The sequence below is a fragment of the Enoplosus armatus genome, chromosome 9 (genome assembly GCF_043641665.1).
Source record: "Enoplosus armatus isolate fEnoArm2 chromosome 9, fEnoArm2.hap1, whole genome shotgun sequence".
Taxonomy (NCBI): Eukaryota; Metazoa; Chordata; class Actinopteri; order Centrarchiformes; family Enoplosidae; genus Enoplosus; species Enoplosus armatus.
This window is the reverse complement of record NC_092188.1, coordinates 2,731,383-2,802,454: the sequence shown is the minus strand read 5'-3', so window position 1 is coordinate 2,802,454 and position 71,072 is coordinate 2,731,383. Positions and strand designations below refer to the sequence as shown.

The window sequence follows — 71,072 nt, the reverse complement described above, 5'->3', positions numbered from 1 at the left end:
GTAGTAAACATATGAAACAGGATGACCTGTTAACTCGAAAAGCCTGTAAACCGCTGTGGGGCTAAATAATTCTCTCTATTAAATCTGCTTCCAGTATGAAGCTGCAGTCCGATGGAAACCTTGTAGCCTCTAACAAATCAAATTTTCTGGATTGAAACAGTCCCATTCCTTTTCTTTGACTGATAACTATGCATGTCTGAAAGTTCGTCAGGAGTTTTGATTGTGTTTCTTCAGACCACTAACGCGTTGCATGAGAGTAAAAACTAAAAGGACTTACAAGGCGGACATGAGTAGTTTAATACTGTTCTTCCTCCGTGTGCTCGCCCAGAAGAAATCGAGCAGAGCAAAGCGAAAAGCAGCGGGATGTTTTGAAATGGATTAATGCTCCCTCCGTTTGAGGTTAACAGCCTGTCGCTGAGCTTCCTTATCAGATGGCCAAGATCAATGGCACAAACACATCCACTCCTCGCACAATCTGCAGTGTTGCTGGACACCGAGAATGAAATAAAATCACTATCCAGCTGCTCTCGAAGCTATTTTATACCCATTTGTCTTCTGAATCTCACACACCGTAAAGAGCAACATCCATTGACCTGTTTAGGAAGACTGATATTCTTGTTGGAAGACAGTTTAAAAACTTGAACACAAGGTGACACCTGATATGATAGATATTCAATCTGAAATGTGCTTAAAATGGGCAGATTACATTTCCTAGCAACAGGCACCGTGGTCCAGTCTGTAGCACAGGGGTGTGCTGGGAAAGAAATTAAGCCCTGGACTTCACTGAAACCAAGTCCTCACTGCGGACTATCAGCATGTTAGAATTCTGTTCGACTCTGCATTTTTACTTATAAATCAGCACTTTCTAAGAAATGTAGGTGCTCATGTTGTCATGGTTACAATATGTGTTGTACTTCAGTCGCTAAGCTGGTGGATAAGAGAGCAAAGTTATCTGTACAGAGCCCAGCAGGTATTTTTTTGATGGATTATTATTAGTATTTTATATTATGAATTACCTAAATGTTACACGTGCATGCTATGGAGACTCTTGGTCAAAGTACTGGCACCCTTTTCATTGGGATTCAATTGCTTTTTAGCTAAATATGAGTAAATTTCAGTGCCGGGAAGTTCGAGTGTAACGTGGCCTCACCTTTTTCAGCGCAGGTTTTGTTTTCAATGCCAAATTCTATTTGCGATGCCAAAATTTAAAGTCACAGTCCTGGCTCCATTAAAATCGACCATTATGCATATATTATGAAATGCATTTCGAATCAATACAGAAAACTATTATCAACACTAACTAAAGTCTAGCCACCAGTGTGTGAGACGTGCAGAGGGCAGGCAGCACGAACAGCAGCAGCCCAGATGAGTCGAGCTTACGGGTTTGTAGAACTGAGCGATCGCAGCAGCGAGCGTATACAGTCGTTGTAATGCTTCCATTTTCAGTGCCAGAGTGCAAGGCTATTTCTTGGAAGCAGTATGTAACAGAGCAGACCTTGTACATTGTGAAAAACACTGAAGAGAACAAACTGTATGAGAACGTACAACTCGTACATGCTGCGTCATGTGATTACTCTGATCATCCAGCCAGAGGAACACAGGCGAGCTACCCGACTTATCCTACACACTGAAGGTAAGAATGAGGCAATTATCCCTTCAGGCTGTGTAATCGAAAGTAATAGAACAAGGAGCACCTCTTGGGGTGCAAGCATATAAATTAATATTATTACTTTTGAAGAAATATTTTACATGCAAATATATTCAACCCCTGTGTTTTTTGTCATTATGATAAGTTTTAGCAGTTCTCTTTGGACACTTTTTGATAAGAGAGTAATAAAGATTTCAGTTTAGGTTTGCGTGATTCTTTTGTGTGACGTCCAAGCTCAGCTGTGAACAGCCTGAGCACCCTCGTTTCTCTCCTTTTACATAGAAACACATAATCAATGCCTTCGAGACGCCTCTGTGCTACAGGAATCAACAGGTGGTAAAAAGTTTGTCTGGAGTGTTTCATTGCTGAAGTATTGAAGCATCTGACTGCCGCACGGATCAGTATGGTGCTTCTCACTCACTGGACTCATTGTTGATATAAAAATGTTGATTAATGCATGTTTAAATCTATGATGTCTCGATGACATTTCGCTGCATTGTGTTAACTTTTGTTACTGCACACACATAAAACTACAACATATTAATACGACGTGTCTCTTCAGTGTTGCAGGCAGAAGTCTGGTAACATCTGAGTCGAGCGCTGTGATCACGTCTTTGTTTTCTTGACATTAATCTTGAAGTAATTGTGTTCACATCAGTCGGTGAGGCGCTGAGCGTCTCTCGGGAAATCAAACAGGGACTCTGCTGAAGCAGAGAGTGCTATGTTGTTGAAGTGGGACTTGTAGATGAAAAAAGAAAACTTTGGGGAACCTTGGCGGCACAGCACTACTTAAAAAACATCTCAAATGTTTGGATGAATATTTCAAAACAAACCTTTCACAGAATCAAAATATATGTACAGTGAAACACATTCTCCAGTCACAGTCAACAAATAGAGTTACAAAAGCCATCAATCCAATGAATATCAATGCAAATGAGTCACTACTCGCTGTGCCAAGACAAGGAGCCCATACTGGTTTTTATGTATAGCTATCATCGAGACCGTCCCAGGGAAGAACGACAGCATCAGTCGCTGCAGCAAGTGCCCCAAAACAGTGACAAAGCCCCCCTTCAGCCTTAGTATATATGAAGGGAGCAAACAAGGAAGTCAGGTGACCTCATCATAGAGCGACAAAGTCCGCATTAGGAGGAGGTCGGGGAGGATGGATGGGTGTTGTTGGCTAACCTTAAACAAAGTATTTACTATAGCAACCAGGTGACGAGGCCCCCCTTACCTTCAATTTAACCCAAACCTATCCAAACTAAAATGCTGGCATCATAAAACGAGTTATTTTCAACAGAGATTTGTAGTTTTGGAATTCACATACAACATACATCATTTTGTGGTAACATTTGGAGGACTTGTTGCTATCATCATCTCACCCATTCAGGGCAGAAACAATGTCGTGGCAGTGTGCTACTGATGCTGTGTTCATGTCATAAAAGGGCCGCTGTAATATAAGGAGAATATATTATCCTATATAATCCTATATTGCCAGAAAGGTCAGTCAAAGTCCAGTCAAAATCATTTTGCTGGTGAGTTTTCGACAGTGTTGCCAACAATTCTCCACAATATCATATCGTATACGAGTATCTAAAAGGTATGGAAAGGTTATACAGGGTTTTAGATTTTAGATTTAGATTTATGTCATTGCTGTAGAAACATTTACTTGCAGACATTTGACTTGAGATAAGTGAACCACGTCTCACCTTTTTAGTTATTGTCACCATCATGTGGCACTGCTGCTGCCGGCAGAGATCGCTTTCATGACTCTCTTTGGTGATGCATTCAAGAACACTCCTGCATGTGAGAATCGAGTGAGTGAGCTCTTTCTGTAGCTTAATTATGTGACTGTGATTATAACTGATGGCTTTGATTTTTTTTATACATAAAATGTATTTGCCAGCTCCGTTATAGATAAAGGAGCAAACAAGTAAAAGTACGACATCCATACTTTTCTCTTATTAGCAGCTCATTCTAGATTCGACAATCTCTGCTAATATGTTGATAAAAACGAGTCTGTGTCTGACTCTGATTCTTGTGGTGCACACCTTGTCCAGCCTGCATCAGGACAAGTTAGTTACTGAAGGAGGGAGTCCAGCTAAAAAGAAAAGGTCATCTGGGAGCGTACAGCAGTGGGATGCCTTAAAGGTTACCTCCATCAAGCTCCATCAAATATTAATGACATCAGAGCCCCTGACAGGACCCCCCAGCAGACAAACAAGTCCATTTAGCAAAGGGGGTGCTTTAAGAAGCCACAAGCACAGTGATGCAACACTTTGTTGTTGTGCTTCAACCTGATCCCTTCTGTTAGACTGTCACCGTGCAGCTCTGTCTGTAGTACCTCAGCAAAGCCTCGGCTACCCTGGACTGCAGCACCGTGAGGCAGCACGAGGTGTTTTCAGATGTTTTCAATCCAGCGTTGCTGGATTTCTTTTAAAAGGTCACAGGCAGGTGGACTGTGACTTCTTGCCCTTATATTTCCAGTATTTTGTGTTAACTTATTGATCCAGTTATGTCAACGAGGGAAGCATAAAGGTTACAGCTGCGTGTGCTATCTCTGCACCTCTACCTTATTAACTATGCAGCTGCTCTGGAGATATTATGCCTGGCAATACAAGGAGCCAAAACTAATATTTAACTGGGAAAATATGCCCATAAATAAACCCTGCGCTGTCCTTTCTATAATGGAATATTGGCAGCACTCCGAACAGAAATCATCTGAAACGGTGCAACTATTTCTTTGCATTCCAAAAATGGATATTTTACCTCGGAGAGGGGAAGAATGGTAAACACTGCAATAAAAGACGAAACTGTGGATCCATCTTTTTCCTGGCAAGTCACTAAACAGCACACTGTTGTTTACATCTTTCCAAAGTTGCTTTTGACTTATTGTAACCTGAGATGAAGACTTTTCCCTGCGGAGTATTACGATAAAGAGATGCAGCGAGGCAGTTACAGGTGCTGGCCAGATGTTCAGATGTTTTGGCTGTATATTTGTCATTAATGTTATTGTTTTTAGCACTGGAAATCTGTTCAGGCACATGAAGGACATGTCACTCAAGGCATAAACTGAATTTGTACCAATAATTTCTGCAGATATTACAGTTTACGTGTATTATTCTTAATATTTTAGCACTGTTTCGATCTCTCTGTCATTTCTCATAGGATCTCATATTGGAATAATAATAATTTCCTTGCTTTAAGTGTGGAGAGCACTTGAGAATCTACCATTCAGACTAAATGCAAATCAGAGGAAGCTCAATTTGTTGCTGGAGGCTCTGTGATCTTTTTTTTTACTGCACTCTCAACTAGTATTCACCTTGGAGCTGAGCGGTTGTGCCTCCTGTTTGGTTGTTGAATTTATAAAAACATCTTAATATCGTACAAGTTGCCGAACTATTGCACTGGTACATAGTTTTCTTTCTGCAGTAGTGCAACTGGGCCTCTTGTCAGAAAACATGCACATACATAAAGAGGGAGAATTTCAGCTGTACTCTGGTTTAAGTCTGAAGAAAAAACATGACGACTTCTTCCAAGTCAGTGGAATCACCGCAGCTTTTCTGCCTCATGCTCTATCGAGTCGAAAGGTCAGAAAAGTTGCTGTTAACAAGCTACTAACCCCCCCAAACAACTTAAACTCGACATCACACATGTTGTATGAGATGAAATGAATGAATTGCCTGCTTGCTGCTTTTATATCCTCAATACCTTCAACCTGTGGAGATGAACCCTGTCGACCCCAACAGCCCTGCAGATGCCCTCATCTTCCCTCGGCTTTGATCCGGTGCTTAATAAAAGATTGTGGTCAGCTTGTCAAGTCTTCCTCTTGCTCAGGGGGGCCTCCAAGGCCTGCAGTTGCAAGGTTTCTGTACAGCACTTCTCTTTACACAGCGCACAGACAGGGAAAACCAGCTTCCCTGCCCACGGCGACTCGCTCTGCCTTCCTGTTTGTAATAGTTTCTGCTGCGGCTCGGCAGGCGAGTCGGAGGTTCGTGCAGTCACACTGGGGGAGTCAGAGAGACTCCAAGAGGAGAGATTCTGCAGTTCGTTTCCATGTGAAGAAAATGAGCGGAGAAAAATAACCACAAGGAATTGCTTTATGTAATCTTTTATGTCTGAGTCTGCATCCTCAATTTATGAGGCTGTAAACAGTATGCGCATATTTCATCACTGTGAGGCGAGAGAGTGCGTATGTCTGTGGATGCGTATGCATGTGGGGGGGGGTAACAGCGCCACAATATTAGAATGTGAATAAAACATATAATCCACCTTTTCAGCGTGAAATAAGACTGGGCCATTAAAAAGCTCCAGACTGAAATTGATGATAAGCATCAGAACTGATGGGAAACCCACCACAGCAGAGCAGCAGCAGTGTGAGGGGTCTCTGAGTAGTTAGATGAAGCTGTACTGCTGTCGTCAAACATGCAGTGATTGACAATTGATCTGAAGTGATTTACAATTTAGCAGGGAACGCTATCTGGGACAGCTACGGCCTGAGTGCAGTATGGAAAGACATCCCAGTAAAAAGATACAACAAGAAAAAGTTAGTTTTTATATATACCTATGATACATATACATATATATCTGTATATATATAAAATGAATAGGATTAGAGGATAACACACATCTGCAGAATTGTATGTGACTATAGCATCTGTCAAACTATTCTGATGCAATACATTTTGTAGAAAAATGAGAGGATCCAGGTGAAAATCTGGGAAAATCGCTTTCAGGTAGCAGCATGCATTCTAAAGGGTCTGAAGTTTATCTGAAGCTGATACCAGGCTTCCAAACTTACAGTCTTTTTAGTATACAATTCCCTCTTTGTGTTTCCCTCCGAGTTGCAGTGGAAGGACAGCGACAAAAAAGCACATTTTGTTCTTAAAAGACTTTAACTTTGGAAGACTCAGACTGCTGAAGGCTCATATTACCTTCAGATACAACTTTTGGAACACATTTTTGCACAGAGCGAGGACTGTGGATCAAATACATTGGAAGCACATCATGAAGGGATCTCTTATTGGCCAGAACAAGAGGAATGATTACGACGAGGAAGAAACTGTGAACCTATCCTTAAAGGGACACATGCACTACTTTGCATTCGACATAACCAGCTGTCCAGTGAATTTAACTTCAAAACTCCTTTTATCTAACTCTGCACACTTATCAGTGGTTAATTCGTTGATTTTTACATAGCGGTTTGGCTACAGCATGTGGTTGTTTCTGAACTGGAAGTGAAACTCAGATTTACGGACCAGTTATGCAAATGTTCATGTCGTGTGTGTGCATTTATTTTGATAAATGTTCATTCAGCCCGTGCTGGATATCAATTTGTGAGTGTGTCCTGGGGAAGTCTGGGAAGGGAGCATTGACGTATTGACGTTCAAGTTAAGGTGACACTGCACCATGGGAAAATGTGAGCCACATCCCGTTCACGTGTGAATCAATGCTGTTCTACAGCCCATATGGTGTGAAACGTTCAGGTCACACAGGGGAGGAGGGATCCTGGATGAGGATGGATCACATAGGACAGAGGAGGCGAGAATGTGTGTGAGTACATGGTGTTATATATTCATAAGTAGATATGGATACAGAGAGAGAGAGAGAGAGAGAACATTGCGCTCTGCCATCCTGAACACTCAGTGATATAAGATAACTTTAAAGACATAAAACAACGCAGTGCCTGGTGAGCTGGATGACAGACCAGAGAGTGGGGAGAGGTAAATTATTGGAGAGTACGGGCTTGTGAGAAAGCTTTATGCGAATAAAACCCATCAACTTTTTATCACCAAATTTCAGAGGCGACATCAACTTCTCTAATTAAGTGCCATAAACATCAACAACAACCTCTGCGGGTCTCAGAAAATGGTTCAATAACTGTACGTAACAGTGGCTTTTCAGTGTGCAGCCATCCAGGTAGAAAACCAACAAGTTCTCACTTATATTCTGTCAAAGAATGCTTTGCTGAGCACGTGTGATTTGTTCATCCCTGTTTCACATTATGCACAACTGGAGCCCCGAACATCTTCAGATTTCTGCTGTTGGCCAATGAGCATCTGAGTCAGAGGAGCTGGGACTGAAGCGCCTTGCTGAGAGGATACCCTGTGGAGTTTTCATTAACGGGTTTTGTTTGCATTCAACCTTTCTCATCAAAATTCCCTTTATGTACCATTAAGACCTAACAAACATCATGAATCCTCCATCCCCTAACTGGCCTTCATTTGCACTGTAAACAGCCACTGCAGCTCTTTCAAAAGCTGCAAATTGAACCAATCACATACATTCAACCTCAAAACACACTCAACTCCCGTTTCTGATTTCCGTCCATGAGAGCAAGTGTAAAACCTTGATACAGCTCACTCTAGGGCTTCACACAGCAGCTTTTCTGTTTAATTGGTTGTTGGAGATGAAAGTCTATCAAATGTACAACAAATCTTCATAAATAATCAATGAAATAGGTTGTTTTAAAAAAACGATTAAACATTCACTTACTAGCTTTTTCCAGAGCTTTTAAAGCAAAAACTACTTCAATAGTTTTATATTCATTTAACATTGGGTTAAATTGAACCCAGAGATTTATCACTCAACTCTGCGGTTAGTGTTGCAAACTATTTTCAATGGAAAGTAGCTAAAGCCTGCTCGTAAAGTCACTGGATGTTGCTGGATGACGTCACGCACTAATTTACAGATCCGCAACATCATTACATAACTATCTACATATATTTAAGATTCACAAAAATGAAAGTTAAGAAAATGGACCTTTATTAGTAGCCGTTATCATCTTTATGCCGCCATCATCACATCAATATGCATGCGTAGGTGCACATTCACGTCTCACTCATGTCTGTCAAGTCAGGTCAATTTTATTAATATATCCCCATATCACAAACCACAGATTTGCCTCGGGGGGGCTTTACAATCTGCGCAGCATACGACACCCTCTGTCCTTAGACCCTCAGACAGTCAGGCCAGATAACACACTGACAACCTACTTTAGATCAAATTCAGTGTCCTGTAGGGAGTGATTATTCAGCTTTTTTTGCTGAACCATATAGTTTCCTTGTTTGGGAGTGGATGAGCAGAAGATCACAAACTTTATTGCTACAGTTATCGTGACCTCTTTAACTGATGTGTTCCCTGTGGAACACAAATAAAATCTATACAAATTAAACAAGTTTGGGTTTGTTAGATGAATTATCTAACACAAAAACAGCTGCTAATGTTGGAAAACAAGACCCACTGAACCGGGAGGGATGCACACAACACAGCGAGCCTTCCTTTGACTGGCTGCACAGAATAAGTACATAACTATATATTGTAAAATATAAAATAAAATCCTGGTTTTCACTATGCAGGAAGCATGCACACCCTCACTCACTGAAATATCTGCCTGAAACAACTGACAACAACAATCCCCTTAGAATATTTAGTTATTGTATATCCCCTGGCTAATACCACTGTTCTAAATTTGTATGGTTCTGATCCCTACATCAGCACGGATTAGCGCTTTCCATCACTTGTGTGTTTTCGAAAGAACAAGCCGGGATGGTACCATGGCATCAATTAGTCATGTAAATGTCATCATCGTTATTTAGACTGGGTTTTGATACCTCTATTCTGAGCAGCGGGGTTTAACTGAAGGCTTAAAATGAAATGAGAGGAATGAGGAATCACTTCTGATGGTATCCACACAGCTGCGGATGAAATATTAAATAGAGACCTCCGGGGCACGACGGCTATCTGATTGGCAATAAAAACCACTTGAACAATGTGAAACAGCGCTAATTGGGATGAGGAAGACAATGAGGCATGGCAGGAGAGACACAATGAGAAAGTTAAGAGTAGGCAGATAGCATGTGATCACGGATCAGTTTGCATTATATTCCCTTTATTACCTCTGATTTCACCTTACACAAAAACAGTATGCCGTGTCTTCCCTCCTGCGCCGTACGCCTCACCATCTATTGTTTTTCTGACTGAATTGTTCTCTTATGTTGCACTTCGCTCTCACAGTGGCCAAGATTGTCTAACTGTACCTCAATTTCTGCAGAGATGAAAAAATGAAATGAACAAAAGGCCCATTTCTACACAGATATATTTTCTCTTGGCCCAGAATGGAATGAGTCTATCTGTGGCCCTCACAGAAAATGTAATCACACTCCAAGAAAAAAACAGAGAGTGGCCAACTTTGGCTCCGGGTGATGTGGAACTCTGGATGAAGGTAGATAGATAGAGCTGCATACCTCCTAAAAATCTGAGCACCGTCAGTGCACGGCATCAACAAAGTGCTTCTCTCTGTGCTTCCTCTCAGGCCTTTGATATGCTTTAATAAATGTTAATAGAATACAGAGTGCTCAGGGTAGAGTTTAGGAATTACAAATTGCTGAGCTCATTCGCAGGCATCCTCGAGGGACTTCTTGGACTCCAACACCTTGACACATTCCCTTGAGGGCTCCAAACAGGAAGCAATGAGAATCGTGCAAGAATGTAAATTGACTGGTGGGAGAGGCTGCCAAGCGAACGTGCAGATGGTTGTGTCAAGCTGGCAAAAGACAGTGGGGAGGAGGGGGGGGGGGTGGACAGTGGCGGCACGTGGCTGTTTTTGGCACACAGCAAGCATCTGGCACCGGTGGCACAGGAAAAAACGTGCATCCCCACAACCCCCCCCCCCTCTATATTCGGTTTATCTCACCGCCCAGCATCCAGGAAGACAATAGGACTGTGAAAATCAAGCCTGTGTGTTCCCTCGCTGCAGGGGCCTCTGTTTGTGCTGTGAATGTGAACGGCTCATGGTTTACTGTAATCTCATCCCAGGACCGACAGTGTTATGCAGGACTGGGTGGTCACAGGCAAGTGAAGCATAAAGGAGAGGTTTAGTTAAAGATGGGAACCTTACACCTGCAGCGCAGCCTCCTCTTGAATCAACCGATGACGCTGTACACAGCGCGCTCCCCCGTGGCAGCCACTTACACACTTAATGGCTCATCTTGGTTTTAAGTCGCGGGTCACTGTTAATGGTCGCTCTCAACGGATGATGGTGTAAAAATACTATGTCAGTGTGTGGGTGTGGTTCGACCCATGACTACTGAGGATTCTGGGGTAGCAACTGCTAGCTTGTCCCTGTCAAAAGGTGCCTTCCAACTCCTCCAAAGCTGTCATCTTTTCATGGTGAGAAATAAACAACTCTAGAAAGAGGAAGCAGTTAGCTTGTGCATTGCAGCTATTTACTGTTAAACAACAGCTGGACTTAGAGTCACACATAGAACCTCAGACATCCTGCCCTCATAGTGAAGACTTTTTTCACACTTCCCTAAATTTGAGCAAAGCCCAGGTGATTCTGAAATGTGTGACCCGCTTGCTAAGATATAACATTTAAGTTGAGTTATTGGAAAGCATGTGTTGTTGACTTTTGGCAGATGCTAGCTGTTTCTGTTTACCTCCAGAATTTGTACTTAGCGAGCCTAATGATGTGCTAGGCCAGGCTAATGACAAAGTGTCTGTCTATTAAACAAAGAGAGATAAAACTGATATTACAGACAACATTTGTTCCCAAAATGTTGGTGTAATCTCACATGTACTGTGTGATTTAGTCCAAATGATTGGGTTTAATTTGCATGCATAACGGCTAGCCTACGCAGGGTACGCATGTATCATTTATCAGGCCATTTTATAGAGATCCGGTACACGGACAGCATGTTGGCACTTTAGCAGGCATCTCATTAATGAGTTTAACGTATGAGACCAACAATCTGGTCTCCATTTACCCCCTATGTGGAGATTCCTGCTAAGACCCAATCACTTGGCAGAGACCTGGCTTCGCAGCATCCAAAACCAGCTGCACAGTGATACATCGAGCACACTGACAAAACACACAGCAGCGTCTCATCCACACTGACACGCAAACAAATCCACACGTTGCAAGGCAAGGGCAAAGCATGCTGGCTGACGTTCTCGCTTTATAGCGTGTCACAATATTTTGATGAGTTCTACACCAAAGCATTGTGTCTGTCTTTCTATCGCTTGAACACAACTCTTGGAGTGACTTACTATCTTTAAAGTGAGCACAATGCAATAAAAAATAGAAATAGAAAAATAACAGACCTCTGCGCAGACAGATGACATGGATTGCTGGAGCACCGTGAGCACCAATATCACACCCAGTCTTCCAAAGTTCAAAGCAATTGAATTTCTAATGGATTGCAGGTGACCATTGTTCAGTGAGGTGAAAGTGAAATTGGTTCAAACTGCTTCAAAGGCTTCAGCCCACCTGGTTTTAATGCAGAATTTTGATTTCAAACGTCCCACGTTGATAATTCAAGTTAGCTACTATCCCATAAAAACATTAAAGATGTAGTTTTAATCTCAGTGTCAATCATAATCATACTATACATATAAAATGCATATGCCATGAATGCGCATAACCTTGCACACAATATATGTATAGAAACAAATCAAACAAGATCCTCTATGTTTTTCCTTCTCTTCCTCTTTCTATCTTTAGCTGCTTTGCCCTCAAACATCAAAACTTCCTAAATAAGAGTGACATTGCTGCAGAGATGTGCTGCCAACTGACAGTTGCCAGTAGATGCTGATACACACTGTCATGCCTGATAAAAAAAAGACCTCCCACTGCAGGAGGACAGTGTGAGGCAAGTTTTATATTTTTGCATCATCTGCACTCCAGAAGAGTCCTCTGAGAGAGAGGGGATTATGGATCCAGTCCACACTCACGCTGCTGGGCCTCACACTACCAGCCACTGTGCTGAGGAGGGGGCCTGCAGGGGGCTCAGACTCAGACCACTTAAAGAGCTTTTAGACAGGAGCACTGCACTGGTTTATCCAGCAGGGGGTGTTGAAACAGCTAATCACGCTTAAGAGTGCTACTGGGACTCATCAGCTGCCAGAGGACCTGTCCTGTTCTGCAGGCTGCCAGGATTTAAGGGCAATGCCCACTTCAGACTCTCCTACCTCTGTGATAGTCAATGTATTCCGGTTGTTCTGTGATTTACTTCTTTGCAGACCCCTTTCTCTCAACCTCTACTCCTACATTTGTTTCTCACATTTCCCAGAATTGCTTTTGAGTGTCCCCAGAGAAAGCGCCCAGACTTATTTGCATTAGCGTGGGTAGAGGGAGATACAATGATAGCGATAACTGCAGCGACAGTAAAAGAGTTTCCTATTTCTTAAAACACAAACCGCCTCATGGCTGTGTTGTATTCTGGTCTACTGAGACTGCTGTGAGCGTAGACATTGGTCTGTTTGCCTTTTTCTCCAATAGATTTCTGTCTGTATTGAAATTGTGAAAGATGTGCTCGCTCTTGAGGGACTAACATCAAAATCTGACATTTATTAATGATCGCTAAAATGTTTTAAAATGTCAAACTAACCGGATATGTTGCAAATGCGTGTTTGGTCTCGTATCTACAGCTCATATATATTATGAGTTCAGAAACACAAGAGACAGTATTTCACCACCCTCTGAGCTCCTGATTTGTGACGGCTTGGTTGGGAAAACCCCTGAAATCCATTAGTTCAGGCACGATCAGTCAGAGGAGCTGCTGTCGACCAATTAGGGGCAAGTATTGTGACTTTTCCACCTTTGAGGACTTCAAATACTCTTTAAATACAAAATGTAATGACAGGTAATAGTGAGGAGCATTATTCTGAATCAAACTATAACAACTGAATGACTTTGGAGCTTTGGAGTGTGTGAACCTATGGAACCACATCAGCAAATCGGCTAAATTTAGATGTTCTAATACTTTGCTGATGGTATCTAATAATAATAATAATAATAATAACAAAGAACTTTTAGGCTTCAGGCTGTGCTGGATGACAGTTTGGTTAAAACTGGAGTAAAGTTTATCCATTATTCCAGAGTAAACAATACTTCAGCCATGATCTCCCAGACTCTGTCGCATTGTTGTGTGAATGATTTACGACAGACAACTCTGACTGAACTGCTTCACCGTTGGAGGCTTGTGTTTTTGACACACTATACTACACACACACACACACACACACACACACACTCACGAGCCAGCCTACCACAGCCTGGCCACGACCCTGTTTTGAATTACCACTTTCTGATGCAATTACCTCCCTTGCTGCGGAGGGTGATGTTGGCTTTTTGTTTCACCAACCATTTGTTTTCTCTACGGAGCATCCTGACAAAGACTCCGTGACCTTGCCTCCCATTTAGACATCGCTACCCGACCACGCAAAAAACTACTCTGGGGGGGGGGGGGGGGAAGAAATCACAATTGAGGAACGATTCCCAGCGGAAACTCTGGGATAAGACAGGGAAATGGGATGTTCACTGATGTGCTGAAGTATGCGTGTGCATGCATGCATGCGGGTTGGGTGTGTGTGTGTGTGTGTGTGTGTGTGTGTGTGTGTGTGTGTGTGTGCGTGCGTGTGTGTGGCAGTAACAAACTACAAGAGGAGACGAGGCAGGAGAATCAACATCCTTTTGTTGTCGTCTTTTTGGCTTCCTGTGTTGCGTGGATACTGTAAAATCACACATTGGGAGGAGAAGCCGCTGGAGAACTGCTTCCTTCAGCACTTGTTCAAGTTACTAAAGCGAAATGTAAAACTTTGCATCACTTCACAGAGACTCTGTCAGTGCATACTCTTTGCTGCCACTTCACAGAAGCAGAAATACTTCCAGGACTGGAACTAGGTCTGTTGCCACTTTTGGAGCCCACAAGATGGAAATTTACAAATCAAGGTTTTGAATTGATTCATTTGAATCATCTCAAATGTAAGGTGCCAAATGGTTGTCATTTATGAAATAACATGTTAAGTCACATCCTGATTTTAGCATGAAATCAAAACTGAATTGCGGCCAGTGTTACTAACAATGGGCACAATTATCTGGTGTTTGGTTTCATTCAGTCCAGTGTGAGCTGTTTGGCCCATAAAAATCAGTGTGGGCAGATGGCAGATCAGTAAATTACATATGAGAAGCCAGATAATGCCGAAACCCACGGACAGAAAACAGATAAAGGGAACAAATGAATGAAGTACTGATAGCCATTATCACTTTTATTTATTTCATTCATTTATCACTTATGCAACGGCCCTCCGTGTCCTCACTTCACCCACTGCAGCGCTGCGATGCCTCCTGCCTGTTAATAACACAATCAAGGTGTGAAATCAACACAGAGCTGCAGCATCTGTTAGCAGCCTCGAGTTACTCATACAGCAATAAACATATTCAACCAATGCCTTGGTTAGAAAGAAAGTGCTTTCTTGGCAACTTTGATTTTGTTGATAGTGCCTGAAAACGTTGCTCCTCAGGTAGCCATCAATCCATTATATATATATACATATATATATATATATATGTATATATATACACTGCCCTCCAAAGTATTTTGCATGTATTCATTTGTAGCACGTCAAATATGACCATTACAAAAATGATTCATGTAAGCATTTTCTGATCTGCCACTGTGTTACGGTTATGAGTCACGTTCAGGCACAAAAAACGACTTGGTTATGGTTCGGAAAAGATTATGGTGGGGGTTTAAAACAAAACAACAATGACTGCTGGTAGGAAACGGGAAATGAATAGCCCCCCCGTGCCCAAGTCACACGCTTTGCTGACTAATCCATCCACTCCGATTTCCTCCCAACAAGGCTTAGCGGCTCTAACAACGTCACGCTATTTATGCCTTTGTCACTGACAAACAAGAGTCATAAAAGTCCTTGTCAGGTTGACTTGAACATTTTGAGGCCTGGTTAACGTTTGTATTGTACCTTTATACAACAGTTTTTGGTTATGTCTTCCATTTCTGGCCAGTTTTTAGAGCATATCCGATCACAAACCACTCACTCCACGACTGCCCCCTGCGCACTATCCAATACAGAAACCTTAAAAATCTCGACTACGCCCTTGTATCCAACACCACATCGGACAACTGCGGCCTCCCCTCCACCCTTGACCAGGTTTTCACGTCCCTGGTTTACAAAAGAACTGCTTTTACGCCTAATGTGTTTAGGCTGGCGCTTTGGGACTAGAAAAGCGCTTTGCGAATAAAATGTATTGTTATTATTATTATTATTATTATTAATAAACGCCAGGCTTTGGTGTGAGTGACTCAGAATCAAAGAGCCAAGGGTTTATTACTAATCTCACAATCCTGCACCGACATTCAATAATGAAACAGGGAGAAATCCATCATAGAAGGCGCACAGAGACTAATTTCTCGACCAACAGTTTCCCCAAGAGACTGAGTGCAATTCATCCGTGTGTTGTGTCGGGAATGAAAGGACGGACTCATGTGTGGTTAAATCACTGCTGATACTGCTCTCTTCACCAACACACAGTGGATTCACTGCAGGAGCCTGGTCATCTTAATCTAAAAATATCAGATTTTCAGGTTTTTCACTTAATAAATTGTTGGTAATAAGCCACAAAACTTCACTATAGTATGATATTACTTCATACTACACTAATGGGAGCATGGAGGTTCATTCTTGACCTTGGGAAACTCAAGGTTCACTTACTACGATATTCCCAAAGCTTTCAGCTGTAAGTAAACCCTGAGTTTAGGATGATCACAGTACAATAATAAGGTTTAAAGGGTTACCAAATCATACACAAAAAAACAGCTTTCAGCACTGCCACATGGCATGAAGTCTGTGGATTATAATGAGTCACTGTTTTTGGAAAGATATGTTGCTGCAGAGTTTGTCTCCATTGTATTGCCGCGGCGGCTGAAGTCTGAGCGGCGTAGATATCGAAACATGAGCAAAGGAAAAGGAAAGTATCTGCATGGCTGGATACAGTTAGCAGTCATTTGGATTTGGCTGAACTGACCTTTTAGGTTCTGTCCTCCGTAGAATCTGGATCCCCTCAGTGCTGAGCAGATCTACTGAATTTGCTTTGCTATCAGATGACTGTAAACTCACTGATCATAGGGCCGATGCATTATTTGTTAGCTGGTGTCGGGAAAGATTGTTGGTGTTACTAGTCTGTGTGTATTTGTCTGGATACTGTATGTGACCTTTTGGAGTATGCGTGCATCACTTGTGTGTGTGTGTGTGTGTGTGTGTGTGTGTGAGAGTGCACACGGGGGGTGGAATATGTACACAAAACCACGTTAGAGCTGTCACAAGCAGAGCTGAAATTGGATTAGTGTCACCCGTGATAAGGCGAAGGGGCGAAAGAGGGAAGAGGAGAAAATTGGAAGAAAGGAAACGGCTATTTCACCACCACTACCTCCCTCTCCACCTCCACCATAATTTCATTTCAAATTCCAGGCACTGAATGCATAACCGCACTGCCATGCCGTTATGGAGCCGGCTGAAGTTAATGGAATATTTATATGCAGGCAGTGGCACCCTGAATTTCCTTTCTTTTCCCAACAGCGTGCAACCCCCCCCCCCCCCCTACCTTTCTCCAATCTCTCCTTCTAGAATTGCCTTTGTTAGGATTTGACACTATTTTTACACCTCCAAGAGCACTGAATTTCCATCGGCTGCAGTTGAGAGGGCCTGTAGAGAGACAGTGAATGTGAGCAGGTGCTATTAGCCTCACTGCACTGTGCCACATAGAAATCAATGCAAGAGGAGTAACAACGGACGACCACACATCACGTACTTTTCAAACAGCGCTGGAAGATTCAATTAATGCTAATGCAGACAGGGACAGAGAGGGAGGACACAGACGTAAGGGCGTGTGATGAACCATACCAATAACTGGACTGATATCGCCAATATGCTGCGTCAAATAATGATGGAAGCCTGGAGACAGCCGGCAGTACAGGAGATTGAGAGCAGTCGGCGTGAAAAGTGAAAAGAGAAAGTAGCAGGTGGAGGAAAGGATGCTGGGGGAAAGATAGAGATGCTGACAGGTGAAACTGGGAAGAAACAGAGAGGGAGGGGAGGGGAGGGGGAAGAAATCCCGGAGGAGCTATAAATACAGCGAGAAAGGCCCTTGGTTGCTGCATAAAGCCACAATAAGATGCCCCGACATCGTTAGCATTCAGCTAGCGTAGCATTATAGCCCAGCTCCTGCTGTGTCTATAGTAAAACCAATAAGAGTGAGGTATCATGGGATTGTGCAGGAGAAATATGGCACATTCTTTAGCAGTGAGGGGGGGGGGGGGGGGGGGGGGGGGGCTGGGCGCTAAGAGAGGGGATTGAGAGATAGGACGAGTGGAATACAGATAGACTCCCATTAAGTATTCAACCACGGGGTCACAACCGTTACAGCTCCTCCACAGAGGCAGAGATTTCCATTTTGCCACATCCGAGGATTCATCCCTGTAGCTTTTGTGCAGTCGCAGTCTTGCTACACCGAAGGGATTTACAATTCTATCTGGGGTGGCTGGGGGGGGGGGGCGTGCTGGTTGTAAACAGTAAGAAGCAGTTTATGGTGTGAGTTTATCACCCAATAACTTTGCGGCCTGACTCAGTCGAAAAGCTCAAATAACCTGTTTGTGCTTCGTGCTGATGCTTTAATCAATGTCCCACGTTTGAATAGTGAGCTCCTTTCCTGCTTTGACGATATAAAAAAACGATATCAAGCCCTCACTTTTTTGCTGGAGTTGAATGGGTCCGACTATGCATGGTTTCCTCCAGTGACCCTGATACCCCCCTGAGATTGGATCATGCCTCCGTTAGGCTGGCTGAAGCTTTAACAGATAACAAGCAGGGACAGAAAGGAAACATATATGAGTACGAGTGAAAAAGACACCACGTGTTTGTGTGGTGGAGGAACAGGGAAACAGGGCTGTGTGGATCTGTGGGTGTTTGTGTTGTTCACTTCAAACAATGGGAGGGAGGTGTTCCTCTGCTCCCTGTTAGCATCTGAAAAATGACATGAATGGACACCTTTTGAAACAGCGACACCTCTCTCTTTGTGGGAAGGCAGGGTGTAATATTGGCAGAGCGAAAGAAGATGAGTCATGTCGCCTTTAATGAAAGCACCTGCGGTATCTGCGAGGAGTTGTGGTTGGCACCATCAGCACATTGTTATCTCCCTCTGTTCCCCGGCTAAGAGGCAGCGGCGGACCTCCCAGGCCGCCGCGTGGCGCCGTCGCACTAGAGGCCATTAAAGAAAAGCAGCAGCACCTGGCAAATAGGGGAACACTGGGGAGACAGAGGAAATGGGGGTGGGGAGGGGGGAAGAAGAAGCAAAAAGCCACACAAAAAAGGAACAGAGAGCGACTCATTATCGCTCAGAGCGGGCATTACAGGCTAGCTGTCGGCACACCTTCGGTTCTCTAGTGGAGTGTAGGTGTGAGGAGGAAAGTGGTGACTGGGAAAATTCATTCTGGCTGAAACTGTTTTCTTAATTAGACCTCTGCCTGGTGGGTGTGAGCTTCCTAACCTTCCAGGTCAGAATTTAAATATGAAAAAAAAAAAAAAAAAGGTTCATGACCAAATCTGGTCTTTTTATGGAGGAAAATTATGTTTTGAATCAGGTCTGGATATTTTGCAACAGGACAGATACAAAAGGCCACAGATGTCATATAATAACAGAATCTTCCTTGTGTGGACTCACCAAAAGGCCACAGTCACACATTTCTTCTCGTTTTCAAGCTCATTTCCCCCCCAGAGAGGAAGCGTTGGATAAACCAGTCATAAATCAAGGATGTTGTAACAGTGCCCCCTTGTGGACACGAGGAGAAAAGTGGTGAGGATTCACCTTGAATCTGCAGAGGCTCTGTCTGTTTGTCGCCTCACGTAAACACCGTGAAGAAGCCACACTGGTTGATGGTTGCTTGTTTTATCATATATGTCTGGTTTCATGATGACAAAAGTTTCTTTTCAAATGTAAAAAATACTTCATGCTGGTCAAAACAGACATCATGATATGAGTCAAAACACAAATGTTTGCCACATTTCAACCTGATCAGCGGAAGATAATGGCAGCCTTTATGGGGGGTCTGAATGGTTTGAAAGGATTTATTCAGCTTCACTTCACAAAGCACCAAACAATACAAAACCTTTCAAATGCCAATCTAAACACAATGCTCGTCAGTTTAATGTGCACCTGACCGTAATTATGCAAATTTGAGGTAATTAGCCAAGAAACCTGGTAGCCCTAATGAGTTGTTGCAAAAGAGTACAGGATAATGAGCCTCACATTGTGCGCTCTGGTTTACATAACACAGAAACTAAATGTCTCTTTTTAAGGGATCCCCATATACAGCAACTGCCACCCACAGACTTCACCTTCATACAAATACCTTACAAATTACACCCAATGCGTTTGCCAGTCCACGCAGCTGAGTCTGAAAAACATTTTCTTTAGCCTTTTCTTTGCTACCTGCCACAAACATGCCTTGGTGCTGCTATTTTGGCCCAGGTCACCTGTTGACCTGACAGACAAGTGTCAGGGGGGGAGCGCACATGTCAGCTGCAGGTGGAAACTCTCAGCGGGGAGCGAAGCTGTGGCGTTGTCTGGCACAGTTGGAGCCCAAGATAACACAGCACTGAGGAACTGCAGGTAAGGGGACTTCTCTTTTCACCTTTATCCTTCTTTTTTTCCACCTTTTCGGTTTAATTTTATGTGTTTTACTGTAGGTAACTGATGGGATGGGAGCATACACGCAGCCTGATTTCCCTGTGATGTTTTTTCAGTGGCTTGTATTTGCTACAGTGGTGAAACTGTACAGTAACAGCAGCAGACACGCACAGTTTTTTTTCTCCTGAAAAAATACTTGCTCTTTTCTTAGATGTAGCTGTTGTCTGCAGAGGTTACCTAAGGTTTCATGAGGTTGTGTGTGGCAGAGGTAAAAGCATATTTCCTTCTTTACTTCCAGGCATGCAGGTGGATAGAAACGTAGGCCTTTACATTTTCTTTTAGCTCTGCAATAAACCTTTACACACAAGCCAAATGTCTTATTTTAATCTCATAAGACAGCGCCAAAGGTCTGTCCTCTCAAGGAAGAATGGATTTTAAGGGATTTTCCCATCAGTGATATTTTAAACTGCTGACCCGATCAAAGATGACTCCAACCTGTATTTCGAATTTGTCACTTCTTCCCCTCGTCTCTCCTCAGCTAAGCAGTTAACTTCGGCATCATTCTGGAGGTTTCCAACCCTCTGAAGATGTACGGCCTGTATCTGGAAGCAGTGAACGATTACATTAATGAATCCTATGGAGAGGATGTGTGGAGACTGATTGAGAACCGAGCAGAAATACCCCACCTCAAGTTTGTCAGACATCAGATGTACAAGTACGTTGTTTTTGTATCATCATCACACTGCGGTGACTGGAACAAACCTGCACAATGCACTGGTTTTCACAGTTTTCTTTTGACAAAAGACTCACTACACTGTCATAGCATATAAGAATAATAGCACAGCAACCTTACAATGCTCAGGCCACTGCTCAATTCAAGTGCAGCACTTTGAAACCTGAAAAATGCAATACATTTGCTGCCAGTCACATTCATGAAATATTCAGTCTTTGGTTAGACAAACTATTACTATTCACGATGACAATGCACTTCCACAAAGCTGTACAGTGTAGCGCAATTTAGCACAGTGGTGCAATAATTATACATTTGTAAATCTCGCATTGTTCAATGATTGTTTTGACTATTTAGAGAGACTCTGTGATGTTGTGCTCACCCCAGCATTTGGTTTTGACTGACTGAATACGTTTTTACATGTCTTTACTGAGAAGCTGGTTTTAAAATCTTATTGGGGCAAAGAGCAGTCAAGAAAGAATAACTCCAAACAAAAATGAACGAATAACTACGCTCCTTCTTTACAGTGACAACCTGATTCTGAGGTTGGCAAAGGCAGCAGGCGAGGTTCTGGGAAAGACCCATGATGAGCTGATGTACGCCTTCGGGGTCTATATGGTCAAGAGGATTGGAAACTATGGATATGAGCGGATCCTAAAGGTGATATAGTGGTCCCACTTTGGTTGTCTAACAGCAGCAATAAACACGTCCTCCTTTCTACTTTCATTCCAGCAAACCCTGCTCATCCGGTCTGACTCTTGGAATAGAAAATTCAAAGGATCGCTGTTTATACAGTCCAGTATCTGTATCTAAAGTGGGGCTGAAAGGTGGGAGGTGTGGTGTAGAGACACAAAAGCAACGACTGCTTAGCACCAAACAGACATTGAAATAGATTATGACTTCCGTGTATTCTGACAGCATGAAAAATAACTTGTTTACAATTTAAATATCACCGTCATCCATCTTTTCCAGGTGTTGGGGCGAAATGTGCGTGACTTCATCAATGAGCTGGACAACCTGCACGAGTACTTTCGCTTCTCCTTCCCCAAGGTGCAGCCGCCGAGCTTCTGCGTGGAGGAGGAGTGCGAGACGAGCCTCACGCTGCACTACCGCAGCACCCGCAAGGGCTTCACTCAGTTTGTCAAAGGTAACAAGAAGCACAGCAGACGAAACACTGGCTGTGAAACAGTTTACCATAGTGACAGGAAACTCTGTTCGATCCCCAACCACAGACCTCTTTGAATGATATAAATACACAATTTGAATGTGATTAGTATGTAAAAAAAACAATTACTCTGAATGTTGTTTGGCTTGTCCAGTGTAGAAGACAGATATTCAGATCAGGAAAGTCGATATCAGTACAGACCATTAACTTCAGAGCAACATACACTATTAAAGGCCCATATCAGTATTTTTGTACGTTTTACCTCATTTACTACTAATTACACATACTTTACTATAGACTACTTCCAAACCATTTTGATGAATCGTCCTACCTTCCAGGGAGCCGCAGGACTACATTTATGTTAGTGTAAAAGTCAAACTTTACAGAGAAACCTGCTTGAGGTAGACAATGTGTACAACATGTCTTTAATCTTTTCATCAAAGTTTTGTTTTTTTGAGTTGCAATGCACTGTGGATAAACCAATCTGCACGTCCAGCTGCATTACCACAAAAAGATGATTCAACTTACATGACATAAAAGCAAAATTATGTTCACAGTGATGGATATATTTAAATTTTAGGTTAAGTCTCATTCATACTGTAGTGAACTGAACTGAAACCAGTTGGACGGTTGGAAAAGTTATTCAGAGCACTGGAGGGTGCGTTCCAAAACAAACTAAGACATACGAGACATTAATGAACTGTAGAGTTTGAGTTGATTATATTTGGTTGTTTTATTTAAGAATATTAAACAGGTGAATATTGGATCAAGAAAATCAATAATACACTAGTTAGTTTATAGTTTTATATCGTTAATAGTTTAACCTTTTCTCCTTTATTTTAGAGAAGATTGTCTGAAGCGTTTTTAAACTTTTTAATTTATTCTTTATTTAGCCAGGAAGATGCCGTTGACATACAAGATCTGCAGTTTCACATAAAAATGGCACATATTAGAGCACATACAATACCTAAAAAACAAAGAAGAGAGACATGCAGGTCATACCAGCGATATCCATAACACATTCCACCTCAAGACAAGGATTATGCAAAACAGCAACATGTTTCCTTCAGGACAGTTTTTAAAATACCTTTAAAGGTATTCAAAGAAGGGAGTGCTTCTGAGGTAATGGTATTTGCTGCTCATACCAAGCCCAGGGTGCATGAAAGGAGAAAGCAGTTTTACCAAGTTCTGAGTGCACCCAGGGGACATTTAAAAGAATCCGATTAGTAGATCCGGTGCTATAGTTGCTGGTATGATGGGATAAAAGGCTGGAGATATAAACAGGTAGTTTACCTACAAAACGATGAGCCTTATGTTTAATATGCTGTGTTGAAAAAATAAAATAAATGATTCGCAGGGACAAGGCAGCCGCCACGCCATCAGGCAAGGACCATTTCTCCAGGCAAAGTGATTGATTCAAAATAAAACTCTCCAGTTCGTTCTGAAATTAAACTCACACGACCCATTTTGACTGAATGCTTTATAAGCAAAAGTTGACCTCTGCACACCCATGACCAGTGTGTGTAATTGACTCCTGCAGGGCAGCTCTCTCAAGTGGGACGGCAATTCTACAACACAGATATCGAAGTGGAAATTCTGTCTAAAGAGGAAACCGAGAAAATGACGTATGTGGTAAGTACTCGGGCTTCGGTCAAGTATCTGTCGAGCATCTCACCTTGACCCCGTGTCAGCTCTATCAGCATGGAAATGATTCCATCACCTCCAGGCGGAGGTTTTGTTTACACTCAGGCAGCAAGTGTTTATTGGATGGAGATAAGTGCTTATTGGGATGGAACTCTGGGTAAACTTTACAGCAGGATAAATGTGAAATGTGCAACCTCGTATACCTGTTGTCATACTGTCTAGTATCAGCCAACATCAATGTCACCCCTGTTGCAGAAAGTCACTGTTTTCATTCCTGAAACAGCCAGCGAGTCTTTCACTGTCGCAGTGAACCCCGAGTTTCTCTTATTTAGAGTTTATAGCTTGTAACTAATTACTTTATTGACTATTTAATAATGCTCGACAGATCAGAAAGATCAGCTATTTAACGGTGTTTAGGGGGAGGTACAGACACAGTACCCACAACCTTTAATTAAAGACTCACTAACATGTATATCATTAGACCTGATGGCTTATTAGAAGGTGAGAAAGTCGTTAATAAAGGGTTCTTCCATTATAATCCATCAGTCCTGGAAATCTGAATATTAACAAGTTGTAATGAAAAAGATTTTGGTGCAGATGCTCTGGATCTCTTTTCCAGAGAGACCTGACAGCCCAAACGTTGTCCTCGCCAAAGGCTTATTATTGATCTATGAAGCAATAAATGATGTATTAACCATTAAAAAGCCATTATTTGCAACTTAAAATCCTTAATAAAGTATGCCTTATTAGACAATGTCACTTTTTATTTTCTTTACACAACAGTTTCCAGTTTATTAGGTACACCTAGCTAAAATAAATGCAGTGTTACACAACAGTCCTGCAAGAAATCCTACCTTCATGTTCAGTTGTTGTTGAAACTGTTTTAGAGAGGTGTTGAGTCCACTGTATGATCCTGAGTGTATGCGGGGAAGTATGGAAGCCAAGTTTGTCTTCACTCTGATTATACAAAAAGCTGCATTTTTCATTTGACCTTAGCTTACAGCTGCAGTAGCAGTATAACTTGTTCTGATGAGAAAAGCTACATCTAACAAGCAATTTCAAAGGGTAGTGGACCGACAATAGTTTTCTTTAAACATAATGTCACAAGTGCGTGGAGGAGATAAATGGGACTAACATTCAAAGTCATGTTCCGCCCTTATGGGCAAATAGCTGTTGCCGGACAAACAACTTCTTCCAGAAAGAAACAAAGGAAAGAACAGAAAATGTTTTGTGAGGATATTTTCTCATAATTTCTTTGAAATGATACGTATTGGTCTTTTAAAAGATGTCAGAAGCTCAGAGTCTTGAAAATGATTTTGGTTTATCAGCTGCAGTTAAGAAAAATATCTCCAACTGTACCACAACCATATTTACACTAACTGATTCGTATTTCAAAGGTTTGACTAGCTTCTCTCCGCTCATCCAGGTTTATAAGATGAACTTCGACAACGCCGCCTTCAAACACCGCATGCCCCAGCAGAAGACAGCGCCGGGCTACGAGAAGCTGCCCATGAAGCGAGGCATCTTTTTTGACATGTTCCCCTTCAGCGTCATCTTCCGCCGGGACATGACCATGTACCGCATCGGTGACGGCCTCAAAGAGGTCTTCTCCGACCTCCAGGGCAAGAAGGTCAACGAGGAGTTCACTCTGATCAGACCCATGCTGGAGTTCAGCTGGGATAATGTGAGTACGGAAGTCATATTTGTAAATATGAAATCGCTCATGTGACTTAAATGACTGCCTTGCTGACCTCCTTACAACAAAAATCTTTCTTCTTACTCTCATCAGATCTACACCCATTTGAACAATGTGTTTGAGCTGTTGTCTAAAGCGGTGGTGGAGAGCAAGCAGAAGGTCAACATCCCCAAACTGAGCAAGGAGGAGCCTGAGGAGAAGGAGGAGAACGAGAAAGTAAAGAGGGAAGAAGAAAGAGGTGCCAGTCTTTCCATTTCAATCTTCTTTCTTTTTTCATTTCAAATGCATAATGCATAAAAAAGAAGGGTTCATTTCAAATGGATGAGATTACAAAACGTCCATCCCTTCATCCCTTCCTTATTTCAGTCCCTCAATTTAGTCCAAGGTTATTGTATCTGGCGAAATAGAACATTTATAATATATCCAGGGGGAAATTAACATATACTGTTCACTTAACAACAAAGTTAAATGCATTGCATCCTCAAAACACATATAACGATATTCAAATACATACTTATAAGGTTAACTTATAACAAGATGATTGAATTTAGAAGATATTTTCTGTTGTTTAACATTTTGTTCTGCTGGTTCATTGGGTCATCCATCCACTCACTGTTTCTGCTGCTGTCCCTCCATCAGAGCCGAAGGCAGTGGAGGAGATGAAGGGCACAGACCAAGAGTACAGCAGCGCTCTCACCCAATACAACAGCTCTGCCAACTCTGGAGGGGAAGATATTGAACTGCTGGCATTCCAGACTGTCACCGGTCAGAACATTTCACATTTTACATCTTGTGGCTGTTTTGAGATTAACAAGGTCATTTAGTAAAAGTTTTAACTTTCAATAATTACTAAACTTCTAAACTCAGTTTTATGTGTGCAAAAGGTCAACTGCTTTAATAATTTAATTCATTTAATTTCAATCAATTTTCACTTTCCTGCTACTATGTTTTGTAATTGCCTTTCCCAGGAAAGTGTAGCGAGACCATCTTTGAGGACATGCGGGAGCCTCCAAAGAAACCTCTCCACCTGAAGGGCCAGATGAAGTATGTCCCCCAGTGGGACTCCCTCATCTTCCTGGGGACACCCATGTAAGACCACAGCCTACAAACAAAGATGTGTGAAGGTTTTGACTCCTTCCCGGGTCCACTTGGCTCCTAGAAACTGGAACCCGACCCCAGGCCAGGTCCAACTTTATGGTATATTAAGGCTTATGGGGTCGGGTAGGGTCCTGTTCTATTGCCTTGAGTCTGTATGTCAGCGAATCTAATACCTGAGTGAATCCAATCTTATCGTGGGGCGCATCGCAGTCACTGCAGGAAAAACATCATGTTTTTGAGGGTGAACTGTAAAAAATTCAGGACAAAATTTCAACCACGGATGCTTTTTCATTTCTGGTGCATCCATCATGCTACTGCCAGTGTTTTCTCTCTACTATGGTCTGTCAACTATGTTTTGGATTGGGTCTAATTATCTTCAGGTCAATTTAAGACCAGTTCTGAGAGCCTTTGTGTCTCTTTCGGATGTGTTTTTTTGAAAATTAATGAATGCAGGTCAGATTCGGTTCAGGTTTACTACTGGTCCCTTTTTTACGCACACAATGGGCAATCCAAAATTACATTGAGATTAACCTTCACTGTTATTGGTTTATTAAGAGAGAGAAATTTCCCCTTTCATAAGTTTTATAGGAATATTTTACATTTTAGTAAGAAGTTTTCTGATCTGGCCCTTTCTTCATTTTCTGTTGCTGTTTTGGCTGTTTATGCTAACTAAACTAGCTAAACACAGGCTTACAAGTGGAGGGTTTCATTAACATCATCTTAATTGAGAAAACACAGTAACATATGATAATCTGAATTAAACAGATTGTGAGAACAGTATTTCTATTGAAAAGCTCAAGAGTTTCAGAGGGGTGGGTATGGCATGACCAGCGTATGTTGTTGTACTAATGAAATGAATGCTGTGGAAATCGAATGGTGGTTTATGAGCTATCACAGTACAGGTAATTTTCTTTTTCCCCCAGCTTATTTTAAGGACAAGCCTTCAGTTGTTTTATACATACAGCAACCCACGACTGTTTGAGAAGGTAATTTAAAGACAATTGCAAGACATCACAGCTCAGGTAGATCAGTTTATTTACCTGTCTGAATGTAGTTCTGAAAACTCAGGGCACTTTTTTCACTGTGCATTAAAATGCATTTCCATCCTCTCTCATGTGTAATTGTTGCCATCCTATTTATTCAATACTAAACTGCTTCACTGAAATTAGGGTTGCTTTTTTTTCTCCCTTATTTAATGAATGTATTTCTTTCTTTCTTTCTTCTCCTTATTCTTGCAGTATAGAGACGGTGGAGGACATGATAAAAATGGGCGTGTACGTGAATGACCTGAACCTGCATGACTCCAGCAGAGAGCTGATTTTGGCCGGGACACAACAGTCGGCTGAGCTGCAGCTGGCCCTCGATCAGGTGAAGACTGAATCCTTAGTCTCCAGAGATGCAGCATCATTGATGTGGTGGGGAACTCAGTTGTACAGTTTGAGGTGGTTCATATTGCCATTTAAAATGTACTGTTACAAGACTTGTGTGATTGAAAGCAGGAGTCATATTATATGATACGCTGAGTGCACAAAATGTAAGAAGTGCCAGTTCTCTCCATGAAACAGCCTGGCCAGATGAGCCCAGGTGAAACCTCTGCTCCTTGATTGATTTCACCCATTAAATCCACTTCAGTCATGCAGAAAGAGATGTGGATTAAGAGGATTAGAGAAGGCAAAAGGGGATTTTTTGAGCTTTAAGAGAGGTGAGACTGTAACTGTAGACTCTTCTGTCCCATTGCTGATCCTCTAGGAGCAACAAAAATATGCTCAGCTACAGGAAATCATCAAGAAGCTGGACGAGGAGAAGAAGAGAGGAGATTCTTTGTTGTACGCCATGATCCCTAAAGCTGTGGCCGACCGCCTCAGGAAGGGGATCACTGCACTGGAAACATGCCAGGTACAAGACAGTGCTGTTGACAGTGCTGTTAACAAGGATAACGGTACTCGAAAACCACAAAATATGAGAGTATCAGGTTCTGTAAAATGGCTTACTGCTAAATTAAGGCCATAGATTTCTACTATCCTAGTAATATGTTGTGTGATCATAGCACCCACTCTACTTAAAGGAAGTGCACCCCTTGCATCTCAAATACTTTTTGCTCCGTCGACCCACTCCACAGGGGTAAGGGGTCAGTCATGCGACAGTGCCCTTAGCTTGGCAGTGAACTCCACATGAAATGGAACTGCCATTTTCTCAGAAGCAAAATTTGTGACCGACAAAAGAATTAGATTTAGCTTCAATCACAGCGGCTGCGCAAGTAAGAACAAGAAGGGTGAAACATCTCATGGATGACTAAAGGAACCTGTGGCTGAGTGACCCTGAGCTACTCACAAGCATCTGGTAAGTATACTGCTGTTTGCTCACAGTGTGAGATTATCATAACTTTGCTTGTATCCCAGGTCTTCCCCGACGTGACCATCCTGTTCAGCGACGTGGTCAAGTTTAACGAGATCTGCATCCACATCACACCCATGCAGGTGGTGGACATGCTCAATGAGATCTACATCGTCTTCGACACGCTCAGCGAGAAGCACAACGTCTACAAGGTCAGTCTAAGAAAGCAGCACAGCCTGATGTATCTGCCTATGATTCAGATCACTCTCTTATCACAATGTAGAAATCCTCGCTCTCCCTTCTGTCCAGGTGGAGACAATTCGCGATGCCTACATGGTGGTGGCGGGCGTGCCCAACAAGACCACCTTTCATGCGCACCATATCTGCGACATGGCCCTGGACATGCTGAGCTCCATCGACCACCTTAAAGACCCCTCCACCGGAGATAACATCCAGATCAGAGTCGGTGAGCAGTACAACTGTCTGGAGCTTTAGTAGCTCAGGCATGATAATGCTTCCAGATTATTTTGCTGTTTTGGTTTTGCCTGTTGCGGGCCATCATCAGGTCACAGCTCAGGGTCAGCCAGTCTTCACTGCCTCTGAACTGATTCAGTTTCTACATCCTTGTACTTCAGACATTTCCAGTTTGGGCTTTTTATCTACTTAAACATTCTGCCACCTTTAAGTGAGCTCCAAAAAATAAAAATTTGGGATCTTGGGGGGCACAACAGAAAGATTTTTCCTCAACCACAGGACCCAGGTAAAGTATACAGATCAAGACACTGACTCCCTATTGTCACAAGGGGTCGCTGTTCTGACATCAACCCTAACCACAGACATCTTTGGAGAAAACTCTGTGTTTAAGATTTAGTCAGATTATTTTACCTGGGGACCTGAGGCCATCAGGCAGCTGGAACTGAGGTGTGTAAATTGTGACTAAACATTTTGAATTAAAGGAGCATTGAATAAGCTATGACTTATCATTCACTACTGGCAACTGGCATTTTCTGTGGCAAACACTATGACCCCATGGTCTGTAACTGATAAGAATAAGTCATAAGACAAAGTGGGGAGTCAAATATCACTGAACTAAACATCCATTCATCCATCTATTCCGTAAACTATTCATTCTGATCAGGGTCTTGGGGGTTGGATCCTGTCCCAGCATGCTTTGGGCTAGAACGTGGTCCCTTGACAGGTTGCCAATCTTGATGCAACACCGGAAGAAAACATTGCTTTCCTTAGACTCTTTTTCTCCAATGGCAAAAGCATCTTTCCAGTAAAGGCTGGAAAGCAACTGTTTAGTCATTAGTATTAATCAACAAACCTACGACTCCTGCACAAATATATTATGGTCAAAGACAGTGACAGTAACTGTCTTAAACTGTATCTTCAAGATAAAATATGAATTGTATGTTATTTTAATTGTCTTTTCCACTTTACACAGAAGAAATGATATATCATCTGCAGGTTGACGTTTTGTCCCTATTGGTTACTTATAATGACAACCTCAGAATTCAAGGGTCTGGGTAAATGTTGGCTGTGATATGTGCAAGCTAAATACCTACTATAAATGTAAACCAGTTTTCGTTTTCGTCTATGAGGAAAATTTGACAAGCTGAAATAAAACATGGATTCCCTTATTAATGAATAAATCAGCTCAAGTTTGGTTGTATGAACTGTTTTTCCTCTCTCAGGTATTCACTCAGGTATGGTGGTTGCTGGTGTGGTGGGTCTGAAGATGCCTCGCTACTGTCTGTTTGGCGACACTGTGAACACAGCCTCAAGGATGGAGAGCAATGGAGTGGTGACTACACTAACATATTTAACAACCCATTGCCCAAAATGTGCTAAATAACCCACTGCAAAAGTATAAATAAGTGCAATAACTTTCATGATTTGCCTCAGCCAGCTCATGTAGATTACTATAGAAAACCACTTTCTGCCTAATGACACCATTGTGCATGCTGCTTTTTAGTTAATGCAACAGGCTAATCGCTTCATTTGCTTTCCATTACTTACAGTAATATAAGTTAATGTCATGTTTTGTGGGAAATCTGTTCTGTGATGAAAAGAAAATTAAAAAGGAGGCAGTTTGCAGGCTTAATGTCCTCACTATACACTCCCATAAAGGAAGAAAACCCTGAATGAACTCTCATTTGAGAGTCCAGTAAGCTAAATGTTTTCACTTCCCTTTGATGATTTAAAATGGTTTCAGTACAGATGGAGCCTGTATTTCAATACTCAGCTTTAGCAGTAGTTTTGTGTATGTGCGTCTGTCTGAACAGGGCATGCAGATACACATCAGCCAGACCACCAAAGACCACCTGGAACATGAGCCCTATATCATTGAGGAGAGGGGCAAAATCTTTGTAAAGGTGAGTGGTTAATATCAGCCATACCTTTTACTCATCTCTGTCATTTTCCTCTGCAAATTATGGCTTTCTTCTCCACCATCCACTGATTGAGATGGACATTATGATTAATTCTTTACATGTCAGGTTTCAACAGCCTCGTATGTAATACTTAAAGCCCTTGATTCCAAGATCAGGTGCATGATTTGAATGGGGCAGAGTATTACTTGAGCCCATACTGAGATATTTCCGACCTGGCAGTCCATGCGTGTTAATATTAATCCATTTTAGATGAAATGTTCTTTCCAACAAGTATATACAGCATTTTGTGATGAAAACATTTTATCTTCCTAACATCTTCCAGGGTAAAGGCTACATGAAGACCTACTGGCTGAAAGGAAAGAAAGATCTGTCGTTCAAGACCCCGGCAGAGCTGCGCTACAGCAGTGAACAGAAAGACTCTGAGGACAAGAGCTCTAATGGGTGAGTAGACAAAAGGAGAGCAGTCAGCACCGAAGACTCCCTTTTCGCCTGTACACAGAGTAGACTCTGGGTGCCTCCTGTTGCTTCTGTCAGAGCTGTGCTCATTGCCCCCTGCAGCACCAGACAGCAAGCAAACTGAGAGGCTGTTTTAGGTGCTTTTGTTTGTTTGAAGGAGTCAAGCTGACCACCAAAAACAACACTGTCACTGAGATGAGGCAGTGCAATCCTTGGGTTACTGAAGCGCCGCAAAAAACAAAACAGGGTGAGAGAAAACAGGCAAAGCCGGCATTACAAAAAAAATCCCTCTTAACAATCAATTTAGTCTGATAATCAAGACTTTGAGACCTAAACAAAGAAATGATTCTGCCACTTAACACAATTCAACCTGTTCCCAGTGCAGTTTCCCTTGTTTCAAGGTGTCGGTATCTTGAAACAAAACAGAAAAGGGTGAGTAAGTACACTAGTAACATGAACATTGTATTGTTCTGAAAAATGAATTAAAATGAATGAACTGAAAATAGTTGAAATAACATCACTCAAAGGACAGATTTATTTGCTTATTTGAAGAAAATATGATTATGGGACCTTTTTTACTCTAGGCTAAATGATTTGTTAAGGATGTGTTGAGGTGTGTTGAAAACTCCTGGCAGGAATAAACCTTATTGCAGTTCGGCACCCAAAAGTAGAAATGTTTGATTTCTGACAGCATGATTACAGATATTCTTAACAATGTTCTTTATGAATCACTGAGAAACTCTACTAATGTGTATCTGCACTAGTTCCACAAGCAGCAATGCAAAGCGCATGGCCTCCAACCTCCACATCACCGGCAGTGAGGAGCAAGCTGAAGGGAAGCCGAGCCCCAGCGATCTCCCCCTGGATACCCTGCCCCCACCAGAGGCCGCTAACGAGCCCCCCTCCATTTCAACCGAACCTCAGGAGAAGGAGAAGGCCAAAAAGACTAAGAACAACAAGGGGGCCAGGTTGGAAGTGCCCCAGGGAAACGCAATGCCGGAGTCTTTGCAGGCCGACGGGCTGGAGAACCCGGGTCCTTTACTCAACAACAAGAGACACAGCTTCATGCAGCAGTACGCCAAGCTGCCCACCAACCTGCCCATGCGCAGCGCCTCCTGCTCCATTCTGTGAGAGGGCGGTTGTAGTGTGAGATTACCAGATGACTTCAACATGTGACAAGGGTGTGATGCTGAAAATATCATTTAAGTTTAATCAGGGGCAAGACAAAGCAGGCATTTCAACGTTTTCAATATTTATGGTGTCTGACGACCTGCATTTTAACACATTTTGAATGTCAAGGGGTTGTGAGAGACATAGACTTTTGAGTAAAATAACAGTTACGTGGCAAATTAAACTGAATACGAACACTTCAACTTTTAAACATTTCCCACTAAAGTATTAACTTGTATTAAGGTAACGTTTGTGCAACATGTAAGGCTCCAAGTACTTGATAATTGGGTGCTGTTAATCTTAACAAAAAAAACCCTCTGCACTCAAAGTCACTGCATTTAAGTTTACTTAAAACATCAAATGGGGAAAACCAGTATGTTGTTGGTTTATTTCATGCATCAAAGGATTTGTCTTGTATAGAAATTGGGAAAGTACTGTTTTTAAGATCAGTTATATCAGCACCCTGAATACCATATATATATATATAATATACAGGTTTCACAACATGCCTTCCTTATGTCGACTGTTTCAAAAAAGAAGGAAGTACAATGTCACAAACAGCACATGCACAGAGAAACAGAGAACTTCAAAACTGTACTACAGATAATGGCAGCCATGACAATGAGTTTCTGATATTCTTTATGCTATTTGCTGTATTATTGTACAGCTCTACAAGCCATTCATGAAGTCACTGCTATTATTGCTACTCGAGTTCTGTTCAAATGTATAATGACAACAAATTACAGGATGTTTTGGAAAATTAAAGTAAGCCATTTTGTGACAGGGCTGACACGTTTTTGTTTTTTTTACTGAGGCGGAAACAGAAACTCATTCTATGGATGCTTCATTTAATTCACTGAGAGTATCATCAGAGGTTGTATTTCATTTTGTTTAAACTAGACGTATGGTAATCCAGTAGACATTTGGCTAGACCTTCACAACATTGTCTTAAAGCGTTCTGGTTCTACTTTCTGTATGTAACTGACTGCATTTGTTTCACTGTATGATAGCGTTTCTTTATATAAAACTGTATGTACAGCCCCTAAAACTGTCCTCTTTTGTAATTAGGTCTTGACACTCATACTCATCTACTGGTTCAAGCTGTTGGTGGTTTCAAAAAACATAGTCCTGTTTTTAGCTTGTGGTTGGTCACAAAAGTGTCACAAACGTCTCATTTTATGAGGTCGTAGTTTCCTAATAATTTAATCAAATGAACAATGTCATTTGATACTAATTAGTAAATATTCATTCATTCATTCATTCATTTAATACCACATAAACACCATATCTATCTTATGTATAATTACTGCCAAATCACAATTCTTGCCACAAAATGTCGAAAAAGGTTTCAAACTTTGGACACTTGATTTACTGATTATTTCAATGAATCTATTTTTTGTTTAGTCAACAAAATGTCAGAAAATAGTGAAAAAATGCCTATCACAAGTTCCTTGTTTTGTCCGGTCAAAGTTAACCAACATACAATCATACAAGTAGCAAATCCTCACATTTGAAAGACTGAAACCTACAAATATTTTGCACTTTGCTTGATCGATACAAATCCATCATCAAAATGTTTTTTCTGGCGACGGACTTAGTCATTGAGAAATAATTTCAGCATTACACGAGAATACAGAAATGAAGAAAAAGCATCTCAGTGCAACATCCCACACAGTTCCACAGAAGTGCAGAGAGGATGTGAGTGAATGATCGTCTGCAATATCTTTTAACAGCCACTAGGAGGTGATGGAATAACCACAAGTTAATGAATAAATGAATTAGTTGATAAATCAGGGACTGGGAACAGTGAGTGAGTTAGTTTGTGGTTGTCCGAGGTTCTTTTATCAAAAAAAGTGAGACAGGAAGGTTTCATATCTGATAATGCCGCGGGGCGACAGTGAATCCCTGTTAGCTGCAGACATCAAATTAAATACGAGGCCTCCCTGAACCAGCGTCTGTTCTCACCATCTATCTTAAAACGCTGCGAGTGGAAAGATGGCACGAGTGCAGAAAGCACCTAAGCTCACCAAATCCTCCATCCAATTCAGCCTCCAAATCTTTAGGTGCAATTCCCTGACCTCAGTGGTTATGAGGTCAGTTATTCCTGTCTTAGTCATCTGGTGATAGCACACTGCCATTATGTGAGTGACTGTATGTGTGTGTGTGTGTGTAAGGTTGGAGGATGAAGGTCCATGTGATCTTTTAATGAAAGATAAGTGACATAATTGAAGTTCCTCTCATTATCTCATAACCAAAAAGAGGCAAGTGTGTAAGATGTGTACAGGACGAGGGTGAGACAGGTAGGTCATGTCAGGGCGAGTGCGCTCCTTCACACACGCTGCGCTCACTTGTACGCACAAACACATGCAAGTGTGCACACTCATGCACACAAATACTCAGCTGAGTGCTCCCTGCCGATGTTTCCTTGTGAGATGTCATTACACGATAAAGAGGAAGCTATCAGGAAACCGCTTAAGCACTACTTCCTGTCTGTTGCCACGGTGACAGACCTCATTCTGCTGTTGCAAAGTTTACCATGACTTTACTCTTGTTAACATTTGCAGAAGGGCTGGGTGGGAAGCAAAACAAAGAGGCAGGTGTGTTTCGGTCTACACCGCACACTGGTGGGCTGGTATCCTGTCCAGGCACTCCTCTTAGTCCAGCTGGGTCTCAGCGTGACCTTCAACCCCGACATCTGACAACAATTAACATTTGCGAGAGTGCATTGGATGGGTCTCTTTGAAAGGCCTGAGCTTCAGCCAACATCCCCTTCAGCACAGCTGGTTGCCATTCAGATAAACCTACAGATAAACAAAACGGCGCTGGAATCAGAGGGCACTTCCTGATTCGAGATGAATCGCTGAATTCATGACTTCAGACCTGCAGACATGTTTGCAGTAGTTGCCAAGACTGATTGCTCTGTTGTGAACAATAGCAGGCTCAATATTGGTTACTCTGGATCATATCCTATATTACCCTCATCTGTATTTACATTTCACTCACTCAAATCAGACTTTAAAAGTTTTATAGCAACCAGCTCAAACAAAGCGTCATTCATAAGAGTGATATTGGCCTTCAGATTTTATTAGCCTGCGCTGTGACTATAATGAAACTCACCACTCAAGGGGGAATTACTTAATGAAGTGTATTTTTCACCACGTTTCATTATTTATCAGGGACAAAGTGCACTCATTTACATCATTATGATGTCGATGTGCCAGATTTAGCCAAGTGTCTAGTTTTATCTGCAGTTAAGTTTCAAGTTCCAAAAATACAGTTGAATAAAATATAATCACTTCAGGACCAAACTTAACAGCATCAATAAACACACAATATACACATTTAAAGTGTAAAAAAGTGCACCTAAGGCTGACAGAAGTACTTAAAGTCTGTCTTGGAAAGAAATGTAACTTAGCACATATTACAATTGTTCTGTAACTTTAAACCAACTGAAGAGACTAAAGGACAACAAAATACAGCGCTACAAGCAGATGTTTCGGTGTTCGGTTTCAGTCGGGGAGCTGTGACTGTGTGCACGTGTGTCACACTGTGACACACTCCTGGCTACTCATTGTTTTGATTCTACCTTGAATAAGAGACACACAGGGAGGGACATGGTGCTCAGCGACACTGACAGGAGCTGCATTCCAGCGAAGGTGAACACAAAAAAAGGGGTTAAGCCACTCCCTTTTCAACTGGCTGCATCACTGGATTATTGCTGAATTCTTTCTGGGGTTTTCACTTGTCAGAACAAGCAGAGGCACAACGTCAGCAATACAGAGGAGAGCAGGGGGGGAAGAGGCAGACGGATTCAGAGAGAGAGCCCAGGTGTCATGAGCGAAGGCAAGAGAAGAAGACAGTGGTTTTTGAAGATTTGAATTTGAATTTTAGAGGGAAACAAGATAGAGAGAGAGAGCGAGATAGAGAGAGAGAGATAGAGAGACAGAGAGAGAGTGAGAGAGAGAGAGAGCTGAGGGGTGTGTCATAGCAATTTAGTTCCTCAAGGAAGTACAACTCAACATTATCTTAAGACAGTGTGGCAGCACTGACAGAGGCGCTGCAGGAGGGCTATTCTTTGGGTTTTGGTTCTGATTGTGAGGAAGATGAAGGGATCTCGTTAAAACCAACTGGCCTGTGCTGTCAACCTGCGAGACAGAGCAGAGGGAGAGAGAGATACCTGACACAGACCAGGAGGGAGGGGGACTCAGCACACACAGGTAAGACTCTTCTGCCGCGTTCATGTGCCAGTAAAAAAAAAAAATCCTCTGGGCCCAGATTATTGTGTTATATCTCCTTTTGTGTTCTTGGAAAAATTAAGAGACAGACTGAGCAGAGGGATGACTGGAACAAACTGTGTGGCGCCTGTCCACTTCCCCATCTTGGGAGATATGCATGTACGCTCACAGTCATGCTGGAACAAGCACAGCGACATGCACAGATGTGGAGCTCACACTTTGTTTGCACATGCCGGGAGTTGCTCAACTCAGATCTCGAGGCAGTGGACTTTCCCTTCTTCACTGGCCTACTTTGATTCGAAGACAGTGAAAGGGTGCGATGTCACTCACTTTGCGGTGCAGATACGAGGGACAAGTACAACCTGTGGGCCTCTGTGGATAGCACCCGCCGTTTAGCCAACTGCTGTCTGTTTCGCTTCCCTTTTGAGGCATTCTAGATGGGTGGTAGGGTTGAGCAACGACAATTCAGAAGAGTTGTGCAACGCTGAAAGAGAAACTGCAATGTGTGCTTTTTCAAAATCCTTTCAAATGCAAAATGATTTCAAAATGCATTCTTGTCTATTACTAAAATGTTTATGGAGGAATTTGTGTTTAAACAAAAGATTTGTCAAATGAAGAAGCAACTAGCAAACTAAATATGGAACCAACTTAATCCTTACAAACTTGAATAAAGAATTAAGAGAGTTACAAGTTACACAAGAAGTTTAAAACGAGATCTACACATCGACAACTTTCAGTCCTGTAGCCCCCCAGTTCAAATCATACAGCGGAAGTGACACTTCATCCTTTCACAATACTCATCTCGCAGAGAATGCTGACAGAGATCCTGTAGCTTTACTGTTAGTGTTCTTTGGTTCATCACCGGGAGAAAATTAAAGTTTCTTCAGCCACCCTTGTAGCTCTGTGATGACCTTTCAACAACTGCCTCCTTGTTTTCATCTATGGCTATTCTGTGTTTTATTTTCTGAATCATTCTCACAAAGGCTGTGGGCACTAAATGACACCTAGCCCCCTCCTCTCAGTCTCACCAGCTACAACACAGTGTACCCAGCTCCAGGCCTGGTGATGAAAGTCAGTGAGGATGTCTGTCTGCCGAGCTCATAGTAATGACGGCCTGCTGCTCTCTCATAACAGTACAAGGCACATGTTGATCGGCTGAGTCAAAAGGGGCTTCATGAATCCCCTCTAAGCCCTGTGAGAGGATTTATCTTCTTACTTGCACACACACACACACACACACATCCACATGCAGACAAAAGAATCCAAAACATTCTGTTATTTGCAAAAAAAAAAATACCTGAACGCAAAAACAACCGGAAACTACTTTTATTCAAAAACGCACGACGACGTGCGCACACGTTCATACATGTACACAAACATTGAGGCTCAATGCAGGAGTCATCTCAGGAATGCTAAAAATGCACCTCTCTAACCTGCCTGGATGGTTCCACCAATCAGCAGTCTCTCTTTGACTGTCCATTACCCTAAGGTTTAAAGATTCTTCACCGCCTGCTGTTACAGTAACTCTGAAACCAGGTACGACCATCTTTACTGTGGTAGTTCCACCCCTGGTCTGTTATTTTTCATTTTGTTCTTCCAACAGTATTAGGTCTCACACAGTATACAGGTGCTTGTCAATTCCAGCAGGCATCTGGGAGGGAAACAAACACTCGAACATGTAATGCAGTCACTCCCTGGTGGATGTCAACAACGAAACAGCTCTTAAAAGCCCTCTTCAATCCATCTGTACCAGAAAATTGATGCTCAGCATTGAAAGTGTCCTTGATATGACCGACTGAACGACGTCCATTACAGGAAAGTGGTTTCATGGCAATGTGCTGCTGTAACACAGAAATGTTTCAGCGCTCTCCAAACGGCCTGAACCCCCTGATAGATCTGCATAAAATAAACAATGTAAATGCACAAAAAGCCAAGCAGCGAGCCGTCTCCAGCTGCGGAGTAACATTTCACTATGTGGAATACTGGCTGATGACTACACACCGTGCATGCCCCTCAAATCCCTGTAGTCTTTTTAGCAAATAAATGAGATTGAAGCATGAATCTGAAATAGCTATCACGCTGCTCCACTTCCATTATCACTGTTAAGGGAAATTAATCTAATGAATGTTCTTTAATTCCCCATAGGGAACCCGAAGCTTTTGTAACGAAGCGAGCTATTAGAAATGTGACACTTGTTCAAAATGAATGGTTGCGCATATAAAATGGAACATAGTGAGATATCCTATAAAAGTGACTGTTTGCTTATTATGGATGTTGCAGCTGGGATTGGGGGGGGGGTGGGGGTCACAGCGAGAGCTGCCTATTTGCATGATATGATACTTAATGTGACTGGATCACTTTTTCATTTATTAGTGAGCTGTGGAGGCGTTTGCAGACAGTGCTGACTGTGCATCACTGGAGTGGGACAATGAGAATATCATCATTTTAATAACGCTGTTTAATAAGCACAAACAGGCATGAAAGAAACACATTAAAGCAGCAGTCATTTAACTGACAGTTAACAGATGATATGCTGTTGCTAATGCACAGGGTGTTTCAATAACAGACAAGCTGTTGTTTTACCCAAAGGCACTCCCCAGGCCAATAATTAAGGGGGTTCAGGGTGCTCACTTTCTGTTCTTGCCCACCACTGATGCAATCTGGAAACAGCAGGCATGGACCTGCCTCAGCTATGCAGCCTACATGCTCCTCTCAAATACTTGTCCACACAGGCCAGAAGTGTGTTTTAGAGCAGAAAGTTACACCGAGTAACTGTTTAATTTCAGGCCTGTTTGTACTCTCCGGGCCTATAAATGTGTGATTATGAGGCCAAATTGAACACAGGAAGTAGGAGAGGATACACAGCAGTCTCAGTGGTACTGATGCATGCAAGAGATACTGTATGTCTGTGTTGACTCTGCCTTACTCAACTCTAATACTTTGGATTAACATGAAGTGGGAGTTAAGCATTTAAAGAAGACTTAAGTTAAGTTCTTTATGTGTGTGTTTGTGGGCTTGGATAAATGATTATTCTACAAGGACACATATTTGCTTGACTCTGATCCTTTCAATCTTTATTTTGTTGGTGTGGGAATTTAACCTTATTTTGCTTGGCCAGTCTTTGTACGCCTCTCTAACGAGAACATCAGCTGAATAAAATGTAGTTTTCCTCTGTGAATGATACACTACAAATCTGCCTGCTTTCATGGCAGAGATTAGGGGTAAATTAAACGTTATTAAAAAGGAATTAATTCAAACTGTGTTGACAATCAAAGATAAACAGTGGATTTTGTAGTTGTGTCATAGCGTGCTGTATGCATGCTGATGGCCTCCCGGGGGGTTCTCTGTGATGGATGCTAGGTGTGGTTAAAGCCTCAGTGGAGAAATTAAAAGCCTCTATGGAGTCTCTTCCATGGCACTTTTCCCTTTTGGCATCATATGTGCATGTCAGATACAAAAACAAACACTGGAACTAACATTACATATAAGCAGTTTCAAATTTGACATGGTACACTGTATTTTCAATGTTTAATTTGGAGATTTTTATAAATGGCCAAATATTTGAGCTTGAATTGTTAATAATTGTGTTACTGGAATGTACTTCAATGATATGTGTGAAGAAGTCTATGGACAGGTGGCATTCTGACGGGTTAGAGAGCAAAGTGAACGACTGGAGGGTCGGGAAATTTGGATAAGAGATGTGAACATGTGTTGCCTTCCCCAGCCCCCATAACAATAAACAGTTGGCCCTTGAACATGGCACTTAACCTCCAACTACTCCACTGAAGCTGCTCGTTGTCTGGCAGTGAATGACTGAAATTGTGCCGAGCAGCAACCAGGTGTGAAAATGATGTTCTTCCTCTTCATTTAAGGCTGCATCTATAAATATCATATTATTTTTGGCAGTGGGCACACCTCTGACATTTAGCACTTGTATTTGCATTCATGCCACGGAGAAAAAGGAAAACTGTGTAACTGCTGCTATACTTTATTGACTGAGGCTCTGGATTAGCCGTAATCTGGTGTCACAAGTGGACAGGGAAACACAACTACCTCAATCCACTCAGAGACAGCTGGACTTTCAGAGGAAGAGAGAGTCACTTTGGATGATTTATGGGCATCAAATCCTAATGTATTAGTTGGCACTGATGTTGGAAATTACTAATTTACTACACATTCACTACTGCAGTTCTAATCACTAAACTGTGAAAATTGTGTGAGCAGTGTAATTTATTAGTTTACTAGGATAGCAACATTGAAATTCATCATTATTGTTATTTAAATGCTAAATATTTTTTCCTTCTCCCTGACAATTCAGGCAACCATGGACGCCTTCAGCTCAAAGGACATGGCTTTGAAGGCGCAGAAGAAGATCCTCAGCACCATGGCCACCAAAAGCTCCGTCCAAATGTTCATTGACGACACCACCAGTGAGATCCTGGATGAACTGTACCGCGTCTCCAAAGAGTACTCGGGTAATAAAAGTGAGGCCCAGAAGGTGATCAAAAATCTGATCAAGATTGCTGTGAAGATTGGTTTGCTGTTCAGGAACAACCGTTTCAGCACGGAGGAGCTGGGAGTGGCCCAAGATTTTAAGAAGAAGCTGCACCAGGGGGCCATGACGGCTATCAGCTTCTACGAGGTACGTTTCCACAAATGAACTTTTTAAAGTACAGGATATATGCAGGCTCCGTCTCTGCTTTCATAACATCTGACAGAACATAAAGAGGGTCACACCATACTCTGATTTTATATTTACACCAAAATGACAACTGCAAGAGAGGGTGTCATTACTAGATACAAAATTAAGACATCTACAAACTGTATGTAACAGTATTTAAGTGCATTTTTATATTTTATTTCTTTTTAAGGATGTGCAGATATCCTGACAAAGGACTTGATTAATTATATCCCCTATAGGTTATGTATAGTTATTAGAGATGGACAAATGCATGAAACCCCGCCAGTAATAACATTCTGACATTATATTTCCACTGCCTGATGCAGGTGGATTTTACCTTTGACAAGGCAGTGATGGAGGACCTCCTGACCAGCTGCAGGGATCTGCTGCTGAAGCTGGTCAACACCCACCTCACCCCTAAATCCCACGGTCGCATCAACCACGTCTTCAACCATTACTCCAACCCAGACCTTCTGACCAAACTGTACGACCCCAGCGGCCCCTTCCGACCCAACCTCATCAGGATCTGCAAAGGACTCGACAAACTGGTGGAGGAGGGGACAATATGAATAAACAATAAAAAGTCGGTCAGACACTGGGAGATCAACGGGCAGACTCACTTAAGACTCAGAACTGTTGGACAAAATTGGTCTTTCTGCTGCTGAGGACTGGCAACGTAAGACAAGTGATTTGAGAACAAAACTGCTGCCACATCGTTCTCAAAGAACATGTGGGATAAAAATAAAGTTGGGTCATTCCTCAAGTTTTTAATGTTTAGAGATGATATATAACGTGTTGTGATATATACTTGTCTATTCAGACAAAGTTCACAGGAACCAACTTGAATATAAACTGGTTTATAATATATCCCGTTTCATTAGATTATGATCATCCAATGTTCAATACTTGAGCCCTTGAAATGCTTCCTTCAGAACTACTGATGTTATGTATTCATGAGCGGAGGAGTTAAAACAGCTGGACAGAGAATAGACAGGGAACAAGGCCACTGTAATACAGCACTGCCATCTGGTGGTCGAGAGGATGCTTCAGCAACTCAGTGTACTGTATTTACGGAGGCGTTCAGAAGACAATGCTGTCGATAATAAAGTAAACAACCCTACAGCGGACAATGACTTAAACCAACACTTTGTAGTCTCAGCTTCAAAACATGTTTAGAAGCATCACCAAAAAGACTGGCTCTTAAATGGTGTTGACGGCACAAGCTCGAATGTTAATCCTATAATTCATGTTTTTCTGAAGATTGCATCACAAGTGTTATTCTTTGGTTTTACATTACAAAGACATTGAATATCAACAGACAAGGGAAAAATCAAGCTCCGACTGGACATTCCACCTCATATAAAAGTCAAATATTGTAATTTAGCATTTAACTGCTAAAATATTTTCTTCTTTGTGTAAGCAATAATGTGGAATAAAGTCAGTTAAACTATTAAGTAAGAAAAAGCTCTGTTTAAAGATCAAGTGCTAATGAGAGTCAACAGTTTCTGGAGTTGCCTTGAGAGCTCAAGCTTGTAAGACAAGTGTGGACAATTTCGACCTGAAACTAAACATGGGATCAAACATTTTTATTCTAAAATGAACTATACAAAAAGAAATGCCCATAACAAATAATAAAAGGATCGCTGTGAGTTTAAAATCTTCAACAGTAAGACCAAATTATGAGCGATTTTGTGCTCTTAATGTTACAGTGAACATGATTTATATACATAACATACCATGGCTAAAGGCTTTAGTCAGAAAACTTGGCCAACTTTGCGAGGTAGCATTACACACAAACAAACCAGACAAACAAACCACTTGTTGAGTTGACATTATCAAGAGTCATATGACTAAACCAACATGTGACTGCGAATTCTCATTTTTAACATGCCACGCTCACGATTTCCTGCATGTGAAAACAAGCCCAACACAGCTATGGGTCATATGAAGCTTTTCATAATCTAAAGTATGTCTCAACAAATAAATAAGAAGGCTACACAAGTGCAATATTAATTTAAAAAAAAAAACTGTTAAAAGACAGTGTAACTTCCCATTATACGGTCTACATTAAATGGCAATATGAAAAGACTTTCAAGCTCCAAATCCACACAGATGCAGGGGGATCACTGGAGATCTATTCCTTTACCTGTAATGCTCTATTATCCTGGGCCAAACCCTGCGACGTGGCTTTCTGGGAACGTTTCTTTAATGATCAGAGTGAGACAGCAGAATTAACATGTCACAGCTGGAAGATCTCATCTTCCCTGTCTCTCAGTTTCTTGGTGAGTTTGGTGATAGTTAGGGGTACTGCACCATGTGCTGCCTGCTGCTGCTGCAGTCTGGAAGATGAAATGACACTCTGTGACCTTGTAAGCGGCCGCCAGTCTGATGTCCTGCTGGTGCAAGCTGCTTCTAGGGCGGCAACCCTGTGAAGAGTAAACAGATGAGAAGATACAGCAAGTCTGAAGACTGATAAGATTCCTACCATCAGCCTGCATTCATCTTTGACAGCTTTCAGTGATATTTTGACAGTGCAATGACAGTACAAGTCCTGCTAAAATATCAAATTACATTCATATGCAACACATGCATTGATTTTCAATAGTAGCATTTGGTGCCAAAGCAGGAAGTTGTTCACGAGGGAGATGGATGGGTCTCATACCAGAAGTCAGCATCAAAATAAATATATTTGGCCATGACCACAATATTTTCTAGACCTCATCAAGTGGACCAATCTCATTACTTTTCCCCCAAAATGTATTTTTGAAGTGCAAACTGCATATGAACATAATTTTTAGATGTAACTGAAAAGATTTGTTATATCTTGCTTGTTGGCCACAACAAAGGTGAGATATCAGCAATTAAACAAAAGCAAAAGAAAACACGAAAGCTAAGGTGCTTCATGCATAGTGGAAATTGCACTCTGATATCTAGGAATGCTTTTATACTTTCAGTACACCTTTCAAGGTCAACCTGGTGGAAATAAAGTCCATAACCAGCACCAACTGGTTGGTCTTTGGGAGTGACATAAAAAAAAAAATGCTGTTATATGAACTATAATAAAACTTGGAATGTCCAACTGAAGCAACTATAATGGAAAGGATTCTGTCACACCACAAATATGGCGCGTGACTGTGTTTGAACAGCCAGTGTAAACAAGCCAGCAGCGAGAGGCAGACATACCTTTTCTCTGCTTCCTCGCATCCTCTGACAGCAGCCTGCTTGGACTGACTTATCAAGACATCCAACCTTTTCAAAAAGTCCACTGGAGTGAGGTCTGACGCCCTTTCTTTGCCATCATCTTGCTTCTTCTCAGCACTCTCTTCTTCACTGTCATCTAAAACCAAATCCACCCCGTTACTACGGTGGTCCAAGTCTGACAGCACAGGGATCGACAAGGACTTCTTCAGGAATATGGAGTCATTGGTGTACATCCTGTTTGCTCTTTTGATTTGCTCCATCTGTAAGAGATTACCTTGTCAGCCTTTTGTTAACGTGTTTTAAACTTGACTAAAGCTAGTCTCACTTAATTCTAATAAACTGGTTGATTTATTTGACTAAAATCACGAGCAGCAGAGCACTCCAACTAAATTGTTCGTTCATGGATGGACGTTTCGGGCAGACTCCATTCCTCAGCATGCAAATTGGCACCAACTGAATAAATCATTTAATTAAAGTGCTGTCTTGCTTGTGATTTTTGCTTATGTGGATCGAGCATGTCGAATCATTAACAGCTTTATTTTCTCAATCATTGAGTTAGTATTATGTTGTTATAGTTCAAAATTGTATGAACAAGTGCAATAGCCAAGTTATAAATACTACTGATTACACAAAAGACAACAATAAGAGGTGTATACAGTATTTAAAAAATAACATTAAATGTGTTTATTTCGTATATAGGAATATTGCAAGTTATATTCCACAGGAAGGCGTGATATCACAATATTATGGCGTAACATGAATTTCTGAAGGAATAATGAAGAAATAGAAATAGTTTCAGGAGTAACTACTTACAGACACTCCATATTTGAGGGCCAGGCCTTGTAGTGTTTCTCCTGGCTGGATTGTGTGTTCAATGCGTCTTTGACGAACCGGAGAGAGCGGAGACCGGACCAGACTGCCGTAAGACCTCGTACGGCTCCCGCGGAGTAGGCCGTTTCCCCCGGTTGGCAGAGGCGCTCGCTCCCCGGACATGGTCGTGAATCACTTAGTTAACGTTAAGATGGCAACCGAGCAAACGGTGGTAAATCACGGTTACCAGCACACTTTTATGATGTTCACATCACGAAAACTCAGCGTACTTAGCCCACGTGTGCGTTAGAATAACCAAACTAGCAGCTTAGTTAGCCTGCTAGCTAAGTCATCAACTTAGCTAACTAATTAACGTTGACACTTTCTTTTCTTTCGAGTGTCAAACTGACTGTATCCTGCTAAACGTAACCTGTCTAATGACAATGACTTACGTGACTACTGGTTTAACCTACCTTATCTCTCAAGCAAACACTTGAAAAGTTGCTGAGAAAGTTGTCAACGTTCATGTTTCCATGTCTCCTGTAGTCAGCTGTCTCCTGTCATATGTTGCCATGGCTGCCGCTGTAGTCCCATGATTCGTCACAAGCGCTGCATTCACAACTATTGGAATAAATGAAACAAAATTGAAGCCTTATATACAAGCCTTATATATAGTCAGTCATTGAACATCTCTGCTTATTTAACCGTCTTATGAGCGTTAGGCACTTAGACATGTGGTGTATTTAAAATATATATTGGAGCTAACGTAGGTAGATCGAACATTTCCAAACAAAACTAATGCAAATATAGCAAGTGACTGTGCCTAGTCATTGCGTTGTAATGGTTCAACATGCTGTTAAGATAAACAATTATAAATCGCTAGCAATTGCCAAAATCTGGGGTCAAAACAATTTACCGCCTAAAAACTAAACTGAACGATATTTTCAAATAGGAAACTCTTATTTCCCATTCCCCCCTTTGACTGGGAACGCATCTTTGCTATCAGGATTTAGCTTGTCGTTGTCGTGAGGTAGCTAGTTAGCTAACCTTTTACTGACACGTTTTTAGATTATCAACCGTATTAATTATGTCTTTCAAAAGGGAAGGGGATGACGGCAGCCAGTTAAACATCCTGAAGGTAACAGTTTATTTTTTAGCTTTTCTAGAAGAGACTTTAGCTGAGACTTACACGTTGTTACGGTTAGCATCCTGCTAGCTAACTGTAGCCAGCTGTGGTGTTAGAGATGCATCTTTGAAACTGTAACAAAAACTAGAAAACGTTGAATGAACGTGGCTGTGTTTGTGTTTCAGAAACGGCGAGTGGCAGATCTTCTGTCTAATTTTATTCCAGAAGATGAAGCAGCTCTCATGAAAAATGGAAGGTGAGACGAGCTTGTTACTCGAGGTTGTGAAAGTCTTACCAACACATAGCAACAGACACAGTCATGAATGAAGTTGAAATTCAACTTGTTGATCGCTTTCTAGATACACTTGCCTGGTGTGCTCCTACCGCCCCGTGTTTGATACAGTTGATATGCTGACAGTCCACAGAAACGGAAAAAGGCATTTAGAAGGTGAGAGATCCAATGCGAAGAGTCACTCTCATTTATGTGTGCTACATTCTGGGACGCCTCAGGTGTAACATCTGTATCTCTGTATCTCTGTGTCGTGTATGAGCGTTAAATGGCTGAAAGCTTTCTATGTGACACCGTGTCAGGCACCAACATGTGCTAGTTATTAGCCTTTGAGCAAAATAATAGTTTTGCTTTATGAAACATCTGGACTTAATATCCTGACGTTATTTGGATGAATAAGAAAATCTTAATGACAAACATAAGAAGATGTGCAATTTAAAGTACATCAATAAATGAATGTGAGAGTTGAATAGTGCGTGTGGACACATTTCTACATCTATCGCAGTAGGCCGTTTTGTTATTATGTTATTGATCATGATCTAGTAATTGTTTTGAAAGCTGAATAAATTAAGAGACTCTTTATGTGTTAATCAAATTATTGATTCAGCAAATAAATTAAAGTCCTGACAATTCAAGTCACTTTATCACAGTGTTGCAAAAGTCATATAAAAATCCAATACAAAGTTCATTGATCTGCAACAACCAGACATATTGAAGGGATAACGACAGTACTATGGTATAAATGGTACTGCAAACTTTCTAGTGGTTGACATTTGTATTTTCTCATGGTGTACATATATATCATCATATCCCTACATCAGAATGAACATGTCTGTTTTTATGTTGTATTTCTTCAGGATTAAAATCATTCTATGGCAAGAAAGCACAGCTGAAGAATGAAATAACAAAAAGGAAACATGAGAACTACGTCCAGACTGAAGACAGAGGACAGGTTGGTAATTGTGACCGTTATGAGGATAAGGCGTGTTTACTCTGTCAAGTTGCTGTTCACTCGACTCCTAAACAAGCTTTTTTTAGACTCTCTTGATACATGTAGTTGTACAAAAAAGTTGTTTCAGTGTCAGAAGGTCAATAAATCATCATTGGAGAATGACAACATGGGCTGAACGAACTTGTTGTTGTCTAGTATCCAAGGCATTGTGTGGCGCCCCCGTGGCTGCCATATGACCCTGACAAATGACATCCTGCTGACCAATTTCAAGTTGTGGTCTGTTGTGGAAAAGATGAACAACACATGACAGAGCATGTAGTAGCTGACTTCTGAGTGAGCTCTCGGTGGCATTTGAGGCACTTCTACAAGCCCACATGCAGTGTTTTGTTGTGTTTTTAGGAACCCTCCTGTTCAGCCCCTCTACTGGCACAAACACGGAAGCTTACACATCACGCTTTATTGAAAACTGTACCATACAACAGCTGCCATAGAAACACCAGGTGAGTGAGATGGTTATTTAATATACACGTTCCCACGTAGAAAAGGAATAAAGGAAAAACACAATTTTAAACAAAGATCTGTCATTATTTTTAAGTACGAAATCTGAAAAGGGACCACTTAGCATCGGCTCACATCCCAGTGACAACTCTTCCAGCAAAAGTTCTAGTGGTTGCACAGCAGGTAAAGTCTGTCATTGGAAATCAGATTTTGTGTTGAAGAAAACCCTGATTGTGCTTTAACTGTGGACACGTTTTGTCTTCTGTAGTCGATGAAGGGTCACATCCATCAGAAGACATAAAAGGATCTGAGGCTGCAGTGACACAGGAGGCAGAGCCTATAACAGCCCAGAGGAGGAGAGAGCTGGAGCACTACCTCAAACTGAAAAGGTGCAGAGCAGGAGGCCAGGCATTACTGGCTGAAGTCACTACTAGGTGTCAGTTCAGTATATCTGACTGTACCAACCTCATGGTTTTCAGTGCATCTCATCTTGCTTTGTCTGTTTCTTAGTGAGGGGTGGTTGCAAGACCGGAGCGGCCAGTGGGTTAAAGATGAGAATGTGGAGTTTGACTCAGATGAGGAGGAGCCTCCTTCCCTTGCCCCCCTACCAACAAGTCACTAAGGGGATAAACTGTGGGAGAACGCAGATGAACTTGTACCACAGTGGTACATCCAGAATCCACGGTGCTGTTTGAAACAGCCGAAGCTCCGCGTGCAACGACAGATTCCATTTCATCCATCAACCTTTCATTGAGTTCCCTGGTTTCCTGTGCTGATTCTACAGCGCCTGTGTAATCTGAACATACAATGCAATGTCCCTCTTTCTCTAACCTGCTGAAAATGTTTGTTACTGTTTTTGTTACATCAGGCAGACTTTAAAACATAAAGATTTCAAGAGAGAATACAATCTTGTGTTTTGCTCTGTGTCCACTCACAAAAACTCCAACCATGCTTGTGTCCCTAATGTCTGGAAGACATTAAAGGATCATTAAGCTGTGATGCATGTTTGCAGAAGACTGTTCTGGGTCTGGGTAATAATTTAACGCTGCACCATGTTATCCTCCCCAAAAATGTGTAACATACAGAATGAGTGAGCCTATTTTCATTTGTTTATTTCCCCCCCCTCAGTTCAGTTGAGTTCCATCTCCTCCCTGGTAGGACTAATCCTCAGTCAGCTTCACTATAAATCAGCAGCAGATAGGCTGTATTGGTGCTAATCTGGGTAGTGAAGCCACCAGTTAGCATTCTTCACAGGGTGCTCGTTCAGCACAGTTGGTATAAATTGGATAACACCATCAGGGTCAGTGGGAGGGGGCAGAGAGACTTAACATGGGTTAGTTTCTGATGACACCGCTAATATGTGTGGAAAGCAAGCTCACTTCATTAGTTTGGAGTTCAGAGCGTCACCACCACACGGGGAGGCACTTAATATGTTGAAGATCTTTCTCGCTCGTAAAATGCTTTGAAGACAAATTATCTGATTACCTTAAATATCACGTCTGCCATTTCAGTATATCAACTTACGCAGTCCTGTGACGCAAATTGGACAAAATTAATCAAACAAATAATACACAGTTACATCTGTCACAGCATTCATGGCACCCAGCATGATAATCCAAAAATACACCTGTGTTTTACTGTGAAACAACGGTCAAAGGGAAGAGAAACCCTCAGACTGTGACGAGGCGACGCTGACTTTAAATCATTTTAAGATGCCAAATGTCAGTGAAGCCTGCGTGACTTTAAAAATGTGACCTTTTGAAAGTCTAAAAATTAGTTTTCTGCCTAGGCGGTCTTGTCAAACTTGACATTAAGTCAGAGCACTTTAAGGAAATGAGAAAATAGGTTAAAGAACTGCGGGGAGGCGGTGCAGGAACCCCAGCAATGCTGTCAAAATCCTCAGAGGTTAGCAGCTGTTTCTGTTCATAAATCTCTGTGTGTATTTGGAACAAGGTAACTCAAGCCTAGTGGACTAGGTTACGGTTCCATCAGGCTTTGTGGGGTAAAAATAGCTCAGGTGCTTGAGGGAAGTCAGAGGATCAGGAGAGACTTTAAGGGATCAAAGCTCTGTGATTCTTTACATGAAGGGTTCATCCCTAAAATGCTGCAGTATATGTCAATCTTTGGGGGGATATTATCACTCAAAGTTCAACATAGATTATGGACATCGATAATGTTATTATTTTGTAAATAATGGACCTGTTGAGTCTGTCACATCATGTATGTCCAGTAACCCCTGATCGAATACAGATTAATATGACAGCTGAAGATACTTGAATGCACCAAACTATGTGCTATGTAACTTTGGTGCATTTAAACCAATATTTATTGAGAATAATATTCATATATGCAATATACTCATGTCCAGATAAGGTGAAGAAAAAATAAAATTAAACTTGCCAAACATTTACAAAAAATACTTGAATATATCTTTTTATTTAAAGTATTTACAGTTTGTTTTCTTCCCACAGATAGCACCACATTGAATATGTTTTCATGAATGAAAAGAGATAAAGAGTTAAACTTTTGTTTGGGATGATGTTGGCGATGCTCAAACTAAAAGCACAAAAAAAAAGACACTTCACATTTTGCTTGTGACCTATACATGCCTTTATGATGAATTCAGCAGTCTACAAAAAGCTGGCTGCGGTAAATGAAATGAAATGATCGGACATGGATGTTAGGCGGGTTGCACCATGCGCCACGACCCAGCTTAATTTGGGAGGATTCCTTGAGTTCTGTGGCACTGCGTAGAGAAAGCTGGCAGGAGGCTGTCGGTCGGCAGTCTGTTTGCAGGCTCCAAGGGGCTGAAGTGGCCGTTCTTCTGTTTGCTCCTTGTTGCTTTCATCTTAATCTCTGCTGCCGAACTGCAGAGAGAAGACAGATGAGATTAGAAAGATATGACACAAAATAACAGTAATCAGTCAAAAAGACGGTGGCTCAAAATACCTTTTATTAGCCCTAATCTTATAATGACAGCTGGTATTTTCACATATCAATGGCTCAAAATGGCCGCCACTCTATGTTTGGACATTTAGACTGATTTTCTGAGCATGCGGTCAGAGCGTTTCTCACTCATGTCGTTGTTTCGTGTGATGGCCATGGCAGCTCTGGCGCGGGGACCCTGCTGGGTGAAGTGGTAGCCAAATTTAAGGATGCTGGAGTTGTTCTCCAACATGGAGGCGATCTCCATCTCAACCGAGTCTCCCAACTTCTGCCTCTGTTTCGGAGAGAAGAGCAGAAGAAGCTCATTCAAACAGATCTCAACCGTTTCAGGGAAGTGACGCTGGCTCTCAAAACTCTCAAAGCACATTCAATCTGATTTGTTACTTAGGTGTCACTGTGGTGAGATCTACAGAGCATCCAGACCTGGTTGTCGATCTTGAACTCGACCAGTGTGGCGTTGTTAGCCATAGCTTTGATGATGGCCATCATGCCGTCTCCAGTGATGAAGTTGGACTCGATATTAAGACTCTGCAAGCTGGTGTTCTCCTGCAGCATCTCAGCACATGCCTGGTACACACACACACACACACACACAATTTTAAAAAATGATAACGTTCATACCTGCTAAACTCCTGCTTTGTGACCTTTTGGAAAACATATGTACCGTTTTTCCATATCAAAGAAATTAAAACCGAAACTAGAAAACAGAAAACACATTTGTCAGCTGTCCTGCTGCAATAAAAGATCAGTGTCATTTCGTGTTGTACTCACGTAGGCCACAGGGTCGTTGCTTCGGGTCGCAGCGATGCTCAGAAACTCCACGTGAGAGTTTCCCTTCATCGCCTCAAAGATCTCTTTCAGTGTTGGGATGGGAATGTCCTGCGGCACAGACAGACCACAAAGGTCACCTTTACGAGCTTTGCTTCTCAACCAAGTCCTGCTGAGGATTTACAGTCCAACTGATCAATACAGCAGCTCATTTGAGCTGAACTATGAATGTTTAGTAAGTAAGTTAGTAGGAAAAATCATCTGGGGTCGAATTTTCATTGAACATGGAAGAGAGTCACTTTCAGAGAGACTGTGAAGAGCAACAAGTAAAACTGTAGGTTTGGAAAGAGATCTGAAGTTCAGCTGCTTGACTCTCTTGGATGCAGAAGCTGATATTTGTGTTTCTGATTAATTGAAGCAATCAACATGATGTTAACACCACTGTTTTTTTTCCGTTCAGCTGACCTTGATGTTGTTGAGGTTGACTTCAGTCAGGCTGCTGTCGTTGTTGTGGATTCTCTCCAGGGTTTCCTCCACATTGGTGGTGTTGGGCGGCTCATCGGGGAAGATCTTGAATGGATCTGCTTTCACTACGCCTGTAGGTGACACAACATCACAGCTAAGGCTACAGAGCGCCGTATGTCACATTCACTATACAGTACAACTATCTCGTCATGGATTGTAACGGGTCTGCAGATCTGTGAAGTAAGAAAATATCCTTCAAACAATGCTGTTTATGATACCTTAGTTTGAGGAATAGAACTTCTCAAATGCATCAGTGTTATATTTAGACGTTTGCTTCAAGGAAACAAAGTCTTAAAGCAAAACGAATTGAAATAAGGAAATATGTCATCAAAAGAAGACTGAAGATTAGGAATATGCTTATTTTTCAACTTGACCTTTAATATTAGTTTCTAAAATATCTTTACCAATTAAAAAAAAAAAGGTAAAATAGTTGAATATGAAATGATGTCATACGTACTGTTGATGCCCTCTGTGTTGGCGATCGTGCCTGTGGTGCCCAGAGCATCGTAGTACTGCTTGTTGCTCATCAGCGTGTACATTCCCAGGATAGCTGTACAAGTACAGGAAAACAGCCACTATGAATACAAGATAAAATATCTATGATATTTGAATGAACTCATACTGTATGTCCTGGATTGTGCTTTTGTCACGTTTGTTGTTACAGCCTGTGCTGTCCATGTACATTGCTGCGTTTGCAAATAGCATATTTCTGATTTGGACCAAAACAGAAACAGGCCCAGTTAGGGGGTCCCTTGTCTCATGTGCGTCTGTTTTGATGAGATAAAGATATTGTTGTCTGAGCTGAGCACGAAACTCAGTCAGTGGCTTCTCCAGGGGCCCAGAGGAAGTAATGATAGCACACATTTATACAAAGTTTCAGGGCGAGGGGGTGGGCCTCTAACTTTCTCACTGTTATTGAGTCAGTGTTAACAGACCACACATATTTTAGGGAAGGAGTATACTGCTAGAGTCTCGGACATCCAATCTTTATTTATGAAGAGTCAGTGTTGTGATGTGATCAGATATAAAGTTTGGCGTTTGGTCCAAAGAGAGTGAGCTGGGAAAAATGAAGGCTTGGAGACTGTCTGTACATTCTTGGTGCGTTTTCATTACATATGATGCAGAACTATTTCTTACGTCTGGCTCTATTTATAAATAGGTAGAATATGACTTCTACAGTATGTGACATCTGAACCAAGAGAGCAGAAAGTCAAATTACTTCATAATTTCCCCTAAAAAGTCGATGCTGAAAAAAATCTAACTATCAGCCATGGTGGAAGAGGTACCCCTTTGCCAAAGTAAAAGTAGCAATACCTTGGTGTAAAAATACTCAATTGCAAGTAAAAGTTCAGTATTTAAAATGTTATGCAAGTAACAGAAGATTATTATCAACACAATGTACTTAAGCCTGCAATAACTGGGTTTTCTTTGGCCCCCTAACAGCAGCACAACAAGCTGTAAACACAACACTGACATATTATGGCGAACGTGTTAGCAAATGAGCACCTATTTACACATCCAGCAGATACGGATCAACACTAGCATCTAGCACTAGATCAACTTGAATGAATGACATATAAAATTGAATATCTTCCACCTTCACTGAACAGAAGGTTTTTCTCCTGTTGTTACTGTTTATGACCAGGAGGGGGCAGACCTGCTGCTTCTTTTCTTGCTCTTGTTGTAACCTGCCAAACTGTGTCACACGCCAACTGCTGTGACAGCAACCCCCCGCCCCTCTCCCCTTCCCTCCACCCTAACTCCACCTTCCCACCCACCAGCCTCCTGACCCGGTGTGGGGAACCATGGGAAGGGCCTTGTGAGGAGAGGGAGGCCAGGGAGACAGCTGCCTGCTCGGGGGTGGGGGTTGGGGCGTTACTGACCACCCCCATGTCATCCGGTTTGGCCCTGAGAATAACCCACGGTAGCTTTACAGCACAAACTAGACAGCAGATAACTAAAAAGCTCAAGATAGCAACGTGTTAAATGAAACGTGAAAATGAAGTCACCAGAGTGACTTGTTGGACTTGTTCTCGCTCTGAGCTCACGAAGCGGGTCGGCCAAGCTATTCATCCCCTTTTATTCTGTCTGCCAAAAAGCCCAAACAAAAGACTGACAGAGGCTAACTGAGCTTTAATCCTCATCTGGACTCTATCCAGGGTTAAAACGGCGGTCTCTCTGACAGGCTGATGGAGCCGGACAAACAGGCTCTCCTGCGCTGCCTTTCCGGATGTCTGCCTGCCTGTTTGGCTGGGTTTCCAGGGTTTCAAAGGATCGCACTCAATAAAGAAAACAGGTTTTATGATTCAATTTCTAAAGTCATCTAACATTTATTCAGCATACCACTCATAGATATGTAGAGGCTTATATGTAGAGGAATATTAGGCTTTTGTAATTTATGAGGGAAAGTTACAGGAGTCCTTTACGCACTTTGAAGTATCCACTGATATAGGATTAGTTTGTTAAAGCTAGTCTTATAATCTTTTTACTTCACTATGCAGCTCTTCTCTGTCGTACCTGATCCGGGTCCAGAAATCTTGCCCTACATCTTAATTGAGTTATTTATCAGGGACAATGCACGAGGCGAGGCGGGCCTGTCAAGCTTCAGATTTCTCCACATGCCAAACTGCACGGGTCTGTAGAAAGAGCGATACTCGAACGCTTGGAGGGTGTCTTTTTTTGTGAAAGCCATTCCTCAATACTATCAGAGTTTAGGCTAACGTTAGCAGCTCTGTCCTGCTCTTTATTGGATTTAGGGAAGTTTACACTCCAATGAATGTTACCCGAGGTAGCGTAACATTTGCCAAACACACGTTAGTCCTCATTCCAAAAGCTTTTTCTCTTGTAACGTTCAAAGTGAAAGTGTAAACGTTCTGCAAGAAGGGTATGTTAGAATGAAAAAACTGTCTGATCTTACATGTCTTCTGCATGGCTTTTGCCGAGGACATGCAGCTTTAGCCTCAGTCTAGCCTCAAGTGCATATTTGCACTTTTACAATATTCTCATTCTCAAACAAGAAATATTATTAAGTCAACCAGAGATGACGTTTTCAACCAACTCATGGAGCGCTCGTTAATGCTAGCATAATTAGCTAGCTATCTACAACTGATAACATTTTGCCAAAGACAGCTGACATTTCAGACGGCAAAATATTCATTGGATGCATTGTTTGAAAAATTACAAGGAATTTTGAGTGGTACATTTATCCTCATTATCATTTTGTAAACTGCATGTGTGCCGTAACTAATGCAAAGTTGGCTTAGTAATAAGATATAATTGTGTCAGATTTAGTTAAATGGCTAAACCTCCTCACATTGCACTGTTGATTCTAAGCTTCAGTATGTACTAAATGATTTTGAGCATCAGGAAACATGAACTGTGTCTTGTCTATCTGTGAACACAGTGGCTTCCCACTGGTCTGTTTTAGACAGATAAAGTATCTTTGCTTCTACCATCCCCATGTCCACTCCACCCTTCCTTCGGTGGCCTGAGGCCAGGCTTATTTATTTTTGTGTTGCTGAGCGTGGAGAATTGGACCCCATCGCATGTCTGGCCATGTCTGTAAGCCTGGAACCACTGAGCTGTCTCGGTGTTGGGGGGGAACAATATGAAGCTAACAGTAGAGAGATAACTGGGTCTGTATAATCGAACTATGTGGGTCAGAGCCACTGCGATGAAACACTGAGGTCACACTGTGCTGTATGTCTTAATAAGCAGCTGCTGCTGGGAAACAGCACGAGGACAAACAGATGACATCATAGGAAGAAGAGACCTTTTTCACAACCAACATGTCGTAGCAGGAAACACACATGTAACTGACATCATTACGAATGACTGCGTTCCCTTTAAATGAGCTAAAGTTTCAGTTGTGTAGGTGAGATACTGGTTTGTTGTCTCTCAGATTATTGTTAGATCAGTGATTCACAAACTTGTTTTCTGTCCCCATTCAGAAGCTGAGAAGAACGTCACGCCTCCCTTGACACATGATTGCATTTTAAGATAATAATAAATAATAATGTTGGGGAAACTACTAAGACAAATACAGCTTAATTGAAATAACAGTATCAAGAACATAAACTGCAAGTTTCTTTTCAATTTTATGTTGTGCAAACAAACAACTTTTGTTCTTTATCGTTCCCAAACGAATCAGATTTGCACACCTACATTCTGACTTGTCATAGCAGAAAAAGCACAGGGACTAATACCATTAATGATGGAGCAATGATGGAGCAATTCATTTAGTCATTACCTAAACATGTGTTATCTGTTCATTCAGCTGTACATCTTCTCCCCGGTCATGTGCACCCATCAGTTTGGGAACCACCAATCAATAAAAAGTGAATAGATCTGCGAGGTCTGCCTCCTACTAATCATAGTAATGATAATAGTGTTTGTCTAACCTGCAATATCACACATCTCTGCGTCAGTGGCGTTCTTCAGAGCCTCCTCCAGCTCCGGCTCCAGCATCACCTGCTCATGCTCAGGGATCTCCGCTGCTTTCTTGGGCACGAAGGCCGTTCCTGGAGAGAGAAAGAAAGAATAGGTGAGTTCAGAGATGAAACCAGAGAAAAAAGGTCAATCAAAGTTTTAAAAATAGATGGCAGACAGAAAGAAGCGAATCATGTGGAGTAAAGTAGGAAGAGAGAAAGAAAGAGATGGAAAGAAATGAGCATGACTCAGACAGTGATGTTGTGTTGTGTTGTGTTGTGTTGTGTGTGTATTTATGCATCAGTCTGCAAACCACATTTCCCAATGTCTTTTCCTTTTTTTTTTATCTTAATGGGGTTTCTTCGGTCTGAATGTTTAAAACCGTAAATTTGTCTCTGTTTTGGTAAAAGCTCTGTTCGGATCATGTTTCCCAAAACACGAGTAAGCCAGGGCTTATCACGGATTTGCGGACCAGCTCTAATAAACTCTGTTTTCCACTGGAGCCTGGATTGTGCTTTCTCATCCTTTTCTTTGTGCTTTTCTCGTGAATCACAAGAAAAACAAATTTTAGACAGGACATAGAAATGCCTGGTCGTGTTACTGGTTCCTATTTATTAAATGAGTTGCTCAGGAACTACAGTACAATTATTTCCTGGTGTCGGTCCGGACACGTCAGCCTGTGGGACTATGATGGAAATGGCCCCAAAACTCAGTGAGCTGCAAAAACCCCACACAGACCTGAAGCTAAGAGCCTGAGCTGCTGTGCAGTGGTGCATCGCAGAGAATAAAAAGGTCTACGGAGATTTAGGTCTTTGCATGAACTGTGTGTGAAGATGTTTAGAGCTTTTGTAACCATGCTATATGTCCACTATATGTCTATACTACTATATATATCCTTCTGTCTGGTCAGTGATGTTTTATATCAGATCAAACCAACGAGAAGATAGAAAGATAGGAAACCCTCTGATGCCAGATGACTGTTGGAGATGTCGCACGCGTCCCTGTTAGATCCCTAATTTATGTTGTTACATAAACATTAGATGAATTAAATGTAATATTTTCCCCACAGTTCCTCAGACAGGACGCCTGCTCCCCTACCTTTCTTCTCCCCAGTGAAGGGCACCAGGTCCTCCCTGTCCGCGTGCTCCAGGGCCTGCTTCTCCAAGTGCTGCTGCAGGGCGTCACGGTCATATGGACCCGTTGGGCTCTTCTTCGTCTGGTCACGCTGCCGAAAGCCAGCAGGCAGCATGGCATTCTGGGAGAGCAAGGGGTCAGATGTTATGTTGATGTTATTTCAGTGCCTGGATGGACTGAGGGAGTAGAAACTGCATGAATCCTCGACGTTCATATCAACCATATCAAATGATCTGCTACAGCCAGGTGGTACATTCCAACTCTCCTCCTTTAATTATTGAGTGGAACTTTAATTTGCTTGATGCACCAATAACCACAAGGCATTAAATGTTTCCCACAATGGAGAGCACTGTGCATAAGTCAGGTGCAAAAGAAATAAAGGCCTGAAGCATTTTCTTTTATTATTTCAATGTGGGAAAGTTTGTTGTGGCAACACTTGCTTTTACTGCTTCTTCTGAGCGGCCGCTTGATTTCATACTTTAATTGATATTTTGCCCTCCTTCTCTTGCTGCTCACTTCTTGTGTGTAACTGATTTAATCACTGAAGGAAAGACAATAAAGTGGAGCTGAATGCGCCTCCCATCATTGATGCCCTGTGTCCTGCAGGTTTTTGTTTTGATGACAGTTTACGAGCTACACCTGAAGTGAGGCAGATAGAGACCGGACTGATTTACCACCCGGGGGAACAAATGCCTGCAGGACTTGTGTGTGACCTCAGTCACCAGATCTGGCCACCAAGGCTTTGTGGCATTGGACAAAGTGATCAGAAGCCAACCGCCTGGCAGGTTAAGACAAATCAAGCGCTTCCCCGTACCTCAGGGTCCATCTCCTGCAGCTCATACTCCAGCTGATTCAGCTCCTCGGCGCTGAGGCCCTTGAGGATGGCATCCTCGTCGATGTCCCTGGGGTCTGACATGGCTCCTGAGGCTCCGGCTCACACACACACACACTCACGCATATACACCGCTGCACACCCCTGGGCGAGAGGGCACTGTGAGAGAAGGGAGGAGAGGGGAGAGAGGGGAGGGTTGAATCACAGTGAGGTTTGTCTTTTGGTGTCTTTGGTGTTGACGTGAACTGGAGACATTTCAGCTCATGGTTGGCACCTCAGCCCCCCCCCCCTGAGGACACCAGGGTGCCCCCCGGTTTTTCAAACTATTTTACAAAACTATAATTCACTCTGTCAGGGCTCCAGGGGGTCCCCTGCCTGCATTTTGCAAACCACTGTCCTTGCCAAACGGTTTCATGATCTTCATTGAGCTTATCGGCTCGCCTATCTGGAGTGCCTCAATAATGTGAGGATGATAATAATAGATGCATTTCCAATAATAAATCTGCAATACTCAGGAGGGCAGAGTCTGTATAAATATGCTGCAGCAGCCTCCAGGTCACACGCTTACATAAGCTTCATTTTCACCTTAAAAAACACAAGAGGTGAATAACCACCCACTGATGGCCCGCAGTGTGAAAGGCAAAGCGGTAGAGAAGCGAAGAAAGTAAGAGAGAGAGAGAGAAAGTCTTTGTAACTCTAAACCCTTAGCTCACCACACCGACACTAAGAATAGCAGAATGGAGAGAGGAGAGGGGTGGAAAGTGCAATCCCTTATTTATCATTGATGGACACTCGTCCGTACAGTAGTGGACACACCCGAACATATCTGCACCCGGTGATGAAGAGGCACAGACGCAACGACAAACGCTCTCTGATACAGCAAAGAGCATCAAGTTCAAAGCACACAGCAAACCAGGACATACCACAACGATAACTCAAAGTATGGATCAAAGTATGAGTAATGCTGCTGTCAGGTTTGTGAGGGCCAATGTTTTCATTTTCAGGCCAAATTTCATCCCAACTTGGCCAGAGAAGGAAACCCACTACAGTCCAGGTCACAGAGTGTGGTTTCATTCAGCCAGTCTTCTTGTATAATGTCAGAAACCATTAACATCTGTGATGGCAACAATGGTTCAAGTATTCTACAGCAGGCGGCTTTCTGAAGAATATAATCGCATTTATGCTCAGGGATTAATTAAAGGGATATTTAGTATTATCAACTTTCATGAAATGGTAATACACTGCTGTGCTAAATGCTGTAATGTTAAAGTCCAACTGAAATCGGGCCTTTTTGCAGCCCAAATGATCTCAAAGTGTTTTTAATGTATTTATTGTTAATATTTTTTAATATTAAAAGGAAAAAAAAGTCTTTTGAGATACATGTATCAGAAATCAGCCGGCGGGGGCACAGAAACACAATGTAAACAAACTACAGCAGTGATGATAACGAAACAGGACCACAACATTCAGCATCTAAACGGATCCATTTTGACTTTTGCAGGTACGTTTTTAAAGATTGCTACATCTCTCCAGCTAACTAGCCAACGAGCCTGCAAACTGATGGTAACAGTGCACTTTTCCAGTGTGTTTCGCAGCTCGTTCTGCACGCTGACATGCAACACAAGACCTGGAGACTAATGTGGGCTGCAGTTGTTGAAATGAAACCAAAACATTCAATATACATTTCCTTTGGTTACTGATTTCTTTTTTCTCAAATGAGAGCGAAGGACACGTCATTTCTGTCTCAGCAGAAAAACAACATGCAATCTAATTTCAGCTGGACTTTAAAGGGAAAATGGACACAGCAATAGAATTTACTTTGGGCTATTCCAATGATTGTGCACGCTAAAGTAAAGGTATATGAACATACACATCAAATAAGATCTGTAGGGTCAATAGGACTGAAATTCATGAAACGTTTTTTCCACTGACCGAATGTGAGTCAGAAGTTTTGTTTGAAATTTTCCATTCAAATTAAGTTAATTTGCATGTACGGCTTAGAAAACAAAAGAGCTAACAAACCTATTGTTTAAATGATGTTGCATACTTGCATGCTGTTGTTTAAAACCAGACCTTTCTGGATGAGTTACTGGTATTGACCTCACATTTCTGCCAGGGTCAAGTGAATTCTTCTGCAGCTCTTTTAATACAGAACTGACTGTAGAACTGAATCAAGATAACTTTGTTTGTTTGTGTAACTCGGTGAGTTTGTGGTGTCAATGGATCAAGTTCCTGTTCAAAGTCAAGGACTTAACACAGTAGAGCATGATGATCAGGTTGGACGTGGAACGACACTTCTGTCCATATTTACTCCAGGAGGTCACCTGAAGATATCTATTCTATTCTATTCTGTGCTGTGTATGCAGCAGTTGCTTTGCTCCACTGACACACAAACTATGTGGCCATAACCTTGTTCCTCTCAAGGTAACGCCTGTTTGGTTGGAGTCACTGATCAGATTACACTTTATTAGAGAGGACACACACACACACACACACACACACACACACACACACATAAACTCAGATTACACACTTCTTGTGGCTGTCTGTACCCACATGGATACACACCATATGGCTGATGAAGCAATACCTGCCATGAATCAAAGAAAGACAACTTGATGTGTGTGTGTGTGTGTGTGTGTGTGTGTGTGTGTGTGTGTGTGTGTGTGTGTGTGTGTGTATTTTTCTCTGGGCCTAAAATGTAGAGAAGCTTTATTGTGAAATTTTCACCTTTTTTTCTCATTCACTTTTTATGTTTTTGGTATTTTAACCAAGACAACATAACAATGACTTTGTTAGAATTCAACAAATACAGCTGCCATGAGGCTCTGAGACTCAGTTGGGATGTGAATTGTTTTATTTTGGTTTAAATAATGAGAGGCTCAACTTTTGCCACTTTTCCTGTCCAGCACAAATGTAGATACTGCAGCCATTTAGAATAGATGGACAGAAAATGCAGGAAAAGGATTCAGTCAGATTTTAACAATTTCTAAATTAAACATCTTAAATCACACAAGCAGTAACATCTGAATTACTGTCATGGCTCCTTTACCAATGCAGTTCAAACAGTCGACCAACTTATATAAATCATAGACATGCAAAGCTTGGCAGAGACATGACAAGAGCATGCAAGCGCTGCAAAATCTTCTTTCTATACTTAAAACCACAAAAGCAGCTGTTAGAAATGCTCCTGCCAGCTCCTCCTCGACGCTGTGAGGCTCTAATGCGTAAAGCCAATGACACAAACATCAGATCGCGCAGCCGAGTGTTGAGGAAGATGGAGGAGGTTTAAAGGATGAGGGGAAGGAGGCTGCAGCTCAAAGGACCGGGAGGAGGATGAATCTACCTCGACTCATTCTGGATCCCAGATAAAAGGTTTTACTACAGTTGCCTTCACCACCTTCAAGCTAAAAAAACTCTTTACATAACCTTCATGATTATAATATTACCCAGAAACGATTTGATGGTGTACTAGTATAATCTGTGTGTTTTTATAACGCCGGTTTATGAGGACATGGTTGTTTATCACGCTAAGATTCTAAATTGGATTAATTTATTAAACGGTTTCGGGCCGAGTGGCTTTACACCGTTGTGTAAATGAAAAAATCCAGAGAAGTTCAACTAGTGCAGAAGACTGAGGCAGTGGGTCATACTCCACTACAAATAATAATGTTCCCTGTCAGTATGGAGGACTTTGAAATTATCTGGAAAACCTGGAGATTTTATTGACATTTTGGCATGAAAATTCAGTTTCTCGCTGTTTTTGGTTGTTTGTTTTCACTGTCTTTAATGAAGAGAGCAGTCTGTGACTTAAGAAGTGAATGCGACCCATGGCTCCATCCAAACAAGGCTCATGTGATTTGCCTGCAGTCAAGCCTTTGAGCCTCGCTTATTGTTGAGTTAAATACATGGCTGTTTTCTGACACTTGAGCTAAGAGTGAGGGCTCAGACAACTGCGTACCAGCAGCCTGCCAGTTAAGGAACTGAAGAACATATTACATGTACATGCACAGTTTTAGAAAGAGACCATACTGACTTTGGTTTGGTGGTCTTATAACAGTTTCCTCTTCTAGTATTGTACAGAGAAACAAATCCACATTAGATCAATACGATATAATTCTGAGGGACTATTTGTTGTCAGCAGTAAAATATAAAATAGTTGAGATATTAAAGGACTTTGGCAGATAACATAAAATGGCGCTCTGGCGAGGCCCTACATTTGTTTTGACATTTAATTTGGCACGTTCCACATGCCAGGAAGCCTCTGACCACACTGGAAACAGACTGGACGTTTGTGAATGTGCATCTGTCCCCAGCAGTCCCAGTAGGGTTTCTATATGAACCAAAACAAAGTGGGAGTGGTGGCTGTCACCTGCCGCTGCCAGCTGGCTCCGGACGATTCTTTTTCCAGTTCAAGTCTCCTGCACCTGCAGTCTTTATGAGAGTCTTGACGTGAGCTGAGCCTGGTCATGAATGCAGATTAATGACAGCTACTGTATATTATCTTTAAATAAACCACAAACCACATCTGAGACTGTGTCAGGTCTGATTTGTGACACAGGTCTAATGTTAAAGCTCATGGAGTCACATCTCTTCAGTTCTGACCTGGAACAACATCTGATCCAGAGACATGTTGCCTGCGTGTGACTCTTCTGAACAAGTCAGAACAGAAGTTGTCATCATTACAGTAATAAGACTTACAGCAGTAAGTCAATCGTTTTCGCATTCTCCTGATGTGAACGATTACAACTATCCAGGACAACGAGGCACGAGAAGGGAGGGAAGGGGGGAGAAAACCAAACAGCCTCGATTCAAAGGAAACCTTAGAGCTCACTCTGTCACTGACACATGTTCAAAACAAAGTTGGACAAAATGAATACTGAGAGTCAGTTTGTTCAAAGCATGTACAAAAATAGAGATAAGCCTATTAAATGTAAAGCTTGGGCTGCAATGAATGATTCATCCATGACATCATCCAGCCACTTATTTTGTCCAAAACAAAGCCAGAACTTCAAGTCAAGCTTGGCCAGATGGACAACATGTTTAGTGTTTAGCAAAATAACGACCTGGATGTCTGAGCTTCACTTCATTCGTTGATTTTACCAACTGGATCAAAAAGTGATCCTACACTTCGATGGTGCAGCCATACCTGTTTTCACCAGGTGTTTTCATTTATTACTAATCAGAGCTCTTCTCAGGACTTGCTTGACACCTCGTGTTAGTTTTGCTGCATCAGGCCTGGATGGATTACACTTGGGTTGTGTCCAAAATCACCACTTTACCCTCTGCCATGTAATCACTATGTACAGTAGTGCCCTCAAAGATTCCTACTAAGATTCCTGCAATGGGAAAAAAGGTAGTGTGGCCAGTACTCTACTCTCTGCTCTCAATCCCACAATGTGTTGCATATTATAGATGCGAAAATTAGTCAGTAGTGATGCAAACTGATGATTAATAAGTGTCTAAAATCTCAGTTTACTGCCCACTATAGAGTAGCCCACTACTACTTACATACGGAGTAGTGAACGCGTGAACGAGAGAGTGAACTGGGACATTCGACCTGAGCAGGTGCAATTAACCAGAATATCTGAAACAGCTGTGCAGGTTTGTAGGGAGAGAGCCTGTCCTGATGCGACAGACTAAAGGTATAGTCGCGTTATTTGTTTGTCGCAGTAAACATGGTGACAAACAACGTTAGAAGAATAAATCCACTTCTAGACACGGTGCATCACTACAGTTATATTGACTGAGCACATTCATTTGGTCAAAGTTGAAGGTGAACTCTGACCTGCCAGTCCACCGGAGCCGGCCACACCAAAACAGGAAACGCAGTGCCTTAACTGTGTAAAGTGTAACAGCCTCCATCATCAAACATTACAGCTAACATGTCAGAAATCTCATGGAGCAAATGTTTTCTCCAACTGGATCCGAAGCAGCTGCTCCAGCTGTCCGGATTATTACAGTTTTGTCTGTCAGGTTTCTACAAGCGTGTGCACGAGCAGTTAAAGTATTCCGAGATTTCACGGCTTGAGCTTCAGTCTGATGCAGTAAATACTCGCGGAGGCATTTCAAGAACACTGACTGGAGCTTCTTGGTTTCGTAGGAGAGTTTGGTGGAAATCTGGGGGAAAAAGGGGCTCTTATCGCTGCATGTGCGCTTGTACATTTTCTTATTGTCCTCATCTATTAAGGAGTTTTAGTACGTTAAAAGTGCTGCATTGAGACAAGCAGCCGTGAGCAGTTACTGTGAGTTTTATAAGTCAAAGACCATTACTAGGGTTTAGATTTCACAGTGACAAAGGTTATACACTCATAAATGCTCCAGAATGATTTACACTCTGCTTCTGTGCCAGGGCGTTTGTTTTTACTGGGGCAGAAAATGCGTTTTGAAGTAATTTCTCTCAGTATAACTGCTCCTCGTGTTTTTTTGTTGGGTAGAGGTCTATTTTTGTGCAGTGGTTGCAGAAGTGGAAAGGTTTTTTTTAAGACGACCCGGCTGCAGGTTGCCGCTCTGCCACCGGCAGCTCAGAAGATTTGTCACCATCCGCAGGTCGCCTTGTCCACGTATTACCGCCCAAGTGTAAAATTCCAAATGTGCCCTCAGCTTAATTTTAGCTTCACAAGTCAGCTACTTCCAGCCTCGTGAATCCTCCCCGGCTGGGGCTGCTCCTTGAGACTGTCTCGGGGGCTCCATATATGAGGCCCATGGAACCACTTGGCTGCATCAGTTTTGCTCCAAAAGAGACGTTTAAGATTAATTTAGTATTTTGTAAACAAAAAGTCAGCCGATTTGGAACAGAGCATGGATGTAGATACTCGTAAAGAGGCAACAAGTGGAATAGTTTGTCTGCAGGTGGTGTATGTCAATGAGAGACATCTTTAACTGTAACTGAGCTGAATCTGCAGTAAGGTCACATCTCCATGAAGAGCAAGGCCCCCACTTCATCTTTTATCACAATTAAGGCATCAGTCCCCAAAAGACAAGTGACAGATACACAAATGTCAGACACTAATGGATCTTAACTGGAGGGGATGTGCAGGCGGAGGGCCAACTCAACCCTCCTTCCTGGTTTCCAAACTCTACGGCCCCCTGAGACAACATCTCCAAATCCCCTGTGACGAATTAACCACACAGCGATGGACAGCTATTGGATGGCTTAACCCCTCCACATACCATACTGACAGCTTCATTTGAGCGACAGTATTTCAGTTTTCGGCCGACCCTCTGCAGAAAGCTTCCGCAGAGCGATACAAGTTGTGAGTTTCAGCCTGAAAACTCATGTCAGCATCCAAATAAAATAAAATCCAGTCGAGCATTAAGTCCCCAAACTCCTGCACAGAAACTACAATTCATCCTGCAGCTTTGTCCCATCTCAGACACAAATCAGAGAAACCCACAGAGAAAGATTAAAGTGTGATCGCCCCAACAGGCCAGCAGGATCCCCCCCCCCAAAAATAAAAACACACTCAGAGCGACAGAGACAGAAGGAAGCAGCCTCACACCTACCTTCACAGAAGCACAGTGCTGAAGCCCCTCGGCAAGCCAGCAGTTGGAAACCAGAGAAAGTTGTTTCTCTTTTTTTCTTTCCCCCTCCTCTCTCTCTCTCTCTCTCTCTCTCTCTCTCTACCTCCCTCTCTCTCTCTCTCTCTCTACCTCCCTCTCTCTCATGTGTCAGGCTTCAGGGCTGCTTTGCTGAGACAGGCATACTTATGGACAGCACTTTGAGAAGTCAGCATTTTATTATTTTGGCTGTGAGAGAGAGAGAGAGAGAGAGAGAGAGGAGGGGGTGGCAGAGAGTCATATAGAGAGAGAGGGAGAAGTGGGGCATGAACTCATGCTCATCAGTCATTCATTTAAAACTGAGTGCAGCCACACAGAGAGAGACGAGCTGACATCTAGTGGTTTGAGTTGAGTTGTACCTCCGAAGTGAGACGCCTCGTTCTCAAACTCTCTGCTCCTCTGATGTTTCTCTTCAAGTGATTTTACCAGAATTATTTCAACTTTCAACCTTATTAAATCATATTTAATTGTTGTTTGACTGTAAATTTCATGAATATTTGCTTTTATGTAAAGCACTTTGTGATTGTGCTATAGAAACTAGGTTTAATATTATTATTATTATTAAGCATTATTATAAGTCTCAGCTACTTTTACTCCCATGCTAACGTACTGTTCACATGGGGACTGCCAATATTGTGTGTCAATATCCAAGAAATCTATGGACAAAAGATGTTTTACTGGATATTGTAAACAAGTGGCAGTGACATCCTGTGTGACTGCACGCATACCAAGAAAATACATTTTAAAGCCCCACTTAGTAATATATTTATTTACTGTAAGGTTCATCCTCAGACACTGAACAGCTAAAGAGCAAGTCAGAAGGAGAAGACAGTGGAAACCAGAGTTAAAGACGTACATTCATCATGTGAACACAAACATGACTCCAAACGAATGCTAATGTTGCTCCGCGTGCGTCTGCTGCATGTGTTAATTGGGTTGCACCAGCGTCAGGCGTCGCCTGGTGTAGCCTACGTTAAGTGGAGATGTTTTGTAGCAAACAAATTACACGTTGCTTCTGTCTTCAGCAGAGTTGGGATTTCTGTCCATGGAGAAGGCCAAAGTCTGAAGAGGTCAAAGCTCCAGCAACGGTCTGACAGTAAAGTTGTTCTGTATGCAGAAAGTGTTGCAGGAGTTTCGACCTCCTTCGTCTTCACTAACTAAGACATTTCTAAAGTTCTAATGGTGCAACCTGATTTAGTAAATCACTAGTTTGAAACTAGCTAGCTCTACACACAAACCAAACACATCCTCCTCTTTGTTTATGTCAAAATCCGTTCTCTTAAACCTGCTTTTTCACTTTTTCACCACACCTCTTCTTTCCCTCTCAGAGGTTTCGTTTTCTCTCTTTTCTGCTCGATGGCCTCCTCTCTAATTCTGTCTGTTGTTGTTGCTTTCTGAGATTCTTCTCCACACTTCTTTCACTGCTTCGTCTTCCCGGACCACTTCCTTGTCATTTCACGCTTCACCTTCACCTCGCTTTCAAAATCCCTCCTCTTATTTCTCCTCTTTTGTCATTTATGTTTTCATTGAAGGTTCAGTTATTATTGATTCATGTCCACGTTCCCCTCTCATAACATTTTTTTCATTTTGTCGTAAACTCTCTCATCATGTTATCGTAACACGATGACTTACAGGAATTCCCAGGTTTCTTATTCGGACGGTTGTCAAGTAGAGCACGATAATGAATTCCCCTCTGGAGGGAAGATGATTGACTACTTCTCGTCAGCAAAGCCTCCACTGTGATTCCCCTGTAATCCCTGAATAAACTTTTGGAAAGGACATAAAGAGAGAAACTTTTTTTCATGGTTTAAAGGGTGTGTTTAGGATTCTCCCCATCATTTAAACTTCAAAGAATTCTGCATTATGCTTTAATAGTTCTTTTAACCAAACTGTATTCATCGACACAAACCACGCTACCACCACCAGATGGCAGCAGATAGACACCAACAATGTAAACACAGCAGCTCTGAAGTTCTTATGAAATCATTGCCTTCAAACAGGCAACCCTGTGTTTTGACTGTACAATGCCCTCCAGTGTTGGACACATGGGCCACAAATGAGCCAAACGGCTGCAAGAGAAAAACAAGGCATGCAAAGAGCAACAGTGAGCTCATTATTGGGTGAATAAACCTATAATTCTGTTGAAAATGTTATTGTTGTGGTGATTTCCAAAGTGGTACTGTTAGACGTCTTCTGATTGTATTCAACAAAATCATTGCAACTTGTTATTAATTGATAGTGACAGATTCAATTATTAATAAAATAACTAGAGAGGATTGCGCAAACTTAAAGGAGGTACAGTATGTACTCTGAGGGTTGCAGACTACGCCCTGACCAAACCCATAACCTTATTACAACACACAACATGCCATTCATCTCTTTGATTCCATACAGATGCTTCACATACATCTTAGTGGGACTACAGCGTCACACCAATGCTGCCTGACTGCATTCTGCTCTCTGTATCATGCTTTTTGCACAGCACCATAGAGATACCGGTGACAACAACAAACACAGGTGTGCTCAGCATTCAGTCATTTTCCTTTTCTAATTGTGGGTATAATCCACATACTCCCATATGAGTGTGAATGGAAAAACGCGTAAGTTCTCACACTGTTTGTACCTTTTATTTTGTCATGTAAACACTCACTTTATGTGTTCAGTTTCTTTGTTTTGGCAAGTCTGCACATTCCTTTTTAACATCCTGATGTGATCTATAGCACCTGCAGCCTTCACATGTGAATAACCGGTAAAACATGGAAAGGGAAATCATGCGAATGCAGATGCTTCCAGGACAGAAAGGGTCTTAAGAATGATATGACTCATATGCTATGGCCTCCATTTATATTCCCACTTATCCCATGCAGATAGTTTTATCTAAAATGGAATTCAAATATAAATTCATATTCATTTAAAATATATCAAAAGTAATGTGTCCAAAAACAACGTCCAGGTTACTCCCCCAGACCTCACTCTCGACACTTTTTGTTGAAACTACTTTCTACCAAAGAAAAAGTCCCAAATTCACCTCAGCTGTATTGAGGAAAATACCACAAAACCAAAACTATCTGCCTTTCCCGACACCAATTGTTGTGAGTGTTTTTGTGTATGTGTTATTTGGGTGGACCGACCTTTTAAACTCTTAATTTCCCCTTAAATTTCCACTTACATTTTATGAAACTGTAAGACAACATCCTCCTCTGTATCTGCTTGACACAACACCTCACTGGAGCTAAATGAGGTTCACACTCAGCGAAACATTCAAACACAAGATGCTGCATCATTACATCAAATGACACCACGTGATCATTTCATATAAATCTTCCTGTAATTCAGCTTTACACATCTGGAATCTTTGAAAAAATTGGATCCAATTTAAAAGGAAGTCGAAAGTCCATGACATCTACAATAAAACTTGAAACGTTTTGAACTTTATTGACAATAAAGTCAATAAAATCTCCATTGTTTTATAGCAGTGGTGTAATCAAAGTGTTATTGTGACAAAATATGTTGTTCCCCCTCAAGGTCAGCTTCTTCCTGCTCTCATTTTCAGTTTGACTCAAAATTGAAGCAAAATATCATCCTGAATTTAATGTGTTTTTTCCCTGGTTTACAGTTCGTCCAAATAACTTGATCAGTACTCATATTTTCCAGAAGTCACTGGTCGACCACTGGAGTGTTACCAGAAAATGTGTGTGTGTGTGTGTGTGTGTGTGTGTGTGTGTGTGTGTGTGTGTGTTGCGCATGGGTTGTGCGTAGGTGTTTCCAGTTAATGACTCACCACACAGGGAGGTGTGAGCCAGCTTAGTGATCTGAGACCGAAAAACTGTGAAAGAGAGAGAGAGAGAGACACAGACAGACAGACAGGTGGACAGATGGACAGATGGACAAGGCATGAGGCTCAGTCCTTACACATTTTGGACCAACCAAATTTTAGGAAAATAAAAATAAAAGTGGCCATTGGTACAACAAAAAGTGAACGTCAATGCTGTTTAGCACTGTAAGGCCAAAACTGAGTGGCAGATTATCTGAGCCACCAGAAACCGATAAACACATGGACTGAATACAGTTTGAGTAACCAGAATCTGGCTGGTATGACCAACACAAACAAATGTGGCAACCCAGAAAAAAACAGACTGTGTGTCAGCTCTGCCGATGAAGAAACACTTCCTGCTACCTTCAGTACCTTTTTAGAGCGGATATCACAAAGTGCTTCAGCATGACATACGTTGTCTTATTTTCATTATATTATTGTATGTATAT

The 71,072-nt window shown here is 41.9% G+C and overlaps 5 protein-coding genes across 5 annotated transcripts; 3 read left to right on the top strand and 2 right to left on the bottom strand.

The window, feature by feature from the left end:
• The first annotated feature begins 20,722 nt into the window (after positions 1-20,722).
• On the top strand, positions 20,723-32,785 carry LOC139290068 (soluble guanylate cyclase 88E-like). Its single transcript, XM_070911758.1, has 16 exons — positions 20,723-20,850; positions 21,393-21,525; positions 21,838-22,012; positions 23,571-23,662; positions 25,101-25,358; positions 25,464-25,608; positions 26,010-26,135; positions 26,339-26,459; positions 27,707-27,836; positions 28,218-28,364; positions 28,868-29,014; positions 29,112-29,268; positions 30,500-30,609; positions 31,091-31,180; positions 31,521-31,639; positions 32,419-32,785. The coding sequence occupies exons 1-16, from the start codon at positions 20,723-20,725 to the stop codon at positions 32,783-32,785; spliced, it is 2,445 nt and encodes an 814-aa protein (XP_070767859.1).
• A 3,834-nt stretch (positions 32,786-36,619) lies between these two features.
• On the top strand, positions 36,620-43,194 carry tnfaip8l2b (tumor necrosis factor, alpha-induced protein 8-like 2b). Its single transcript, XM_070911484.1, has 3 exons — positions 36,620-37,041; positions 41,378-41,701; positions 42,067-43,194. The coding sequence occupies exons 2-3, from the start codon at positions 41,384-41,386 to the stop codon at positions 42,307-42,309; spliced, it is 561 nt and encodes a 186-aa protein (XP_070767585.1). The 5' UTR covers positions 36,620-37,041; positions 41,378-41,383; the 3' UTR covers positions 42,310-43,194.
• Positions 43,195-43,368: 174 nt separating this feature from the next.
• On the bottom strand, positions 43,369-45,955 carry lysmd1 (LysM, putative peptidoglycan-binding, domain containing 1). The gene is made up of 3 exons (XM_070911483.1): positions 45,755-45,955; positions 44,924-45,201; positions 43,369-44,166 (listed from the first exon to the last, which is right to left on the bottom strand). The coding sequence occupies exons 1-3, from the start codon at positions 45,932-45,934 to the stop codon at positions 43,980-43,982; spliced, it is 645 nt and encodes a 214-aa protein (XP_070767584.1). The 5' UTR covers positions 45,935-45,955; the 3' UTR covers positions 43,369-43,979.
• Positions 45,956-46,762: 807 nt separating this feature from the next.
• On the top strand, positions 46,763-49,484 carry scnm1 (sodium channel modifier 1). Its single transcript, XM_070911482.1, has 8 exons — positions 46,763-46,889; positions 47,063-47,133; positions 47,237-47,325; positions 48,024-48,118; positions 48,518-48,618; positions 48,714-48,799; positions 48,885-49,005; positions 49,127-49,484. Exons 1-8 carry the CDS (start codon positions 46,839-46,841, stop codon positions 49,236-49,238), a joined length of 726 nt encoding a protein of 241 aa, XP_070767583.1. The 5' UTR covers positions 46,763-46,838; the 3' UTR covers positions 49,239-49,484.
• A 1,565-nt stretch (positions 49,485-51,049) lies between these two features.
• On the bottom strand, positions 51,050-66,889 carry tmod4 (tropomodulin 4 (muscle)). The gene is made up of 10 exons (XM_070911606.1): positions 66,756-66,889; positions 59,232-59,408; positions 58,382-58,538; positions 57,256-57,375; positions 53,313-53,405; positions 52,796-52,926; positions 52,334-52,441; positions 51,986-52,129; positions 51,692-51,836; positions 51,050-51,483 (listed from the first exon to the last, which is right to left on the bottom strand). Exons 2-10 carry the CDS (start codon positions 59,331-59,333, stop codon positions 51,461-51,463), a joined length of 1,023 nt encoding a protein of 340 aa, XP_070767707.1. The 5' UTR covers positions 59,334-59,408; positions 66,756-66,889; the 3' UTR covers positions 51,050-51,460.
• Between the last annotated feature and the right edge of the window lie 4,183 nt (positions 66,890-71,072).

Excerpts from the sequence above, each read along its gene's own strand:
- scnm1 (XM_070911482.1), top strand. The coding sequence starts at position 46,839 with ATGTCTTTCAAAAGGGAAGGGGATGACGGCAGCCAGTTAAACATCCTG. Across the intron at positions 47,326-48,023 it reads CGGAAAAAGGCATTTAGAAG|GATTAAAATCATTCTATGGC; the intron begins GTGAGAGATCCA and ends GTATTTCTTCAG. Across the intron at positions 48,119-48,517 it reads AGACTGAAGACAGAGGACAG|GAACCCTCCTGTTCAGCCCC; the intron begins GTTGGTAATTGT and ends TTGTGTTTTTAG.
- LOC139290068 (XM_070911758.1), top strand. The coding sequence starts at position 20,723 with ATGTACGGCCTGTATCTGGAAGCAGTGAACGATTACATTAATGAATCC. Across the intron at positions 20,851-21,392 it reads GTCAGACATCAGATGTACAA|TGACAACCTGATTCTGAGGT; the intron begins GTACGTTGTTTT and ends CCTTCTTTACAG. Across the intron at positions 29,269-30,499 it reads TAACATCCAGATCAGAGTCG|GTATTCACTCAGGTATGGTG; the intron begins GTGAGCAGTACA and ends TTCCTCTCTCAG.
- tnfaip8l2b (XM_070911484.1), top strand. The coding sequence starts at position 41,384 with ATGGACGCCTTCAGCTCAAAGGACATGGCTTTGAAGGCGCAGAAGAAG. Across the intron at positions 41,702-42,066 it reads CGGCTATCAGCTTCTACGAG|GTGGATTTTACCTTTGACAA; the intron begins GTACGTTTCCAC and ends TGCCTGATGCAG.
- tmod4 (XM_070911606.1), bottom strand. The coding sequence starts at position 59,333 with ATGTCAGACCCCAGGGACATCGACGAGGATGCCATCCTCAAGGGCCTC. Across the intron at positions 57,376-58,381 it reads CTTCACTGGGGAGAAGAAAG|GAACGGCCTTCGTGCCCAAG; the intron begins GTAGGGGAGCAG and ends TTCTCTCTCCAG. Across the intron at positions 51,484-51,691 it reads CACACGAAACAACGACATGA|TTCGGCAGCAGAGATTAAGA; the intron begins GTGAGAAACGCT and ends TTCTCTCTGCAG.
- lysmd1 (XM_070911483.1), bottom strand. The coding sequence starts at position 45,934 with ATGTCCGGGGAGCGAGCGCCTCTGCCAACCGGGGGAAACGGCCTACTC. Across the intron at positions 45,202-45,754 it reads CCCTCAAATATGGAGTGTCT|ATGGAGCAAATCAAAAGAGC; the intron begins GTAAGTAGTTAC and ends AATCTCTTACAG. Across the intron at positions 44,167-44,923 it reads TGCGAGGAAGCAGAGAAAAG|GGTTGCCGCCCTAGAAGCAG; the intron begins GTATGTCTGCCT and ends TACTCTTCACAG.